The 67802-nt window shown below is 33.6% G+C and overlaps 2 protein-coding genes across 11 annotated transcripts; both read left to right on the plus strand.

Annotated features, from left to right (window-relative positions):
- Nucleotides 1-435: 435 nt before the first annotated feature.
- Nucleotides 436-34804, plus strand: LOC142610821 (inositol hexakisphosphate and diphosphoinositol-pentakisphosphate kinase VIP1-like). Of its 9 annotated transcripts, none has more exons than XM_075782807.1 (32): nucleotides 436-544; nucleotides 696-903; nucleotides 1062-1121; nucleotides 1274-1320; nucleotides 1963-2046; nucleotides 2167-2230; nucleotides 4525-4678; nucleotides 6716-6786; nucleotides 8729-8833; nucleotides 9573-9665; nucleotides 11586-11660; nucleotides 12788-12873; nucleotides 14470-14676; nucleotides 14759-14858; nucleotides 14938-15008; nucleotides 16616-16697; nucleotides 17115-17270; nucleotides 17431-17473; nucleotides 18033-18115; nucleotides 18380-18442; nucleotides 18521-18595; nucleotides 19367-19492; nucleotides 22936-23165; nucleotides 24361-24405; nucleotides 27052-27118; nucleotides 28808-28879; nucleotides 30444-30694; nucleotides 30775-30832; nucleotides 31674-31841; nucleotides 32247-32321; nucleotides 32817-33026; nucleotides 34680-34804. In XM_075782807.1, the coding sequence occupies exons 2-32, from the start codon at nucleotides 820-822 to the stop codon at nucleotides 34683-34685; spliced, it is 3111 nt and encodes a 1036-aa protein (XP_075638922.1). In that variant the 5' UTR covers nucleotides 436-544; nucleotides 696-819; the 3' UTR covers nucleotides 34686-34804. The 9 variants fall into 9 exon arrangements, with proteins under 9 accessions (XP_075638922.1, XP_075638930.1, XP_075638887.1 ...); XM_075782815.1 differs by lacking the exon at nucleotides 34680-34804 and adding an exon at nucleotides 33656-34094; XM_075782772.1 differs by lacking the exon at nucleotides 34680-34804 and adding an exon at nucleotides 33694-34094.
- Nucleotides 34805-55066: 20262 nt separating this feature from the next.
- On the plus strand, nucleotides 55067-67058 carry LOC142610873 (plasma membrane ATPase 1-like). 2 transcript variants are annotated; one of them, XM_075782852.1, is made up of 22 exons: nucleotides 55067-55542; nucleotides 55790-55909; nucleotides 56183-56281; nucleotides 56623-56760; nucleotides 56906-57040; nucleotides 57121-57300; nucleotides 57833-58039; nucleotides 58137-58256; nucleotides 58340-58459; nucleotides 58642-58764; nucleotides 58847-58951; nucleotides 59065-59209; nucleotides 59911-60075; nucleotides 61246-61484; nucleotides 62378-62410; nucleotides 62537-62618; nucleotides 62865-63025; nucleotides 64188-64367; nucleotides 64456-64638; nucleotides 64723-64901; nucleotides 66435-66796; nucleotides 66948-67058. In XM_075782852.1, exons 1-21 carry the CDS (start codon nucleotides 55489-55491, stop codon nucleotides 66529-66531), a joined length of 2865 nt encoding a protein of 954 aa, XP_075638967.1. In that variant the 5' UTR covers nucleotides 55067-55488; the 3' UTR covers nucleotides 66532-66796; nucleotides 66948-67058. The 2 variants fall into 2 exon arrangements, with proteins under 2 accessions (XP_075638967.1, XP_075638959.1); XM_075782844.1 differs by having other exon boundaries at nucleotides 66435-66761; nucleotides 66934-67058.
- The last annotated feature ends 744 nt before the right edge of the window (nucleotides 67059-67802 follow it).

Raw genomic sequence — 67802 nt, forward strand, 5'->3', positions numbered from 1 at the left:
CAGCTACTTGTTGGGTTTTTGGACTAGATGAATTTATTTATTTATTTTTGATGGGAACAAATTTAATTTTTTAATATAAATGAATGGACATTAAAAAAAAAAAAGCTAAAAATGATTAAAGTAAGTAAATCAGCCAAATTGGCAGTTGCATTATTATGTGGGGCCGATTTTTAAAACCATAATATTTATTTATTTATTATTATTATTATTATTATTGATATAATTATTCTGAACCAGAAAAGCAGACTCGCGGCCTCACCTTTTTATTGCATATTCCAGAATCCAAAAGAGCTTCATATCCATACACTCGCGTCACACCTGTCCCGTGTGTGTGTATATATATATAAATAAACACACAACACCTTTTCCATTTCATAATTCATATAAATATATATATATATATATATATATATATATATATATATATTTCTCACTCTCCCATTTTTCACAAGTTGCACACTTCTTTCCAAAAAAAAAAAAAAAAAAGTCAAGCGCTTCTCTCTCAACTTTTCTCACTGCCGTTAGAGTCGGCGTTTCTTCTCTGGTTAGTACCGTTTCTCTTTCTCATTCTCATTGCCTTTTTTCACTCTTTCCTCTACGTATGTGAGTGAGCGAGTGATTTTCTTCGAGCTTCTTTGTTAATGGCGGTGATTCTCTTTCTCATATCTTTTTGTGTTTGTGTTGGATTTGAGCAGTGAAGCTGGAACAAGAAGTTTGAGTTAGAATCGGTTCGGATTCGGATTCGGATTCTGCGTTTTCGAAAAGGTAGAGAGAGAGAGAGTTGTAGAAAGTTCCAGAGAGTTCTTGAGACAAAGAGAGATGAAGGACGAAGGAGGTGATTTTGGAACGAAGATAAAGATTGGAGTCTGCGTGATGCAAAAGAAGGTGAAATGCGGCTCCGAGGTTCCTTTCTTTTTGCTCAGTATTGTTTTTGTTTTTTGTTTTTCCTATTCCATCGTAAATATGTAACAGAGTTTGTAATGAATCGCAGAATGTAGGTTACATATGGCTCTGTTTTTTCAATCTTGAGCGATTAATCTGAAATCTGATGTTTTCATTAGGCGAATTCTGGGCCTATGCGGCAGATTCTTGATAGGTTACAAAAATTTGGTGAATTTGAGGTACTTCTTGTTTGTTTCTGTTGTGGATTTGGCTTGTATTTCTTTTTGTTAAAGAAAACGAATGCAGATTGAAAGGTTTTACGCTAATGATTGCTTTATCTGCAAAGAATTTTTAGTGTTTATGTTTTGCTTCTTTCGTTGTGTGGTTGTAGATCATAGAGTTCATGGACAAGACCATTATTGATGATCCAATTGAGAGGTATACTTTTTTTTTTTTTTTTTATAATTTTTTTTTTAAAAGTGATTACATTAAAACTTTAGTGTGATTTGGTGCATTATATCTTAAAGATATATATATATATATATATATATATATATATATTATTTTATATTTGTTGATTCTATTTTGTTACGGCCAAAAGCTTCGAACTTGATATGCATATTTTGTAAAGCATATGCATATCACATCAGTAAACAACCCTAGCAAAAAAGATTATTATACCAATTTAAAACAATTAGTTTAGGTGCCTAGGTGGTGTTTTTTAAAGTAATACTGTTCAAAGAGGAAGAATTCGAATTTCTAAAAAGTGGAGATACCTTTTTTTGACATTTCATTGCTATTATAAAGAGAGGATTAAGCCAAATCATGTCTGCTTGAGGATGAAGGATACTCTCCTTTGAGTTATAATTTGTTTCCTTTCCGAATTATAGTTTGATTAAAACAAATTGTTTGACCCAGTAAACTTTTTTTTTCCTGATTTAAAGTGAAAAGTTCTTATCCAAAAAAAAAAATCCAATCCAAAATTATTAAAATATTTTTTTCCTCGTTTCTCCTTTTTTTGTTTCTTTTCTTTTCTTGTTGATATATGATGACTAATTTGTTGTAGTATTCTTATTTCAGCTGGCCAATATGTGATTGTTTAATTGCCTTCCATTCTTCTGGCTATCCTCTTGAAAAGGCTAAGGCATATGCTGCTTTAAGGAAGTAAGCTTTACATCTTCTTTTGCATTGACCATATTGCAGTCATCAATCTCAGCGTTCTCTTTTAACAGTCCAAAATAGTTATTATAATTATAAGTTTCGTACGTGCTCTTTGTGATCCAGGCCTTTTCTAGTAAATGAATTGGAGCCACAGCACCTTCTTCATGACAGAAGGAAGGTATATGAGGTATGCTCTCAAATCTTTTTTCGGGGTTTAGCATTTCATGGTAGGTTTTTGCATGAGGTTCATTTTTTCTTTAAATCATTTGTGTTAGTGTGATCATTTTTTTCCCCTAAACACTTCCATTCTTAATTTCCATGTTTAAGGGATAAATTATTTACAAGGCAAGAGCCTGTAGAAGATTTACAAGAATTATTAAGAAGAATTTGTATCAAACAGAAAAATGGAGAAGCGCGATTTATCAAGAAGAAGAAAGTGTAAATGTAATGCATCAGCATTTATAGCGGTAGATAGAGCACCTGATGAAGTTGAGCTCTAACTGCTTCTGACTTATAAACCTCCTTGACTTCCTAACTGACCTCTACAACTACTTAACAGCCTTCACAACAAATTCTGTAACTAATCAACAGCCTAACATACTAACTGTTTACTTCCATAATTTCAAGTTTAAGTTGCTTTATGAAGTACTTATTTGAGTTCTTCACTTCTTCTGGTAACAGCTGCCCATGGTACTGTTAGGCCATCCCTATAAAGTACTCATTTTTAATTGAGTCACAATGGGATCACAGGCAAGTGCTTGACCATGGATTAGTTATTGGGGCATTTGGTTCGCTTAATGTCACGTCACAATGTAATGTTAGCTTTATGTAATCACATTATAGCAATATGACATGACCTTGTTTGGTTCACTAGTTACATTCCCATGATATTCCAAAAATGTAACATTGCAATCATTAAAATTTTAGAATGAATTTTACTTATCAAAATAAATTTTAGAAAGAATTTCCACAAATGTCCATTTGAAATTACCAAGTAAAATTATATTTTTGATAAAAAATCACAAAATAACTAAACAATATTTCACTTTCTTGTACTTTCTCACCAACCAAACAACTTAGATCCAACAAAATTTCCTATCCAATTTCACAAATGTCTCTTACAATCAGATTTCAAAATCTGTACATCACAAGCAACGCACAAAAGATACAACCATGTATCTCTCGAATCTAAAGCTTTGGAGAACTGAAATATTCAAATAAGAAGGAATTTCTATGTGGATGTATATGCTTTAGTTATTTGGGATTGATTGGGTCATGTTAGGTTCAGTTGCAGACTTATGATTTTGTTGGTATAATTGGTTTGGGAAACATAATTCGGATATTTGGAATTTGGTTCTAAGCTGTTTGATGTAGACTATTTGGATTGAATGTTATCGGCGTTCTTTTGAGGATACTAAGAAATCTCTAGCTTAGTTGTTAGATTTGTGCCAATGGACTTTCTTTGATTGGTCTCAGTGTTGGGGTCTCTCAAATTGTTCTGCTCTTTTGGATTTTCTTTTGTCTCTTAGAATGGTTTAATGACTATTTGTTCCTATTTGTTTTTGTTTGCTCTTTGTTCACTATCGTGAACTCTATGTATCTTTACTTTTGTTCCTTTTTCAATAATATTTCATTTCTTACCTATCAAAAAAAAAAAAAAAAAAAAGAAAAGAAAAGAAAAGTGAGCCAAAGACCCATACACACCCCAAACTCTACACAAACCAAATCAATTCCAAACTCTAGAAAACAGAATGGAAATCTCGAGTTCCATAGCCTCCAATGTCGTGGCAGAGCTTAAGCCCAGCCTTGCCGAGCTTCTCTGCCACTAGTACCATTGGCTTTGTGGCTAAAGAACCAGAAGACGTCGCTGCCAAAACCACCACCACCAATGGCTTTGAGGCTTGCCTGAGAAAACCCTAGGATTTGATGACGCCATTGTATCTCCAAGATTTGAGCTAGGCTAGGGTTTGATTTGAGAGAGAGAGAGAGAGAGAGAGAGAGAGAGAGAGACGGCTATGTTTAATTTTCAGTTTGAGAAAATAATATATGTAAGGGACAAATTTGTAATTAAAATTTATTAGTATGGGCAATTTTGTCAATTTGATAAATTATAACACTCCAATAAATAAGTAATGTAAGATTACCCCATTTAATAATGTAATGAGATTAAGGTAATGTGAAATATTTTGTAATCTTAGATTACCGCAATCCTATGCACAACAAAATGAACCAAACACCGTAATGTTCACATGATGGTAATGTGACCTTAATGTGGTGCATATCACAACAAACGAAGCACCTCCTAAGGGTATTTAAATATCACCCAGTCCTGGAGTATGTATATTAAGTACTTCATGCATGAACTTGATTATAACTGAACTATCTCATGCCAACTAATTTTATTTTTTATTTTTTTAAATGTTTTGATTGTTAACAATATTGAATGATATAAAATTAATATGTTATTTTTCTGGATTCAAGCAACTACAAAGGTATGGAGTCCATGTTCCAAGATATGTCCTTGTAAATAGAGAAGTACCATATCAAGAGCTGGACTATTTTGTTGAGCAAGAAGATTTTGTTGAGGTTCATGGTAATCGTTTTTGGAAGCCATTTGTGGAAAAGCCTGTTGATGGTGAGTTTGATTCGTATATTATTAAAGAAGTTGTTTTATCTATGCTGCTTCTTGTTGTTGACATTTATACCATTTAATCTGATATGATTCTTTTTGGTTATTTCTTCTTGTTGCTTGATACTTGTACCTTGTTACAAAAGAACATCCACTAATTTGTGGCTTGAAATTGCTATTTGCACACTACATTTGATCTGATGACTTCATTATATATATTTTTTGATAAATAACGTAAGAATATTATTAATAATAATAAAGAAATTGCCAAACCGAGTACATTGGGGATGTACTATGGGTGCAAAAATCAAGAAATAAAAGAACAACGGTCAAGAAAAATAGAAAAGGAAGAACAAGAAAAATGAGAAAAAACCACACTCCATTCAAAGAGAGTGTGTAAGAAAAAAGACTTAATCTCCAGCAAAGAGCGTTCACAGCCCTCAAAGCTTCTAGCATTCCTTTCTCGCTAAATGCACCAAATCAAGCAGTGAGGTACTAATTTCCAAACATCAATGTGACGATGTCGCGCAAACTTTCCTTGCCAAGCCTCAAACACCTCAAGAACAGTACGAGGCATAACCCACTGAATACCAAACAAGCAGAAAACCAAAGACCATAACTCCCAAGCTATGGTGCAATGAAGTAGAAGATGATCCACCGACTCCCCACACCTCTTACACATAAAACACCAGTCAAGCACAATCACTCGTCTTTTACGAAGGTTGTCTGTTGTTAAGATCTTACCTAAGGAAGCAGACCAAGAAAAGAAGGCTACCCTTGGAGGAGCCTTCAATTGCCATATCATTTTTCATGGAAAGGAAACAAGATTATGAGGGTAGAAGGAACTGTAATAACCTCTAACCTCAAATCCTGTATTCCTTGCAGACTTCCAACAAACCTTATCAGGGCCAAACCCTCTCACTGACGAGGAGTAGACTAGCTCCATAAACCGATCAAAGGCTTCTTCTTCCCAATCTTGTGGAGGACGACGAAATTGCACATTCCAGTGATACCTCCCATCAGACCAACCCATAATTTCAGCCACTGAAGAGTCCTTGGACCTACTAAGACAATAGAGCTCCGGAAAGGCCTCTTGGAGAGTACAATCCCCACACCACACATGCTTCCAAAATTTCACTCTAGTACCATCCCCCACATCATAAACAAGGAGTTTAGAGAAGTTTAACCAACCACTTCTAATATATCTCCACAAGCTGACCCCATAAGGACTTGTCACCTTCTTCATACACCAACCACCCCAAATATTCCCTTATTTTGCCTCTATAACCCTTCTCCATAAAGCATTAGTCTCGGTGCCATACCTCCACAACCATTTACCTAGTAAGGCAGGATTAAAATTACCCAACTGTCTTATACCCAACCCCCCATCTTGCAAAGGCCTACAAAGTATACTGTGGCATTGTTGAACCAAAATTATTTGCTGCATAACTGCATCATAAAAGTTTTAATTATTTTTTATCTGTTTGTTCATTTTCTTTCAGTAGATTATTTTTTAGAGGTTGGTTACTATCATAAAATGTTAATACCATGCCTTCCATAATTTGTAAAAGCAAACATTAGTAAGAACAAAACTTTTGAGGGAGCAATGATAGCAACAATAAATTGAAAATAAAATTCCAAAATAAAAAAATGGAATATGGAATGCACTTTTGTTGGTGGGCTCTTGGCAAACAGCAGATTGTCATCATACAAAACATGTAAAATCTCACATAATATTAGTTTTGATTTTAGTAATTTAAATTGACTCTATTGTTTGTAAATTGTAATTTGCCTAGTTTTATTTTATTTTTTTTGAAAATTACAACAATGAAGCCCAAAATATGATGTTGTCAAAATAGAGGTTTTATAAATTCAAGTAGTGGGGATAAGTGGTCTGATGGGCTTGTGGGCCATTATGGATAATTTTGTTCTCTTTAGATGCAAGTTCTCATATTGACTGCTTTTAAGATGTGCATTAATTTAAATATTTTCTTTCTCAATGAGCATATATGGTACTGACTCTAATTTTGCGTTTCTGTGAAGGGGATGATCATAGGATTATGATATATTACCCCAGTTCCGCAGGTGGAGGCATGAAGGAATTATTTAGGAAGGTGAGCGATTTTTTGACAGCACTTTGTCTACTTTATATGGATTCAAAACATTCTAAGTTATTATTATTATTATTATTATTATTATTTTTGGTGTTGTATGTATAACGATATAGGTGGTTCATAAGTGTAAATGATACTTCTATCAGACGGATGATAAATTTGCAAAAAGTAAATATAAACAAATTGTGTTTATGTAGAATGTAGGTTGGTTGGCTCTTGCTGCCTAAGCAAAAACTAACCAGTTTGTATTCAGTTGGATTTATGATTTAGTCTCTTTTTTATAGGTAAAGAAATAAGTTTTTTGCAAAGAGACTACTTCATGTACCAGGAACTTAAAGAAGTCTAAAGAACTACAAAGAACATAATTATGTACAAAAAGACGAGACTGAGAACTTTGGAATGGAGGTCGTATTGGTGAGCCCCTATACACGAGGCCAAATAAATAAAGAACCTATAAACATAGCTGACAATTGAGTCCCTGTACTTTCCAAAACCTCAAACGTACGTCAGATATGTTCCCTCTAGATTGTCCGCATCAAACATAACAACACTTAATTCCAAATATTAGAAAAATGCTTATCAACCCAATTCCTCTGACCAAACTAGAGGTCAATTACCATCTTTTATAACACCTACCGAAATCCCGAAAGGCTAAAAATTTGAAAGGAAAAACTCCACAACTCGAATGCAACATTGTACTGTAGTAATAGATGATCCACTGTGACACTGTCTTTCCACTACACTGACACATATAACACCACCCTAATATCATTTAACCTCACTTAAGGAGATTACGTGTGAGGATCTTTCCACTGCAATCCAAGAAAAAAAAAAGATTTGTTGTGGGGCCTTAACTCTCTATAGATACTCCTCCAGGGGAAGGCTAGGTCATATCGGCCCTTTAGGGCACTACAAAATGAATGAAAATCGAAATATTTATTTTCAATCGCCAGCTCAATTTGTCACAGCCTTCTTTGATTGGTTGATTGGAGTCAAGAAGATTGATCAAGGAGGCTACCAATTCTACCGCCCAGTCATAAAGATCTAGAAGAAATCTCACATATCAACTCCTTGTCTCCTCCTTATTTTGTCTAACCAACATGGATTCTTCCCACTCTTCTCTTGCTACAGAGCAATAGTGCAAAAATATACAAGCCACCTTCAAATGCTGATCGCCACACCATCTGTCATGTCAGAATTGAAACTGACTATTAATACCAACATCAAACTGAGTTTACTGTAAGAGCCTATGCAGCCTCATTCTATTGCTCTTCGATAAACCACAACCATGCATTTTTTTCTGTACTCCATCTATCCCATTCCTCACCATGCTTCATGGCTATTACCCTCCTTTATTAATGTGTCTCCTCTATCCCAAAACACAATAACCATTTTCCTAAAAGAGCTTGGCTGTAAAAGGCAATCTTGCTAACACCAAAACCCATTAGCATTAGGGGCATAGACTGTGTCCCATCCCACCAAATGATGTTTAAACTCATTGCCCATGCCACCCCATAAAAAATTACTCTCAACCTCTCAATCCTGTTGGCCACACTAGATGGGAATGAATAAACAAAGGTAATTGGAGGGTAAGTTCGACAAAGTACTCTTCAATAGTGTTAGTTGCCCCCCCTTTGATAAGTGTAACATTTTCTATCCAGCTAACTGATGTTCCATCTTCTCTAGAATGGGTTCAGTAGGATCTAGTTTTCTCAAGTTCTTCTGGCATGTGAGTAGTTTGGTAGGTCCAATAAGATATTCCCATCATCATTTATGACATAATTGTGAATAATATTATGTACTCATGCATACTAACAGTTGTTCTCACATATGAATGTGTCTAGTGGATCATCCATTGTTTATGTGATGGTTTATAATTTTTTCTGGCTTCTATATTTATCATTCATATATAGTCACATATGTGATCATTATTTGGTTTCAGGTTGGTAATCGGTCCAGTGAGTTCCATCCAGACGTTAGAAGAGTGAGGCGTGAAGGCTCGTATATTTACGAGGAATTTATGCCTACTGGAGGAACAGATGTCAAGGTTGTGGATCTTAATCTATTCTAATGCAGCATGAAACTTGTTTAATACATGTAAGAGAAGACCCAAAAAACCCAAATCTAATGACTAAATAAAACTTTCACATTTGCAAAACTTTTTACTCTTAATGGTAATTTATGCCCCCCCCCCCCCCCCCAAAAAAAAAATTACTCTTAATGGTAGCTTCTTTTTTTATTTTTTAATGTTTAACTATCTATGTAAATATATGCATTTACATGCATGTGGTCTAAATTATCTGGAGGAAGATTGGAATAGCCTACCAGGTGCTCTTTCACGCTTTGAATGCTTGTATATACTCTCTTTACATCTAGTTTGATGCTCTGATAAGTTTGTTGCAAAGGTAGGCAGTTACAACCAGTAGGCCTTAGAATTTATCCACATCTAGCATATGATTCCAAATATCAATAAATTAGGAAATGGTTTTTTCCCTTGCCACATGGCTTTCTGTTGACCCTTGCTGCCTCAATTTGCCATTGCTTGAATCTTTGTTTTTGTTTGTTTGTACATTGTTTCTCAAAAAAAGAAAAGAAAAAAAGATCCAATTAGTTGGTTTTAAATGATTTTTTTTTTTCACAAAATGAATCTGTTATGTCCTGTTTAATTCTGGCATTTATTTTTTCCAATGCTAGAGTCTATTCTCTACCATTTATTTGTTGTGTTATTATTATTATTTATTTTTTATTTTTACAAATGGTTGCTTGAGTAATGCTAGTGATTGTAGGTGTATACTGTTGGCACTGAATATGCACATGCAGAGGCAAGGAAGTCTCCCGTTGTCGATGGTGTTGTCATGAGAAATCCTGATGGGAAGGAAGTAAGTTGTACATATAACACATTTTTGATTACCTGTACATCTTGCATGTAATTTCTACCCTTTGTTTTCTGTTGCAACTATTACTGTCATTTGCATGTTAACCTAATCTTTGTCTATCAAGTTTTTTCTATCTTTTTAATGCTTCCGACAGTCAAATTTCTTGCATCTAGGAGGCATTCATGTCTGGTGCCACTTAATATTTCAGTCGAATTTGTAAAAACATGAATGCTGGTAATTTTTTAGCTTAAAACCGGATCAGCAGATAATATTTTTGCAGGCAGCCCCACCTTAATAATTGCAGTCAAATTTCTTGCATCTAGGAGGCATTCATGTCTGGTGCCACTTAATATTTCAGTCGAATTTGTAAAAACATGAATGCTGGTAGTTTTTTAGCTTAGAACTGGACCAGCAGATAATATTTCAGTTGAGGTTGTTCATACTAGAGGATCATATTTAGGTTAACATTATCAATAAACTTTTGATTTCATAAGTCAAATGATCTAGGCAGTGGAGGGTGAGGTCGTGGTTCAAGATCCATTGGGCGCTTTACTTATCTATAAAAAAATAAAAGAAGAGCTTGAGATGTTTTGGCCAATTGCAACTAATTCAAGTGGTTTCCCCAATGAGCAATGATATGGTTCCAGTTAAGGTCACAAGAAAGACTATATTTGGGGAAAAAAAAAAGCTAGCTAGAAGACAAAACTTGATGTTTAAGAATTTGCAATTAAGCTGAAAAAATGTCAAGAGCCTTGTAAATCAGTGGTATTGCCTGGTTTCCTTTATGAGGAGAACCAAGGTTCGAATCCTCCCCCACTTGTAACAATTAAATTATCAAAAAGTTGAGAAAAACATTTATAATTTTGTGAAGTTCTTGCCTTCCTTTTTTTTTTTTATAAGTAAAAATGCTAGCAACAAAACAACTTGATAAAGTGGTACCTTGTGTTTTTTTGATATTGATGAAAATACTATTTTGGTAGCAGTCAATTTGGTCTCTATCATCAAATCATAACTTTTCTTGCATGGTGTTATTCACAAAATGAACATAGTATGCACATGTGTTAACTATTAATGTTTGCCTAAATTAGAAAAAATCTACTGTTTGTTCAATTGAATTTAAATCTTTAATTGTTGACCGTAATGTATAATCTCCATGTACAAAATACTGTGCTATGTACATATATAGATTGGCCGAATCTAACTGCAATTTGGTGTTACCCTTACAATCTTCATATCATGTTATACAATCCAAAAGGTACACTTTTTTTCCTTATTATATATTGTGGCTAAGAGCCTTTGTAACTCAACTAGTTGCCACCTCCTGGTGTTTCCAATGGAGACATCTAGGGTTCAAATCCCCCCTCTTCAGTCGCAACTATCGAATGATAAAAAAAAAAGAATGCTATATTTTGCAGCCACCAAAAAATTTGGATTTATCATACTGCATTCTGGGGCAAGCAGCCTTTCATATGATCCTCATTGTGTTCTCATGAAATGTTCAATCTTTCACTTTTTCTAGGAGTTGTCACTAGATTAAGTGCTTCTGATTCCAAAGTTGACTCTTTCTTTGTACTCTATTGACACCTACATATCATTTTAAACTAGCTATTTTGTTTTAGTGCACATCTAATTCTTAAGGGAATCTGTTCTTTCTGTCATCATAAATATATAGCCTTGTCTCAATTTTTTATTTTATCCTGTTAACAAACTCTATCTAGAATTATATCTTCAAATGGATTATGCAAACTTGAAAGAAATTTGTGTTGTGAATGATTGGCATTCCAAATTTCAGAATCGAAACATCTGAAGTGCATGCCCGGTTATTGAAAAACCTACTAAGAACCTGCTACTTTTTTTGTGGTTTATTTTAATACTAGTAAAAGAGTGATTTTTGAAACACACGTTTATTATTTTGTTTGACAGGTGAGGTATCCCGTGTTATTGACACCTACTGAGAAGCAAATGGCAAGAGATGTTTGCATTGCATTTAGGCAAGCGGTATGATGTGTGGATGTGGTAACAAGTAATTAGTACCTTGTTCCAAGGCATTATTGTTATTTTTTATTTATGATCATTTTTATTTCTGAGACATTCACTAAAGGCTGTTTTCCTTTTTTCTTTTTAAATGTTTGTGATTGCCAGTATATATATTTATCTGGTCATGCCATGATGATCCCAAGAAATAGTTGTTGCTGTTAAATTGTTATTTGGATAATTAGTAATTCAACTTTTCTAATGAATTTTTCCAAATTGACAGGCTCAATTTATTAGCCAGATCTTGGATTTATTAATTTTTATTTGGGATGTAAAATTGCCAACTATTTATCATATCTGGATTTTGGAATGTAACATTGACAGGAGGTGAAGCTTATTTGTTGAACCTGGTTTGGCTTTTGACTCCTTTTACATGTGTGGCACCTCTTTTAAACCCTAGTTGACTTTCTTTGTTCACTCATGTATATGCTTCACTTGCTTAATTGTTTTGTGTGGGCATCCTGCCATTTTATTTTTGAAAAAAAAAAAAGAGATAATTTCTCTAGTATTTGTGAGAGATAATTTTTGTGTATTTGGGTTTGGTTTCTTGAGAGAGCATTTGTGCTACCATTGTAATCTCCTTATTTTCTTAGTGAAAACATTCCCCTCGGCACAGCCCATGGATGTAAACAATTTTCTGAATCACATAAATTTAGTATGTTCTTTACGTGTGTGCTTGTTAATTTATTTTTGTTTCTGTTATAGGTTTGAATCTTGGGAGTGCCATTTCACAACACTATCCTATTTTAAAGTCTTATCATTTGAACTCTCTATATTTGTTTGGCTCTTTTGAGTTCTAAAAGTTGTGATGATAAGATGTCTTTGGTATCAACTGGCTGTATGTGAGTGGGTTCTATGAATATAACAGAACTTTACATGGTTATTCTAGTGTACCATGGTACTATGAATTTACAGAAAACCAATTTACATCCGGTTCAAATCATGTAGAAGAATAATTAATCCTTAAAATTTCATGGCTCCATATGAAATGCACAAATGCGAACACAGATACACACTGCATTGAGAAATCACTTTCTTGTTAAGTGATTTATACCTTGGGTCAATTTATAAGTCATTCTTGTTACTTGCAGGTTTGTGGGTTTGATCTCTTGCGTTGTGAGGGACGTTCATACGTTTGTGATGTGAATGGGTGGAGCTTTGTTAAAAACTCTCACAAGTAATCCTTCTTTTCCTCCTCCCCCTCTCAAATATCATAATGATTTAAGGGGGCACTAAGTTCTTTATTGCCAGCATGATTCCAACATGAATTATTTATTTAGTTTTTTAATGGTAAATATCTGTATGAAACATTCTCCTAATCTAATAACAATTCTTACATCAGGTATAGTTGACGTCTATCTCACTTGTAGTATACCATTGCCAGATATTTTTTGATAAGTAAGAAAACATTTTATTGAGAAAAGACTACTTCATTGATAGGATGTAGCCACCAAAAAAGTATGTACAAACAACAAAGGAAAAAAGAAATTGTGTACAAGAAGAAAGAGAATCTAATATATCTACAAACATCTGAATGGAATCCCTAGAAGTGAATCCCCACACACAAGACCAATCAAATAGAGCCCCTGCAAATATAGCTATGAGCTGATCCCTAGTGTGCTCCATATCTTTGAATTTACAAGCATCACACTCTCTCCAAATAATCCACATGACACATTGTGGTACCAAATTCCAAATATTCGATCAGTGCTTCCCTAAGCAGTTCCTCCATCCTGCCAATAGATCAATAACCCTCTTGGGTAGAACCCAAGCAATGCCAAACGATCTATGAGCAAAACTCCATAACTGGGAAACCGCCCCACAATGAAGCAAGGGATGATAACATTCTCCCCACTACACCGGCATAGGCAGCACCAATCCACAATTATGACACCCATTCTCCTCAAATCATCACCTGTGAGAATTGTTCCCCATGCAGCTGTCCAAACATAGAAAGACACTTGACGTGGAGCCTTCACACCCCAAATGCTTTTCCATGGAAAAGTAGTGAGCTAGATCCCCTTAGCACACCATAAAAAGAGCATATGTCAAAATCTCCATTCTTCTTCAATTTCCACCATAGCTTATCCCCAACCTCATTTGGAGGAATCCATGAATCCAAAAAGTGAAGAAAGGCCCCCACTAACTCCATCTCCCAATCATTAAAACCACGTCAAAACCTTACATCCCAACTCCACCTTTCCTCCTCTGACTCACCAACAAATTTGCCACGAACACCTCCCTATTCATAGCATTCTCAAATAAATCGGGAAAGTTACTTTCAGTGGCTGATCCCCACATTAGCTATCATGCCAAAACCGGACCCTACTCCCCAACCCAATCTCAAAATGTATAAACTTACTAAAAACTCTCCCACCCATCTGAATACTCTGCCATTAACCACAACCGTATGAACCCCTACCAGCCCCCCCATTCCTCCCAAATTTCAACACTATCGCATGCCTCCACAAATGTGTCTCCTCAACCCCATGCTGCCACAACCACTTTCCTAGTAGAGCTTTATTAAAGGTAGTGATTTTCCTAACCCCAACCCACCACATGCAAGAGGAGAACATCCCTTGTCCCACCCGTTGTAAGATATGTTTTCGAAATAATTTGAAAGAATTCATCTTCTTTTGCTATTATTCACAAGCACATGCTGAATAGTTCAACTAAGTCATTTTTGTTTTTACTGAGTTATCTTCTTAAGTGCGGAAATTGCTTTCGTTTCTTTGTTGTGAAAAGTACACTTGGTTTCACCTTCCACATACAGGTATTATGATGATACTGCTTGTGTGTTGAGGAAGATGTTTTTAGATGCCAAAGCTCCTCATCTTTCTACAACGATTCCACCAACTTTACCATGGAAAGTCACTGAACAAGTCCAGCCTTCTGAGGGATTAACTCGTCAGGGAAGTGGGATTATTGGCACATTTGGGCAATCTGAGGAGCTACGTTGTGTAATTGCCATTGTTCGTCAGTATGTTGCATTTTCCTCAGTATCATTACTTGGATTAGTTGATTCTTTGTTTTCCCTTCTGATCTCTGTTTAAATTTTGTAGTGGTGATAGAACTCCCAAACAGAAGGTGAAGTTGAAGGTTACTGAGGAAAAGCTGTTAAATTTGATGCTGAAATACAATGGGGGACGGCCTAGAGCTGAGGTAATTATTTTTACATCCTCTTATTTTGTTTTAATTTATATTGGATAACTTAAATACTTATGGATTACTTATTCTGCAGACAAAACTTAAAAGTGCTGTCCAGTTGCAAGATTTGTTGGATGCCACACGAATGCTTGTACCTCGCAATAGGTATCATTCTGCATTTATAAGTTTCTCTGGTTGAATTTTTTGTAATTGATGGATGAAACTCATCTGTGCCTGTGCTCCTGCCAAAAGAAATGTTCACTGATACAACTTCTTAAAATGTATGGTGTCGTTGCTTTCAAAAATGAAATGATTCAGTAGTTTCAGAATATGTGTTCTGCTCTTCGCAAAAGTTCTTTATTATGTGTGTATATTTTTAAGTGATTATTAGCACAGTAATCTCTAGTCAATAGGAAACTGTACTGCTTATGCTTGCAATTTTTAAGAAATGTTTTTTTGATAATTCAATAATTACAACGGGGGAGAGGGATTTGAACCCTTGATGTCATGGACATACCAAGAGGTGCCAACTAATTGAGCTACAAAACTTGTGGCACAATTTTTAATAAATGCGATGCTTCATATTGTTATATATTCAAATAGGTTACAGGAAACATAAGAGTAGACATATTTGTGTTTTACTCCTGTCATTTATAAGGTTGGGAGAGATCCTTGAGATTTTCTCCATCATACAAAGGACGTAAATTGAGTCTAAATGAAGATATGATATTCCATTCCTCAAAGGGAACTGTTCCTATTGGAACTGTTAGAGGCTTGGAAGTATGAAGGGTCTTACTTTTTGGTCAGCCAATAGCTTACAACTGATGCAGTGAATTCTAGTAAAATTGAGAAAGTCATTCATAACCTCAGATATGGCTTGAGTTTGTAGTTAAGAATACGTAAATGTGATTTCTATTTAAAACTTGTAACCAATTTTGCACCTCATTAGATACTGAGATGTGAAGGTTCTATATTGATGAACCAACGCATATTCTTAAGAGGGGTTGATGCCCTGCCCCAATTTAATTTAATTTTTTCATTAGGAAAGCTGCCTTTCTGGAACTAAGATGCCAGAGCACAGTGACAGATGGGAACAGGATCAACAGTGGGTGTTAAAGCTTAGGGATTTTAACCCGTGAGCACACAAATCACAAAAACATATAGTTTCTCCCCCAATCTATTTTGAAGAAACTATTAAGGTCCAGAGTGTCGTGAGAGTACCTAAATAACTATATCATATTTATGATTTAAATAACCATATCATATATTGTTTAAAATGGAACAGTAAGTAGGTGCTTCATTTTGTTACCCTGTATACCAAACAAAGGATGCAGCCTAGTGGTTAGCGGTCAAGCACTCCTGGCAGCTGGCAGCATTTTTTTCTATCTTTTTAAGCGTAAAGATGTGTCATTAATAAGAATGTGGTCAAATCCTTATTGCATTAGTAAGACTTTTGTGAATCCCACAGATTCCACTCTCCACCAATGTAAAAGGGTCGCATCAATTCAACCTTTCGTGAAAGGAATTGTGTATTGTAGTTTTGGATAAATATTTGGCATAAGTGTGTCAAACGTATGCATTACTAGAGAAATGATAAGAGCAGAAACTAGAAAAGGATTCCATTCCCAGGTTAACATCTCCAAAAGTACCTAAATGGCTTTTTTTTTTTTTTTTAAATGCTTGAGATAGGAAATATCCTATTTGCTAGTTTATTCCTATCTTGAAAAAATAGCAATGGTTCTGAATTAATGATGACAATTTTCACTATCTAGACCAGGTCGTGAAAGTGATAGTGAAGCTGAAGACTTTGCTCATGAAGAAAAGCTTCTTCAAGTCAAAGCCGTGCTTGAGGAGGTTATCTTCTTTCACTTCAAGTTATTCACATATAGTAATTTTTCTGTGGTTTCTTATGTTAGTCATAAGTGCAATGCATCTACAGTGGATTTAGTTGTCATGCACAAACTGAAAGTTAGGGAAAAAAAACCTTTTTATTTATTTAAATTTTCACCAAAATAACAGCAGTTTGACTTCAAGTTAACTTTCAACATTTTTCTCAAAGTAAAAAAAATCATTTTGATTTTAGAGATTAACTAGTTATATAATTGAAGTTGGATTATAATTTCTCAACTTGAGCTGAGGTGACAACACTGCACATGATATAATGACTGGATAGTCACTACATGCCTAAATATTTGGATCATCTTCCATCCGAGATTCATATCATCCTTATATTCTGCTTTCAGTATTGTAATTTTTTTATTGTGTGTCCAGAAAGGACATTTTAGTGGTATTTATAGGAAGGTTCAACTAAAGCCACTAAAGTGGGTTAAAGTCACAAGTAATGATGAAGGGGAGGAAGAGCGACCTGTTGAAGCCCTGATGGTACTCAAATATGGGGGTGTTCTTACGCATGCTGGCAGAAAGCAGGTGATTATAATCAATACATCATGAATATGTTTCTGTATTTTGATTAGTCTTAGCATATATAAGGAATACTCCAGCGATATTGTTGCTAAGAAGTACACTTACGTAAAATTGTTCCTGTTATACATGTATAAACAATTTGTTCAATCTCACTTCTTTGCAGGCTGAAGAACTGGGTAGATATTTCCGAAACAATATGTATCCAGGTTATAGTCATGGATCTTTCTCATTTTAATTTAAACTGTTCTTATTCTTCTCAACTTTGTATTAGCTAATTCAAACTGCATTTTAATTCAAATATGAAGAGGCAGTTGACTCATTTCAACTGTTTTTTAAATACCTTTTCGCATACCAATTCTGTTCCTTCAAGGGTAGTGCAGAAGCCCTTATAACCTATAAGTTAAAACTAGACCATGGATTTTGGAGAACTTTTAGATGATTTGGATTCATGAGATCTTTAATTGTTTGAGTTTGCTATCCATCCCTGCAGCCAGTCATGTTAGTTCCCAATGAGTATGACTTAATTATGATGATGTAGCTCATTGTAACTTCTCATGGGTGCGTATCACCTTTGATTTGTTGTCCATGGTTGGTGACCATGACACGATCCACTCCAATCAATCCTGTCACTACATATTTTCTAGTGCCATTTTCATAAACTTTGGGTATTATTCTGTCTCAATGAATACATGTCTTTGTTTAGTTGAGAAACTTTGTACTATTGTCCTTGTGCGCGTATCTTGATGAAGTTTTATACTAGTGCAGGTGAAGGGACTGGCCTACTTCGCCTCCATAGTACATATCGTCATGATCTTAAAATTTACAGCTCTGATGAGGGTCGTGTGCAGGTATAGTCATTTTGGTGCTCGTATGGCTATATAGTTGTTAGAACTATGATTAAATTATTAAATTCATCATTTCTTAACAGTTTAAACTTTTGAGAGAATTGGTAAGTTATCAGTTGTAAATCTATGCTTGTATTATTGTCTTCTTACTTTAGTGTTTTCCTGTCCTCCCATGTTTCTCAGACTAATTTTCCAGTGTTTATGATCATTACTTTTGACTTTGGCATCATTTATAATTTACATTATTTATTTGCAATTCTTTGGCAGATGTCTGCAGCTGCATTTGCCAAAGGCCTTCTTGACCTTGAAGGGGAGTTAACACCAATCCTGGTCTGTAGCCTTTTCCTAGAGAGAGTTTGACTGCTTGTGGAGGTTTAGGTTTTATGACTGACTTTGTCACCTATTCAGGTTTCACTTGTCAGCAAGGACTCCTCTATGTTGGACGGACTAGATAATGCCAGTATTGAGATGGAAGAAGCGAAGGTTTGTTTTGCTCCTATACCTGAGTTACACATGACATTTTGCATATCATATTATTGTCATAATTATTTCTGTGGGAAAGGATGGTCTCCTCTGCATCTACTGGTTTCATTTAGTATTTAAAGATAATTAGATTAATAAGAGAGCTCTAAATGGGCTTCTATAATCTTTATTACCTGGATAGTTGGTCTCTACAAGTTTAAATAGGCTCGTTATGATCATACACATCTCTTTCCTCATATTGTTCTTCCAGCATAGAGTTCCTTGTTTCTCTTTAGAATAGTCTCTTGATCTCTTCACCTATTTGCCCTTTTTTGTTCCTTTGTCTTCATCATCGTGAACTCATTGTTTTTTCAAATATTATTTTTGTCAATAAAACTACTCTTATTACCTATCCAAAAAAAAAAAAATCTATTTACCAAGAGTTGTAGATTATGAAATTTGCCATGCATTTGAGAAGCAGCATTGGTTCAGTGATTACTATTTATATAAACACTTATTTTACTCCATTTTGATGGTTAGAGAATTCCATTAATGAGCTTAAGGCTACCTTCTTTGGTTCACTAATGAAAGAAGGTAGCCTCAAGCTCACTTCATTAAGCCACTGATCCTAACAGTGATTATTTTCTATTGTTGGGGTCAGGCTGAACAAACTTGGTTTTGCAAAGCCATGCTTCTGGATTTTGGCATCTTCAAAGCTTTAACCATTGTTATACTATGTTCTGAACCTATAAGTGATTTCTTCCCCCATTTTTCACATTTAATTCTTTGCAGGGTATGTTGCATGATATAATAACTTCTGTTGCAAAGACAGTCCAAAATAATGGATCATCCGAACTTCCCTGGATGGTTGATGGAGCTGGACTTCCTTCTAATGCATCTGAACTTCTTCCAAAATTGGTAATCACACGGTCTAAGTGAATTAATGCCTAAGTCCCCCTTTTATTTTTCTCTTTTTTCGGGCTATAAGTATATTCCAAGATGAATGAAATAAAAAGATTTCATTGCAAGCACCTTTATCTGACCATGTTGAAATTATTCAGTACTATGTAAGGGCCTGTTTGAATTGAGGGGAGAAGGAGGGGGAGGGAGGGGAGAGTAGAGTTAGCTAAAAATAAGTTTATTTTGAGCCAAATCTACTCTACTCTACTTTACTTTTTCTCCCTCTTCCTCAATCCAAATGGACCATAACAGTTCACGCTCTAACATGATTAATGGGTCCTCTTTGGACTCCACATGTGGGGCCCACTTATGTCAGGGATGAGTGTATATGGAATAATCTCTATTGACAATAAGGCTCTAATGGTGAATTTTATTTTATTTTTTTAATTTTATTTTTTTATTTTATTTTTTGCTTTTACCTTTCATTCATTTATGTTCATTATTTATTTTGTATTTATTAAGCTTGTTTTTCCATTATTGCATTATTTCAAGTTGCACCATCAGTTTGCTTGTTATATTATTTATATATTTAAATTTTCAGCATTACATATACTTAAGATGCAAAAGATTTCAATATGTTTGCAACCTCTCTACTTGGAATAGGGACATTGATGAATCATAGATTTCGATTTGATTTTGACATCACTACAGATCAGGACTACTAAATCGAACAAAATTTGCTTTTTTTTTTACGTATTTTTAATCCATGTTTAATTTGATATTGCATTGTTAGAAATGATGAAATATCTATATCCACCTTGTAATAACGAAATCAAAGTTTTCAATTCCATTCTAGCAACCATTCTGTCTTGTCTATTTTAACTGTTTATTTCTGTACCGGTGTATTTTGGCATATTGTTTCGTAGTTGCTGCTAATTATATATATATATATATATATATATATATATATATATATATTTATATCAATGTTGTTAAAGCGCACTTATAGATCAAATCGCAAAGCCCTAAGGTTTAAGTGCTTTGGCATGCTTTTTGGCACTTTTTGAAGAAGCACAAAGCATGCCCTAGCCACTTTTTTTTTTTTGGGGGGGGGGGGGGGGGGGCTAACAAATATATGAATTGTTAAAATTAATTGCTTAATCTTGAATAAAATGATATGGACTATTGATTTATCATACAAACTTTTTTTTTTTTTGTTGATAAGTAATGAAAATTTTATTGAGAATTCTCATAAAAAACATTATTTTTAAGTTTTTAGATATATGTTGATTGAACCATATACTTCATTTGATCTTAACTATCAAAGTGATGTATTTTTATAAAGTATGAGAGTATAAAATGTTATGTTTAAACATTCTATGACCAGATTATTATCTTATTTTCATTAACTGTTTTTAAATTCACTTAATAAAATCCTTATGAAATTGAAATAACTTAAAATTTGAGCTTACAAATTTCATACAATAGTGTAAAATGTATAACTATTTTGAATTTTTATTTTAGCATTTTATGTTATAATATTTCTATTAGAGGTTATTATATATTATCAGTGTTGGTAAATAAATACACCTAATTCTTCATCATATATAGTTTGATCATATCAAAGTATCAATTCAAAACAACATAATACAGATTCTTAACATCACCATTAAATACAAGGAGGTCATTACATAACAAGGAGCCCATAATTTAGGATAAATCAATACCTTAGTGTAATTGGACCCCTCCTATGGATTAGGAAACTCACTACCTTTAATAAGGCTTTGTTGGGAAAATGGTTGTGGCGGTTTGGAAAGGAAGAGGGTCGGCTATGGAGGCGGGTTGTAGCTTCAAAATATGGGGAAGATTGGGGGGGATGGACCTCAAAACTTGGTAGGGGAGCTCACGGGTGTGGTTTGTGGAGAAGTATCCGCATGGGTTGGGAGGACTTCAGCAAAAATTGTCAGTTTGTGGTAGGATTGGGGAACAGGGTGAGGTTTTGGCAGGATGGGTGGCATGGGGATCAACCTTTTCAACTGGCTTTTCCAAGGTTGTTTGGCATCGCCATTGTGAAGGAGGCTTCTGTTGAAGCTTCTTTGCAAAGGCAGGGGGCGGAGGATAGAAGAGTTTGGAATGTTCGGTTTAGTAGATTTTTTAATGATTGGGAGATGGAGGAAGGGCTGCGGTTTCTTCGTATGTTGGGTGCTATAACCCCTCCTATGGATGTTGGAGATCGGATGAGATGGAAATTGAAGTCTAATGGAGCTTTTGACATCCGATCGTACTACAACAAATTGAGAAATTCTCCTCCTACTATCTTTCCTTGGAAAGCTATTTGGAGAGTAAAGGCCCCAAGGCGAGTTTCTTTTTTTGTTTGGTGTGTAGCTTGGAATAAGATTCTAACGGGAGACAATCTGAGATTGAGGAGATTGGATTTTGTGGATTGGTGCATTATGTGCCGTCATAGTGGAGAGACGGTAGATCACCTTCTCCTTCATTGTGAATTGGCCTACCGGTTATGGAGCTTTGTTTTCCTAACTTTTGGCTTGGCCTGGGTTATGCCTAGATCGATTCTTGAAATGCTTTTTGGTTGGTGGAATTGGTTGGGGAAGCATTCTTCTCAGATCTGGAATTTAGTCCCGCTTTGCATCCTTTGGTGTATTTGGAAGGAGCGTAACCGGAGGACTTTTGAGGATTTGGATAGCTCTAGTGAACAGTTGCTTGTTTTGTTTAGTGGGACTCTCTTTGATTGGTCGCGCGCGTGGGGACTCACGTCTAGTGACTCCCTTCCTTCTTTTCTTTGCTCCCTTTTCCTTTTCTAATTTTCTTGTTGTCTTTGTTTCTCTTTGTTTTTTTTTTCTTGTAGCTCCTCGGTTGCTCTGTGTTTTTTTTTTTTTTTCAGGCATAGAGTAACCCTTCGTATATATATCATTCTTACTTATCAAAAAAAAAAAAAAACTCAAATTTCATATTCTAAGAAGGTTTTGTTGTATATATATAAATAAAAAAGAACATTTTGTTCACATATTGGCTGGAATCACCATAGCAGCCGAAATTAGCAAAATGGACTGAAATAGGTCGAATGGACCCGAATTTAGGCCAAGGTGGAGTACAGGTGATTTGTACCTACCAGTTAATTAATCGGAACAGAATTGTTTGACCTTCTAGCCAGAACAAAATGGAATTGGTGACTTAGGATGGAATACTTTTTCTAGGATGCTGGAAGATTTAGGGGTTGATTCCTATTTGAGAAACAATTTGTCTTCTGCTTGTCTTTTAGAAGTCATGCAGTTACATTATGCAAAATGTACTAATCTTATCTATTTCCCCTAATGCTTATGGTGCGGTTTATTAACTCTTGTCAACTTGCAACAAGTGATAATTTTGCATTTGCAAGGAAAATGATTTTACAGCCTTTATTCATTATGTACTTATATTTTGATTATATATTTTGCAAATAGGTGCAATTGACTAAGAAGGTCACCGAACAAGTAAGACTACTTGCCAGTGACGAAAAACGTACGGAGGAATATGAAGTGATTCCACCTTATGACCAAGCAAGGGCACTTGGTAAAACCAACATTGATGTTGATCGCATTGCTGCTGGGTTACCCTGTGGTAGCGAGGGATTCCTCTTGATGCACGCCCGTTGGAGAAAGCTTGAAACAGACTTGTATCATGAACGCAAAGAGTAAGTAATCTGACATTACTGACTTAGTGTAATTGTATTTGGAGTGCAAATTCTACAAGTGATTGCTTGCACTATTTTCTTTTTGCTATGTGGTATGAATTCTGTGAATATTTTAAAATTTTTTAATTTCTTGGAAGTTGAGCTGCGTTTAAATTTTTGACAATTCAAAATCTAAAAAATATGACTAAAGAGCATTTGCATTAGTCAATGTAAAATTGAAAGGGGTCAATTTTGCACATCCAACCCCCAAAACAAACCCTCATTAGTTAAGTGAAAATTGTGTAAATTCTCATTTTTACTACAATAACCATGGAATATCCATGGTCATTGTTTACATGCAAATATATATTTTTTATTCTTTTCTTCTCTCTCTTCGTACCAGACCTGCTTCTCCTTCGTCTTCCCCTTTGTAGCAGACAGCCACCCAAACCCAACCACAAAACCACCACCTGACCCAGCCAAAAAACACCAACTCGGAAATTGGAAATCAAGCCCAAAATCATTACCAGCAAAATCAAACCCAAACCAAATCCCAAACCCAAACTCGGAAATCATTACCAGAAATATCAAAACCAAAATCAACTCAAATCCAACGAATTGGAAAACCCAAAATAAAACCATCAACAGAAAACCCATAACCCAAACCCAAACCTGGTCGGCATCATGGCAGCCCAACAGTGGCAGAATGTCTGAACTCGGTGCCATCGACGAGCTCCAACAGAGAGAGAGAGAGAGATTTCTTCTGGTCTTTGCCGCTCTTGGTGGTGGTTGCAGCAGTGGAGGGAATTTGTGAGAGAGTGAGAGATGTGGAGTGGTTTGCTTCGAGTGATGGGGTTTGGGATGAGAGAGAGCTGAGAGGAGAGAGAGACATTTGAGAGAAATAAACTAGGAAAGAGAGAAATAACGGGAAAAGGGATGAAATTAATAATAAAAAAAGATTGAAAAATGATTATTTAAATAAAACACAGTGGAGATAATCTGATGCAGGTGTTTTTGAAAAGTGGTTATGTAAAATAGAAAAAGTAAGTTCTTATGCTAAAATAGATAGAAATTTCTACACAAGCTGATTCAAATGCTCTAACACTTTAATGAGATATTTTGGACTATTTTATATTTGGTTGAAAGAGAAATAATTGCTGAGATCAGTGTTCTAATTGTTCATTATGATGGACTGATATCGTGGATTCCCTTGCAGGCGGTATGATATAACACAAATTCCTGATGTTTATGACTCATGCAAGTAAGTCATATTTGCTTTCCCTCATTATGCCTCCCTTTTAATGTGTCCAAATGAAAAGTGCATGGCACCAATTGTACAAGAGTGATTTTTGGAAAGACACAAACTGGATTTGTCAAGGCATTAAATGCTTCTCACTATTTTGTTAAAAGATGACTATCATTATGGATGAAGGGAGAAAATGTATTAAGTTGAACTGTTATTTTCTATATGGTATATTTTTTTCTTGGTTTTAGCATCTTGTTTCTTGACCTTCCAGTGATAACTTACTGGTAATTGGTGGTTTAATGAGTCCACTCCTTATCTTGGGTTTTCCCCATGGGAAAATTTTCAGTTACTAGAAGTACTTGTATAAATGGGTGAAGGGTTGTATAAAACATGGAATGTAAAAGATTACTTACATTCAGTGAGGAGATTACAGAGAAAGTGGCATCAAAAGGTAAAGAATTAATGGTAGGGGATAGTTCAGCTCTACGTAGTGGGTTTTATGAGTGGGAAGGGGATGATGGTTTGGGTGACTCGGAAATAGAATCGTGGTCAGAGGGGGATTTAATGTGATGTGATGTGGAGTTGCTTTGTTGGCAGGATGGTGAGGACCCTTTGTTGGTGGAACCTCTGGTTCTGTCCATTCCTGTGGAGGAAGACAAGCTTAGTGGGGGAAGCCATGTGATGTGATACAGGGGATACCACTCATGCATCGGACTAGGTAACAAGGAAACTAAAGGTTTTAGGAAATTTTTGGGCACCTGGAGGCCTTTGCAGCAGAGTTTACAGGTTTATTAAAACCAAGGCTACAGATGTAAAGGGGAGGCAGTGGGTGATCAGTGATGGTGCTGAAAAAAATTGTCTATGATTGAGATGAAGAGTAGCAGGGAGCTGAATTTTTTTGTTTAGTTCTCTGAATTATGAATCTAGCTCAGCTAAGCCAAGAAGTGCTAGTAGGGTGAGGTCAATGATTTTGCATTAATAAATCTTAAAATCAGTTCATGGAATGTTAGAGGGTTGAATGATAGAGATATGGACTATAGTATTTGGTCTGTTTGGAGCTCAATGGGTTATGCTGCAGGGAGTTCTGGATATGTTAGCTTCATGGCAAGGTCGGTTTGGTGACTTTGGTTGTCATCAAAACATTTTAATTAATAAAGTTTAGTTACTTATCAAAAATAAAAAAAGATTACTTACCTCTAAGGTTTGAATACACGAGCTAGTCACCAGAACATTTTAATTAATAAAGTTTAGTTACTTATCAAAAAAAGACTACTTACCTAAGGTTAAGATACATGAGCTACTTATTCTAAAATTTTGTTTCAAGGAATCTTGTTTTGCATGTTTCTACAAGGAAAGAGCACTATAAGTGTATGATCTAATAGTGAATTAAAATTTTAGATTAGGGGAATAACATATGAGTGACAGTAAGGAGTCTACAGATTTTGCACACAATCTATGGTTGTTCGTGTTTTGCTTATTCAGACTCTATTGCGTTATGCCTAAGAGGGTGTTGAATATGCTGGCTTGTTGGAAAGGGAGGTTTTGGCAGACATTGTAATGGTAGCTTTGGGGGTTGGGGGGTGGGATTTCATTATGCATCACGTGGACTATTTGGAGAAAATGCAACCATTATACTTTTGAAGGGATTGAACATTGGCCTTTGGAGTTAAAACTATTTGTAGTATGCTCCATGTATGATTGGATGGCTGCTTTGAGTGGTCACTCCATGTAAGATTGATCTTTTTTATTTTCAGTAACATTCTTCAATCACCTAAATATATATATATATATATATATATATATATATATATATATATATATATATATATATATATATATGGATTGGGTTCAAGTTATACCTGATGTGATAAACAATATTGCACCACCTAATAACTTGCTATTTAATTCATATTTTGAAAATCTCACCGTTGCTATGTAACATGCATGCCAAATTTTATGACAATTCGATGTTATTTACCATTTGATCCATATACTCATATTTTTTGCATTATTTTAAATTACAAAGACTTGAATTTAAACAATTGATTGATGACATGGTTATTGATCTCTGATCACCTTGAAATTTTCCAAGTATAGAGAATATATGGAGATAATGTAATCAAACGATGGATTTGTAAAAATTTGCATCCAATTAAAAAATATTAAATGGTGTAACATTGCTTAAATTTACGCTAGGTGTAACTTGAATTCAACTATATATATATATATAGAGAGAGAGAGAGAGAGGGAGGGAGAGAGGTGACACTGGTCTGGGTTGGTCAGGTGTTTGGGAACACATCATGACATGATGAGAGATATATGCATGTTACACACTTACCTGCATCCATACCATATTTACAGAGTACAAAGAACTTATAATTTTCAGTGAGCATGCAAGGGCCAAATGTTAATATTGTGGTAGAATCTGGAGAGAGTTTTCTGTGGTTTTTTTCATTCTCAACAAAGGTCTTTTGTTCCCATTAAGTTCATCTATCTTATATCACAATCTTTAAGAAGTGTGATTGAAATTCAATTTGATCATTTAATCTTAATTCAAAGTTTGGCATTTCACTAACAGAGAAGTTTATGTTCTTATGTCAGTTGTATACTTTGTGTTCTAGCTATGATAATATATGTTATGCTTGACTTACTGCCTGACAGGTATGATCTCTTGCACAATGCACATCTTAATCTAGAAGGGTTGGATGAACTCTTCAAAGTAGCTCAGGTAATTGACAAAATCAATTTTTACATGCATACATCTTTAGAAGTGAAATGATTTTCATTTTAATATTGATATAATAGAAAATGTTCATAACATCACTGCAGTTTGTATGTTATTTTGATATACGACTAAAGTCACCACAAAAGAACTGTATACTCTATTGATATGTGATTCAGTGCATCCAGCAAGATGTCCGTCTTTGTGTTCTAAAATTTACTGTATTATGATTTAGAAATTTAATATCTTCTCATGTAGCAGAATTCTTTAGTCAGTCTTATATCCGGATATACAGTAGGAGGGGGAGGAAAATGGGGTGGTTGATTTTCCACCTGGGCTTGCAAATCTCATTTCCTCCAAATTGGGAGGAAAATGAAGCCAAATTAGGCCTATAGATAAAATTACAAATTTCACTCTGTATTGACTCTGTACCAGTCCAAGTCAATATCGATTAACTGCTGAATCAGACTGATTTCTTCTTCCATTTGCACCGCTGTAGAGAAAGCAAAAAACTAGTTTTTGGAACACATAACAGTACTAAAAGCCATCAATCCTTCTTCAAAGCAGCATCAAATAACACCAAAATTATATGCAAAGTGCTTAAATTGATGAAAAATAAATAAATAAATAAATAAATAAAATACATTCTAAATTATGGAGAGAGAGAGAGAGAGTAAATAAAAAAAAATCACATAATATGCTTGGTGATAGTCTTGGCTGAGAGTTTCAACATAAGCAGCAACTAAAACAATGGAAGTTTCTGTGAGCATCTGACATTAGAAAGCTGAGCTTTTAGTTGACATGCAATCAATTAGTTTGTTCCATGGGTGTGAAAGTGGGCTGTGAAGAGAGAAAAGGAAAGGGAGGGAAGAAATAAAAGAAGAGAAGAAGAGATTAGAATTTGTGAAAGAGAATTTCATGAGAGAGAAAGGGGAAAAGAATGAAAAGTCAAGAATGGGTAAGTTGAACTGAATAAAGGCCCATATGTTTTCTTTTATAAAAGTGAAACTTTTTTTTAAAAAAAAATAATTATTTTCTATATATATAATAGAAAATTTACTTCTCATCTTATGGGGCTATAATAGTAAATTTGGACAAACTAGTTGTTCCATCCTCTCATTTTTCTTCTCAATCAAGCAAAGAAAATTTAGGTTTATTTTGCATCTTTCTACTTTTCCATCCTCCTTACCAAACACAAATCTTTTTTATCCTCCCAACCACAAACAGTTTGGCCCCCTCTTAAAAAAAGGAATCGGCCCCATCAAAAACAAAAAAACAAAAACAAAAACTTGCAAGTTAATATCTTAAAACATGTACTAAGTTCAATAATATATTGGAAAAAATTTATAAACGCCCCACTCAAATTCATTATTTCGAGTTAATTAAGTCATACAGTCTTTTCCTTTCAATCCTAGAATTTCTGCTTCTTAGGACTCTGCATTACGGCCTTCAAAAGAAATTGCTCCCTTATTTACAACAAAAAAAACTAGCAGTCCCAAAGTATAAATTTTGAACTTCAGTAGTTGAAAAGAATAGATGGCAAAGAGAATTCATGAACTTGCATCTATCCACTTGTTTTTTTTTTTTTTTGGTAAGTGCATCTATCAACTTTTTCTAGTATGTGTATTGAATATTGGGTGAGATCAACTGGTTGTCATAGATACACTGAAAGTGCTCTGTATAATTTCACTGCAGCTCCTTGCAGATGGTGTGATCCCAAATGAGTATGGAATTAATCCAGAGCAGAAGCTGAAGATTGGATCAAAGGTAACATCATTTTTGTTCTATGCGGGATTAGTTTGGTTGTGAGAAAGACCTGTTGGAAGTCCCACGTTGAAAAATATAGTGCTGTGCTTCCTGCTTTGTAAATACAGTTGTTGGGAGTACCACATTGGAAAAATAAAGAAGGATGTTATATTTTTTCCTCTATAAATACCATGCTTAAACAATTTGCATTGAATGTGTGTGCTAACACTTCTGTGAGCCTAAACATATTTTGTTGGGCTCGTTGCTTGGTGCATTTCATCCCCCCAACCCCTTTGGTGTAAGTCTTTTTTCTTTGTTATTTATTTTCACTGGTCAAAACTAGTTCCAGTTCCCAGTTATAATGGTTGATCTGCCAGTTTTTCTGGTTTTAATATATTTTCATGAATTTTCAGTTTTAAGCTAGGACTGGACCTTTTTTTTTTCTTTTTCTTTTTTAAGCTAGGACTGGACTGGTATAGCCTTATAGGTCCTGGCTCTCTGTTGAACCTGTGGGACCAGCAAACCCAGTCCGGTTTATGAAACACAACCCTTGCCTAGGATACCGTATATATCAGTACTTGAAATTTTTAAAATGAAAAATGTATATGCTTGACAATTTACAATGCTATATCAGGGTGTTTTTTGTGTATCCAATATGTCAGATCTCACATATAGGCCTAGTCTCAGTTAACTGCTCTGAATGCAGCAAAAAGTTCAGATATGCTGTCCTTTGCTGCATACATTGTTTGCTTGAGATGAGATTTTAAAGGAAACAAATATGAAAGAAGGATTAAGAAACAGGAAGTAGTCTAAATTTTTGTACCAATAAAAAGATTATCTTCTTTTTTCTTTTTTTTTGGTGCAGCGGATGGGTTCATGTTTACACCTTTGAACAATTTCTAGTTCTAATATAACAGGAAACAGCCAACAAATGTAATGGGGTTATAGGTGGAACTTGAATCCCTGAGATTTTTTGGGTTTTATTGACCCAATAACATATCTGTAACGACCCAAGGAAAAGCGCTAGTCATATTTGCATTATACCTCAAAAGGATTAGTCACAATTGAAATTTCTTGTAGTTGTTAATAAAGCCCAGATCTACTCAATATATGCCCAATGTGGGACTCATCACACACCCACACAATTCACACTCTTAATCAATATCCAAATCAGATCTGGGGCATCACAATATCATTCGTAGATTTTCTCTTACACAAGAAAACATTTGTTAGGACACTCTAAAGTACTTCTATGAGAGCTAGCTCAAGAACCTTTCCCTTATTACTTGAAAATGTATAGTTTTGATCTCTTACTCTTCGAAGTCTTTGTGAACATCATCTGATTGTCATATTAATGCTTCAATGGACCATCTAATATTATCAACCAAAAATAAAAAAGCATAGGCACTAATATCATACGAAGTTTGGACCTCCACATTAACTTATGATCCTTTTCCTTTGAGTGTGTCTTGGGTTTTTCATGTGAAGTCAATATTGCTTGTTGTCCAGTTATATCTGTATCCCATATATTACATTTTCTGTGGACCCACTGGCTGCAGCTTAACTTTACATTTTGGCAATTCAGATTGCTCGCCGTTTGTTGGGTAAAATTTTGATTGATCTGAGGAATACTCGTGAAGAAGCCATCAGTGTTGCTGAATTAAAGAGTAATCGAGACCAAGATTCTACATCCAAAAAAGCTGAAAAGGAAGATACTGAATATCAATCAAAGCTCTACATTAAGAATGATGACATGAGAAGAACTAGCACAAGTGATATATCGATGGATCAAGATGATGATGATGATAAGGAGACCAAATATCGTTTGGATCCAGAGTAAATTTATGACTGTTTTTTGTCACATGTTCTCTAAGCTCTTACTAATTATCTCAAGTTCTTTCCTTATTTTCTGTCAGGTATGCCAATGTCAAGACACCTGAACGCCACGTGCGGACACGCCTTTACTTCACATCAGTGAGTACATTTCTCTCTGTTACAATAACTTGCACTAAAGAAGCTCTCTCTCTCTCTCTCTCTCTCTATAATTTTTACAAATTATGATTCAAACAACTACTGTTTAAATTCTTTATATCTATTTTTGGACTGAATACTTTGATTTAGGTAAGGATTGAAGAGATCTCGAATAAGATTGTATTTGTTATTAGAATCTTAATTAAATGATTAAATTCACTAGCTTAAGCTTTTAGGACAATAGGTAATTTATCATGGTATCAAAGCTAGGTGTTCTAAACCTAGGACCTATGGTTTATGGGCCTACCATCACCATGTGTCCAATCATGGAACCTGTGGGTTATGGGCCCACAACCCATCTATTTCTGGGGGAGAGTTGTAGCTAAAATTTGCTGCTAAATTTGAAATAAAAATTTTATAGTTATATGAAATTTCATTATTTGACTGTTCTAATATCTTTGGTCTTGGCCTTCATTCAATTGACTTGCATCAATACATTGACATGAATAGCTATTTTTCTTCAAGGACTTTTCTTTTTTTTAAATATATGACCCTTTTAATTATCAATAAAAACACGAATTTAAAGTATTTAGCTTAGAATGACATTCCTTTAGTGGATTCCCTAAAATATTTTTCTTCAGGTTCTTTCCTTTTACGGTTTTATTGTAAGCTTAATCTCCTTTCTTTCTTGTGGAGTAACTGGAAAATTAATTAATAATAAGCTGAATGTGTCGTTCCCCAAATTGGATTGTATTAGTGTGTTGTGCAGGCTTGTGCTGATGTGCAGTTTAACTTTCTCATCAGCTGATATCAAGTGTCTGCCATTTACTCTTTTTGATGACAGGAATCTCATATTCATTCCGTCATGAATGTTCTTCGTTACTGTAACTTGGATGAATCTCTTCTAGGGGAGGATAGCCTCGTTTGCCATAATGGTTTGGAGCGTCTACATAAAACAAAGGAGCTTGACTACATGAGTTATATTGTGCTGAGGATGTTTGAGAACACAGCGGTAGGTAATTTAGTGTGTTTGCTAGAATGGTCATTTCTATTTGGTTCATATAACCCTTTCTTTGCTAAAATGTCATTTACTTAGAGCCTGTGTAAATAGATCCTGCGTGGACTAGATATTTGACTGATAAACTGGTGTTCCACGTTTTGATCTGGACTAGTTAGGCAATCCTTCTTGTCCATCAGTTCATGAAAGTGGTCATGTTATAAGAGCAAGTGATGACCCAACTTAAGACTATACTAAACCTAAAGGGCAATATAAACTGCAAATGAAATACTTTAGAATGACGAGATGTGCAATTTGTAACTATTAGATTGTTATGTTTTATTTCTCCTTGTCAAGAATTCTTAAGATTATTGATGGTGGATCCATACTGAGAAGTGTTTCTTGAAATTGCAATTGCAGGTTAAGTTAGAGGACCCAAAACGGTTCCGCATAGATATGACCTTTAGCCGTGGTGCAGATCTATCCCCTTTGGAGGTAATGCATGTTCAATTATGGTTAAGTTGTTAAGAAAGGAATGTCTAAAAATAGTTAATACTTAATAGTGGACATGTCCATCCCAAGCAGGGTTGTAAATGTTGTCCTCTATTGATTGTGTTCCTTTCTTGCTGTGGAGAGAGAGAGAGGTTTGAACTCTGGGGAATATTCTCTTAGAAGAATTAAAGTGGTTTTTCTTTGAATATGCTATCCAGACAATCATATTAGTGTTTTGTCAGCAAAAAGCTTGTTTAAGGTTGGATTAATATACCAACCTCCCTGACACATCCACTCAACTGATGGTTTGAGTTTCTTCTTCCTGTATTAATGGAATTTTTTTAATATACCTGATTGGTCTCATTTCAAAACATTGTTTGATACCAGGGATATCAAAAAGCCTCAAGATGGGATTTATTAATACATTGAGGCCAGTAATTAGTTATATGTGATCTTTGCATGTTTAACAAGCGGAGCTGTTTCTCTTTTGATTGGCAGAAAAATGACAGCGAGGCTGCTTCGTTGCACCAGGAGCACACACTACCAATTATGGGTCCAGAAAGGCTGCAAGAAGTAGGATCATACCTCACATTAGACAAAATGGAAGAAATGTTTCATCCTTTTGCCATGCCAGCAGAAGATTTCCCTCCGCCATCGACCCCTGCAGGATTCTCTGGCTATTTCACAAAAAGTGTGCTTGAGCGCCTGGTAAATCTTTGGCCTTTCCATAAGCATGCAAATTCTAGTGGAAAGTAACGAGAATTCTCACTTTTATTTTCCTGCTTACCCCCCTCTTCACATTCTTTGATTGTTTCATATCATGCATCTTTGATATCTGCGGAACTTTGGTTGGTTGATCGGCTAGAGTGAGTTTTGAGCTCCTTCTGAGAAAATTTTGGGAGGCTTACAATTTTCAACAACAAAAGAACGTTGTTGGAAGAAACCATTTGGCTGAAATTGACGGACTTTTCCTACGTCTTTTATTGTATTTTTCCCCTTTTTTCCATTATTGTGAATAACAGTTTTCATTAATGAATGCCTTGCTCAGCTAAGTCTTAGATTGTTTGTTTGGGTTGGCTAATGAGATTTCCCGTGCTCCTTGAAATTAAAGACTCAATCAATGCATTTGATAATAACTAAAAGAACAAACTGACCTATTGAATAGTTAAGTCACTTCTCCTAACACAATTTTCCCTCTTTATTTTTACTTTTATTCTTAATTTGGGTTAATCCGACTTTATTTTTTATAAGCGCAAGTCTTCTACTTACGTCTTCTACTTACTCGCATGATGATGTATGTAGCATCTCCATTTTATGCATTATGTGGCCTTGTATAGTGATGCCTTGGAAACTTTTCTATATCTGCTTTGAGAAGGCTGAGTCAATTCCAAAGGAAGTAAACCACGAAAAAGGGGGATTAAAGAAATGAAAATAAGCGCATAAACACAAGTTGCCAGCTGAAGTGTTCGCTTGCATGCATCACCCCTGGTGATGAAATGGCATTGTTCAGAAGCCAAGCTTTGTCTCAGATATGAATAATTCAACAGCGAGGCTCAAGAATCCTGCATATCATACACGGAACTTCTTCGTCATGTTTCCTAGTTTCTGATTTAGGTATGCGTTATTACTTGTCTATGTAGGCAAGTGGTAGCTCTTCAATGTGAGCTCAAAGGTTTTGGGAAAGGAGGAAGGCTACCCTCCTTTGTGTAGCCTACTCTCGTTCAATAAATAGAGAAAAAAAGATAGAATTTACTCCTAGAGACTTTTTTATTTTAATTAGATGCAAAGCCTGGTTTTGGCCCAATTCTCCATAAACACCCCCATCATTCCTGTCCCTTTCCTTCTCCTCGTTATCTATTTATCAATTGGTCATGTCATTGTCATCATCTATGCCTTTTTTTCTTTTTTCTTTATTCTTTTTTTTAATCTTCTTTTCTTCACAGTTCAATTCTTATCCCCAAACCAACTTATCAATTGGGCCCGGGGACTCAAATCCTAGCCATTTGGGTCAATCGGCCAATATACCACGGGCTATCATCTATGCTATTGGAAGATAGAATCATGTTCTAATTTACAGGTGAGGACAGCTATACCTAGGCTTCAAATTAAAATCTGTTTAGATGGGTATCTTCCAGGCTGTTGTAGATTTATCAAATTGTTTTGATTGGTGCAAAGGTCGATTTCGCCTTAATTGATTTTTCAGCCTCATACTTGATATAAAAAGGGACTTATCATTAAATATCCTATTTATTTGATTCTGAATTGTAGATGGTCCATTTTATAGCGAATATTTTAAATATTTCATGGATGAATAATGGATATGTTATCAAATTATTTAATATTGATTATTATATCTTATAGGTGTAAATCTTTAGATGTGTGAAGAACTATATCTTTTCCATGATATGAATTCTTTCAATTTCAAAGAAAGTGGGGTTCAAGACGTGGCAATGATATGAATTCTTTCAATTTCAAAGCAAGTGGGGTTCAAGACATGGGATGGTAGGCTTTATTTGATTGTATATGTATTTAAAATAATATTTGAAAACTTTACGAGATAAACAAGTGGTCAAAATAATCAAAATAAAGCCAAAAGCGTTATAAGCTTGTAACTCAGTTGGTTGACATCTCTCTGTCTTTTCAAGAAACACATCTAATGTTTAAATCCCTTCTTACCCTCTTAAAAAAAAATTTAAAAAAAAAAACCCCACCAAATTGGACTACCAAGTACCAACAACATTATTTCAGAATTTTGTATAGGTTTTATTCTTGTTAAATAGTGAGTGGAAGTTTACCAAAATCTTCAGGGAAAACACAAGTCATTTAACCCTGCTCAATTTTGAACTTTGTTCATTCTTTATTATTTCTTTATGTTCAGTTGTTTCTTTCCGGAACCCTAGTGTCTCTTTAACCAATTAACAAAATAATTCTTTTCTTTCCTTACAATTCATTAAGTTTAGAAAATTAACCAATCCAATTAAAAGTATAAAATAAAAAAGCCTTGTTTTTATTTTTTTGAAAAATAAAAAGCCTTGTTGATTGGATGGGAATGAATTAAGAAAAACTAAGTCATTGCTTATCGAAATTTAACTCTTTGATTCTCAAAATTTGTGGTACTTTATAATTTATATTAAAAGTTAAAGCTGTGGGTCATATCAACTAAATTACTATTTTTTGCTCCTTTTTAATTTTAATTTGTGTTGCCACATCTCTATCGTCAAACATGGAGAATCGAAAGAGGGGAATCAAAATCAAGAAATTAAATTCTGTCTTGATTTGTCAAAGATGCATATCACAAAAGCTGTAACATGATAAGTTATGTAGTTCATTTCTTATTAAACAATGTAACAAAAGGCAGCAACTTCTGTTTAAATGTTCCCTATCCAAACTCACCTTCATGTTCATGTTTCTTGCCCATCAAACTCTCCAGCACAATATGGAAGGCAAGTTTTCTTTGAACATTCGATTGTGGGTTGCACTGGCTAGTTCAGGTGCACCACAAGGACACTTGAAACTTGCCTAAAAACCACTTTTTAAGTGTGAAATATCAGTGGAGTAATTTTCAAATATGCCAAAATTCAACAGGTTTGCATTGCTGCTGCTGACGTGCTTCAATTTCTTTTACTCAGCTCTTTAAGGATTAAGGACGCAAGTCACTATCTATAGTATCTCCACTTTTTATTTATATATATATATATATATATATATATATATATATATATATATATCTTTCCAGAATTGTCATGAAAAAGAGAGATGTTGATCACCTTAATGTAGTGAGAATGCTTTACTCCTGACAAATGAAGGTGGGTGGGGAAGGCTGATTTGTTATTTCTAGGATCTCACTATTAGAGCCTTTTCTTTCTTTATATCCATCTTCTTCTCACCTTTTTGTTCTTTTTGGAATCATTTAATCTGGCTTTGTTGGCCATTCCCTAGACCTAGTCTTGGCACTTGGCACCCACATAGAGGTAAGCTTGAGTTAACAATTATGCGCACCCAAAATTAAATATGGTGTCGGCATATGTGTTGGTACTAGTGGAATTCTATGGCAAAATGATAGTAAGCCCATACTAAGATGAGAAAAAAAATCTGTTGGAGTAGTTTGGGCCTGTTTGGATTCTGCCGCTTATTGCTGAAAATTGAAAATACTGTAACAAAATAATTTTTAAATGTGTAAATAGTGTCGTGGGACCTCAATTTTAAAGAAAAATTTGTTGAATATGTACTTGTAGGTCCCGTAAACAGTGCATAGGACCCATACAAAAAACGCAGGAACAAGCACAAACACAAACACGTTTGTATCCAAACTAACACTACATATCAGTGGCTAGGTTAAAGGTTAATAATCTTGTAGTGGGTACTAGTTATAGAAGTGAGACTAAATTATTTGCTTAACCTTTTCTTGGAACAAATAATTTTAGATATTGTTAAATTTTTGGCAAATCGGGTGTTTTTTTTTTAATCTATGATTTATGAAGTAATGAAAACTCAATGTTAATGCTATTAAGTATTAACAATTTTGATGAATTATTTGAAAGAGTGAACACGGATCAATTTTTTTATTTGTGAAGTAGGATCGAAGAATTAATTTTCTGAGAATAATGAGTGACCATCCAATCATATGAGGATCCAAAGTAATATGATAAGATTATAAGTGCATAAGATTTTACTACTACAAAATTTGAAAAGACGGTTGGTAGTTATTTTTATTCCCAATTTTTGGAGAAGCTAATTCCCAAATTCAAACTCACAATTTATCCCTTAGGCTAAGGACACTAGCAATCGCACCAAGATCTAACATTTTTATTGTTTTTTTATGTAATTATTTAAAAATGAGTGTAGTTGTTCATATTATAAAAATTGGTTGTTGTGAGAATAATCTCGTCAAAATTAGATGTAAAGTTGCCTACTAATTACATCTTTCAAACCCTACAAAAGGTGTGCATTACATACGGCATTTTTTTTTTTTTTTTTACTTATCAAGAATCACCACAAAATGGTCACTAGACTCACTAGTTGGTATTAAAGCAAAATCAATTCCTATGTATTAGAGAAACTTATCAATTCCTACGTATATGGTATTTCTAGGCTACTAATGTTGAAGCAAAAGTATGTCTATAATTGATTAATTATCAGTATGGCTATGACTTGGCTTAAAATAAAAAAAAACTCAACCCTTCTAAATATTTTATGTGGGGGGTAAAAACTCTTGAATAAATATTTGGGTTTTGGGCCTGATTGGCTGGTACCAGTTTGTTTTGATCAAGGCCTCTAGGCCCACAAGTCAGTCCACACTGTAAGGGTCCGAGAAGTTGTCCGAGGAGGAATGTCTCATCGGATAGGCCCAGCAATGACCCTGGGACTTGCTAAATGGGTTAGAGGCAGAACTCTGGAAGAACTGGTGGGTAAAAGGGTGATCCAAACACCCTTTAGAAGCAGAGACATGTGAGAAATATATAAGGAAAAAGCTGTTACCACCACATTAAAGGCCCTGCATCTACCTCCCTGGCCGCATTAATGGGGAAATGACCTCTGAACAGTAGGATTCAGCCTCCTTGTTATTATTTGAAGATTTCAAGAAGGTGGTGGATGGGACAAGTATCCAAGGGGAAGATTTGTATGATACGTGGATGAATCAATGAAGAAGAAGCATATAAGGAAACGAGAGAGGAAAGAGAAGAGGATCTAGACCTTCTACTGAGAAAAATAGGAACTAAAGATTGTAAACTTTGGCATAGAAAGAGAATATTTATACAACTCATCCGAGAAGGTCTTTTTGTCATATTCGTTTATCATTTGCATAGATAGTGGCACTCTAGCCTGTTAATCAAACTTCCAACATCCCGAACCTAGATTTCAAATCTATACTCTACAAATTTTATTGTATAAGGCTTATTGGGCCTGAGCCTAACACTTATTTTTGGGTCCGGGTACAATTATGCACTTACATTTTACATACCAAACCTGTTAAATATAATAAATTTCATCCTAAATTCATCTCATTTATATTTGAAAACACAAACCCTTCCAATCTTATTGTTTATCTAACTATAAATCAGATCAGATCAAGTTACGTTAACATAAAATTAAACATTTAAATGGTATTTATCTAAATTTAACTATTAGTAAGCACTTCATACTATATTTATATTTAAATACTTGAAAATGTCCAAATACTTAGCTTGTTTGAAAATTAAAAAAATAGAGAAACAATTAATTTTGTTAAAAACCCCTAATTTTTTGTGTAAATAAAATTAATAATGAGAGTATTTAGTAGTTTAAAGACATGATTTGGCCGGATTTGGACAAGTCCGGGGCTTCCATTTTTTTTTTTCCTGAGTAAATCCGAAAAATACTTAATGGATGCACTTTCAAATAATTTAATGTCTGTAAATAGAGTTTTCCATTTTTTTTTAATAATTATTTTGTAAATTCTTAGTACTTGCCCATCAACCCACGTATTTTGTATGTTCTTTTTTTAATTTTATTTGCTTCCTCAATTATACGTTGCCTTGTCTTTCATTGCTTCTTTCCCCGTGATGTAAAACAAATATGTATGATTTAGTGCAAGCCACGTATATTAGCCCACAATTTAGTGGGGGACCTATGGTTATGAAAGCACAAATGGCATTTAGTGATTTTAGCCTTTTCTGGTGAGGGTTTATTACAAAATGAGGTTTCTGATACTGGTACACTCTGCATACTTATTACTTTGTTTTTAGTGAATTTATGTTTCGGTTTCAGTACCCATAAAATAAACATAGAAAATTTAATTTAGAATTATTTTTATTATTACTTTATGTATAGGTTTAAAAATATAAAAGCAAAAATGCAAAATTAACCCTCTAATTTTCACATTTTTTTATTTTAGTCTTCTAACTTTCAGTTTTGTCAATTCAGTTTTCTAACTTTCAATTTTTATTAATTCAGGATTCTGTTATAAATCAGTTAGTGCTGCCATTAGAACCACTAAAATGACGCCCATTTTGCATTTGTGTATGTGTTTTTTTTAAAATTTGGAATTAAAAGAAAATAAGAAAAATATGAAAAAAAACACATGCAAAACCCCACCTCTGATTCCCAACCAATTGACCCAAACTCCGCCTATTTCGCCAACTCTCATCGCTACGCATTTCGCATTCTTTCCAGCCGAATGACATCTTCCATTACTCCTGACGCCGCCGCCATTGCTGAGTCCATCAAGTGCCGTCTCGCCACTCAAGGTAAGGCCTCTGAAGCCCTCACTTTTGCTGACCTTTACTCCAAATTCGCTTCAAAGACTGGACTTGGTAGTGTTAATAACAAATGGGCTGTCCTTTATTTGCTCAAAATCATTGCCCTTGATAAGAATTCCGCGAGAACCTAGTTGTTGGATTCTTCGGTTTTATTGCCTAATTTGTCGGATTTGAGGGTTTCAAGTAGAAAACAAAAGGGTTGGGAAAATGGGGTTTTGTTGGTTTCAAGGCAGAGCAGCGAGGGTGGTGGTGGTTTACACGGCGAGCAGGGGCGGCGAGGTTCCTTGCCGCTGGTGAACTCAGTCTCTCTCTCTCTCTCTCTCTCACTCTCTCTCTCTCTCTCAAAGTTACACGGGTTAGGGATTTGGGTCCTTTGCATTTTTTTTTCAGATTTTTTTTTCTTTTAATTCTGAATTTAAAAAAAAAAAAACACATGCAAAGCGATGTTGTTTTAGTAATTTTAACGGCAGCACTAACTGAGTTGTAACAGAACTTTAAATTGACAAAAATTGAAAGTTAGAGAATTGAATTGACAAAACTGAAAGTTAGATAACTGAAATGAAAAAATGTGAAAATTACAGAGTCAGTTTTGCATTTTTACCAAATATAAATCTATAATTATTATTCTATAGTTAAACAATTGAATTCATCATTTCTTAACAAAACAGTATAAACAATCTTGTACATCTTTTGGTAAAGCATGCGGAAGAAATAGATAACTTTGATAATTATGTAACCATAAATAGAGAAAAATTCATTGTTGATTGAGTTAGTTATTACTCACGATATAATGAATTTATCTTCTTCTTAGTAAAGTTACGAATTTATCATTAAAAAAAAAAAAAAAAAAAACAGTATAAACTTTTTTTTGGAGAATCAATTTTTTTTGTTCTTTCTCTACTCTACCTCTTAATTAAAAATTATTGCAAGTGTTTGGCTTATCAGTTATCACTGTATTTTTATTCTGCAAATCAGCACCCAATAAAATTAAATTGTATTAAAAATATACCAGCTGGCAAACAGTAAAAATAATTTTGTTTATTTAGACATCACCTTTAAAGAATTGTCCCGTCTTTGTTGATGTAAAAACTTACTTTATCAAAAAGCAACACCATATCTTTGATTCTTTGTATGTTTTAAGTTGATGTGCTCCCTATTTTAATTATTATCTTTACTGTGAGTAAGTTTTTGGATCTAATGAAAATTGAAAAGACATACAACAGAACTCATTTAGGAGTCAGACAAACTATATATATTGGTATGAGTTTGGTCGCCTGTGTCTGCGTGTAGAAAGTGATTTTGATTTAATTTATTAAGAGCATCTACAGTAGAGTTAAAAATTTAGCAATTTAGCTCCACCAAAAGTTACTTTATTTATTTTACCTACACATGCTGCAGCAGTGGATCTATTTTAGCTTTCAACACAATAAAATAATATAAACATCATAATAAAATAATATATCTACCACAATAAAATAATACATCTCACTACAATATAAACACCACAATAAAAAGGTACTGTGAACACAAAATAAAAAATTAATTTTTTTTAAGCTCTCATGAACAGTGCACATCTATCTATAGATGTGCACTGTAGCAATGAGCTAAAAAAAATATAGATTTAGCTCCACTGCTGCATGCTTCTTTTTGGTGTTTTAGTGGAGCTAAAATAGCTATATAGCTATTTAGCTCCACTGCTGCAAGTGCTCTAACAACGTGATGTGTGATCTTCTGTCTAGGTAAAACTATTTCAAAAACAGCAAGCAATTGACATATGGCAAGGAATCAAGAAAATATTGTAATTAAAAAAAGTTAAATTCTTGTAAAAATTATTAATTATAAATTACATATTCTAATTTTTACGTATTTTCAATTCAATCCTTTTGGAGTTTCAATTCTTTTCATTATTTCAGTGTTTAACTTTATTTCGTTTTCAATGTAGTCATTCTGTTCAACATGTATCATTAATTCCACCAAAATGACATCTTTTTAAAAATAAATCATAATACTACCGCGCATCTTTAGTGCGGTGATCACTCCACAAGTATAAATGATTGTGAGGTGTGGGGATAAGGACCGAAGTTCAAATCTCTAGAAGAAAGTTTTACACACATACACTTAGATAAGGTTAAAGTATAAATTCTATTTTGTATATATAAAAAAAGTAAATAACAACAATAATAATAATAATAATAAACTATCAATGAGATTGGACAGAACTAGACGTAAGGTGAGATTGGACATAACTAGACGTAAGGACTAAATTAAAAACATATTAAATTAAAATGACTAAAATGAAATAGAAAATGACTAAATTAAAAATATGTTGAAGTTAAAGGGTGTAAATTATTTATTAAAAAAAACCTTTATCTTTGGCTCTTGCAAGCTTTGTAGTCTTATATGGCCTTGCAAGTTGCAAGTTATGTGATCGGTGTTAAGAAAAAGTTTGTGTTAATTACTTTTATTATTCATTGATTGGTCTTTACCTTTTGGAATTCAAGCGGTTTGGAGTGTAAAAAAGGAAGGGCAAATTAAATTTTGTCACCCTAATTTTTTATCTTGACTACACTTAACTAACCCCCTAAACTTTCGAAACACACGATAGACCCCTCAAATTATAATTTTGTTTTGATGTCTCCTTGCCATCTCTTTTGATATTAAGTATGATGAAATTTAGTATTGAAAGACCAATTGATCCTCCTCACTAAAACATATGACAATGGGGTACATTAGTCTTTTAATGAATTCCGTCCAACTCAACAGCTAAACAAATGGCAGAGAATTAAGTGTAACATATTTTTAAATTGGGGTTCATCATGTGTTTCGATAATTTAAAGGGCAAAGTGTAATTAGAATGATAGTTTAATTAGTATGTAAAACTTAAAAGTATAATTTGCCTAAAAAGAAAAACATGAAAGATTTGCACAAAAAGTTGCACCCTAAGCCCCTAACACTAACCCTTAATATTGATTTTATGAAGTACAAGTATAATAAGGCACAAAGGTATTCGGTGCATTCTATCCACACAAAAAAAAAGAAAAAGAAGAAGAAGAAGGTATTCGGTGGATTTTTCTGACCTTTTATAAATAAATAAATAAAATTTATTCTGCAGAAAAAGGGGGTATATTGATTTTAATAAAAGTTAGTGTCGGCTCAACCATTGAGCTAAATAGGCAACCACCTAAGGCCCCCAATGAAAAAAGCCCCTAAATTTTTACTAATAGAGATGTTCTTATATCAATAGAAGTATTAATTAAGTCCTAAATATTCACCAATAAATAAAAAGTAGTTTTTTAACAAAGAAAAACTAGTCAAAGAAAAATATTTTCATTTGATGGATCAATCATTTAATCTCTCACACATAAATATTAAAAGAACTCATTAATCTTACAAAAGTAAATAAATTTATACTCAAATTCTATTTAGAAATATCAAATATATAACTTTATTAAACTTTTTAATCATATTTTTTTAGTATTTAGTTACTTCATTCAATAAATAGTGTTTATTTTAGTTGTATAGTCATTGAATAATGCGATAAGTTTGTTTTAATTTGTAATTTTTTTTCTAAAAAAATAGATTTTAAATGAAAAAAAACCAAATTTTAAATAAATATTTTATTAATATTCAAAATATAAGAATAGATCTCACTTAAAGTTGTCGCTTTAGGCCCCACAATACCTTAAGCTGGCCTTGATAAAAGTACAAGTATTATTTACTCAAGATTACTTCTTCTTTTTTTCTTTTCTTTTTTCCATAAAGAGTTTTAAACCCTTACAGAAACTGTTTAATTAGTGCTTCTTATTGCATGCACAAACATCACCAATCGCTTGCTCCAAAAAAAAAAAAAAAAAACCATCATTTTTATGTATCTGTATACGTGCAAAAAGTGGCAACCCTTATGCTCAATTAAGTTGAAAAAAAAAAAGAACAAAAATTAAAAAAAGAAAAAGAAAAAAAAGGGGCATTCCCGCTCTTCCATTGCCATTTTCTAAGTATACCCACCTAACCTTTGTGAAAAAACAATGGGAGCCTATATTCCATATGAAAAAGACAGAAAGAGGTTTTCAATTGGCGGTTAGTCACCACTCACCAGTAGACGGTAGATGTGAAAATGGGAAAGGTTACCTTATTCGTGTCCTCAAAATAGGAAGAAAAGGAGTTGGGACTTTTAATTAAGGCTATATATTAATTATATGGTCCGTTTGGCTAGAACTTATTGCTGAAAACTGAAAACACTGTAGCAAAATAATTTTTAAATGTGTGAATAGTACCATGGGACCTATTTTTAATGAAAAAGTTGTTGAAAAGTGAAATTTGTGGGTCTATAAACAGTGCACGGATGTACTGTTCATGAGGAATTAGTCAACAACTATGGCTGAAAAAAAAAAGCTGAAAACGCTAAAATACAGCCCGAATAAGTTGAATCCAAACGCCCTCTATATATATATATATATAGAAGGAAATAAAACGTAAACACTGTTTTTGCAAAGCCAGGGCTTTACAAATTTCTAGTGGGTGTTAAAAAAGAGTTACCTAACCACATAAAGAAATCAAACCAAGTATTAAGAAGAAGAAGAAGCAAGATAAGGAGGAGTAGAAAAAAGAGAGAAAGAGGAAGCAAAGAAAAGAAAAAAAAATGACAATCTTGCCTCTCCTCACTGACTCTCATGACTTTTCCTATGTCAGAGTTTAAACGTTCAAAGTGGGGACACTTCTTTGAAGACAGGACCCATCTTTTTTGGTGTCTTTTAAAACTTTGAAGTATGCGTATTTGTCTTTGTTTGAGTTTTTGATATTATTATAGTTAAAAATGTGTGTGAAAATATGTATAATATTATTTAAAATATATAAAAATATATTAGAACTAATTTGACAAATACCCTTCTAATAGTCAGACATGATGATCTTTGTAATGGACAGAAAACTACTACGTACGCAAGGTTTAGACCAAGCATGAGGGATGGTTAGATAAGATAGTCACATACAGATAAAGTGATTGGTACTGTTTTGGACCCAACCTGTACTAATGGGTGGAAGATTATAGAACGTGGATTAGGGTCTTCTAGACTTCTAGTGTTTGTAGGATCATTATGTAGCTCTTAAAATCTTTATCATTCATTAATGGTTAATTAATGGCCTGTTTGGGAGTTTAGAGAGGGAGGAGAGTAGAGAGAGTAGTGGAGAGGAGAGTAGAGGAGAATGATTACCCTCCACCTTATTTGGATGTTTTTATAATTAGTAAGGGGGAAGGGAGTAATTAGCCCTTCCCCTTGTTTTTAACATTGTAATTTTATAAATATAATAAGGGTAAATTAGGTAATTTACTTTATAAATAATTTTATGTGCTTTACTCTCCCTCCAAATCTCTCCAATTTGGGGGAATTAAAAATGAGGGGGTTGGAGGTAGTTGAAACCCCTCCAAACCCCTCCAAATCCCTCCCCCTCCTTCCTTAAAAAACTCCCAAACAAAGTAATTGAATTACTCCCCTTCCCTCTACTCTACTCCCCCTCCTTTTTTAAACATCCAAACATGCCATAAGTGAATGGTTTAAAGTGCAAGTTTTGATTTAATTAGATCCCAAAAAATTAAGCAACTAACCAAGTGATCAAGTTGTTATTTAGTGAATGGTTTAAAGTACAAGAAATTAGTAAAAGGCACATAAACTTGTTAAGAACCTCTTCTCTTTTCTTGCAAAGTATAATTTTGTTAATATTCATATATACGATTGAGAATACGCATTCCGTAGTTGTGTGGTTGAAAATTGAAAAAGTAAACCAGAACGACAACTATTCTATAAGTAGTTGGTAGACCATTGCTTTTGGTACTCCTTAATCTTATCTTTATTACTTAAAAATAGGAAGTAAAGATTAACCGCTTTTTTTTTCCCCTTAGGAGAAGCTATAGGGTTACATGTCATGGCCAACGGAACACATTTCATTTTTTTTTAAATTTCGTTGGACCAATTAAATTCTTGGGGTTAAGTATATTTTTGGGACCAATTATAAGTATTTATATAAATAAGCAATAAAGAATTTCAGTTTGAGAATGTTATAGGCCATATATTATTTTAAAAAAAAAAAAAATTCATTTAGCTTTAGGGCAGGGGACCATGGTCCCCTTGTCCTAACATGGTTCCGTCACCGATAAGAAATTCCACAATCCTTGTAAGTTAGGTGATCACATCATTGTACCATCCTCTCTATGACTCCAGCGTGGTCTAGAACTTAACCCACTACCCTATTGGCTATGGCGAAGATAAAGCAAGTTCGAAAAATATGAATATATACATTTATCGAAGTTTGATACCAATATTTTAAGTTCCTTGAATAGGTATAATGTATTACGTAGTCAGTAAGTCTTTCTTATTTTTAAATTAAGTTTGAAAATTACATGTTTATTACGTTAAATTTCATGTCAATTGGATTTTTTTTTAATTCATGTTTTATAAAAAAATTAAGAAACTTAAAATTTTTATGGATGAGATATTTTTTATTTTAAATAATTTTAAAATTTTCAAGTACTTAGATTTCAATGATACAACCTAATCTAATGATGTTCATTTGTTCAAAAATACATCAAATAAAAAGTTACTATTAAATAGTGTAACATAGACAAAAATCCATAAAGTAAAATTATAATGTAATGCATGAGAAAATTCTTAGTCGTATAAGTAAGAGGATGCTCATAACTAAGTTGACATCCGTACCACTACCATTAAGCAATAATGTAATATAAATATATAATGATTTGCTTAGTCGATGGAATTTTATTTCTTGTATTATCATCGAGTGCATCCTTACTAAGGGAGTCAGTCTTGTACTAGAGGTTGTACTGGTTTAATTAGTGGAACGATATATTTCGGTACTAGTCAATATCGGTGTACCATTTCGGGTTTACTGTTATTTTTTATATTTATAAATATATATATGTGTGTGTATTATAATAAATATAAAAGTTTACCATAAAACATTACCATAATTCAGAACAAATTATTCATGGTTTTATACTTTAGCATCAATTAAAAGAAAAAAAAAAAACAACCTAAAAAATAGAAAGCTTAATTATTCATTGCATACTAAGAAACAAATAATACTAATAAGTTAATATAAATAAGTTACCATTCTACCCTTAAAAAATTCAAAATTTACAAAACTAAAAAAAAAAAGCTTTTTTTTTTTTTGGTACCAGTCGGTACGCCCAGTACCGGCCGGTATTGCCCGAAATTGGCTAGTATAGCCGGGTTGCTCCATCAAAAAATAATATATATATATATATTATATACATATATATCATATACTATATAATAAAAGTTGGGCTAGGAAATTTGGTTGCGTCAAGTGGTTGCATTAAATTGCAGAAATTTTTTTAGAATTTAAAAAAAATAAATTTAATTTATAATATATATATATATATATATATATATATATTATATACATATATATCATATACTATATAATAAAAGTTGGGCTAGGAAACTTGGTTGCGTCAAGTGGTTGCATTAAATTGCAAAAAAGAATTTAGAATTTAAAAAAAATAAATTTAATTTATACTTATCTTCTTCTCCTATAATTTTTAAATTAATAAAAATCTTAATTTGATTACAATTGAAGCTCTTCATCTAATCCTTTTATTATTATAATTTATAAGTTGATAAATTTTTTAATTTGATTGCAATTCAAACTCTTCATCTAATCTTTTTTTTTATTTAAATTATATGACTACGTGTAAAAAACAAAAAATAACAACAACATAGTACATGTAAAAAACAAAAAACAGTAACAATTTTCATCTATTCATTTTTTTTTAAATTTTAAATTATATTACTTCCTTAAAAAAACATAATACCATTAATAAATAAAAAAACTACGTATTCAACAGCAAACTCTTCCTCTTCACACATGACTTTTTTTTTAGACAATTAGTGTTCATATTGATTTAACAAAAATGGTTTTGGATCAAGTTAAAAAAAAAATATAAATAAGGTAATAAGTATTTGAGTTTAAAGTAAACACATTCTCTTTCTTCTCCAAAAAAAAGTACCTATATATAATAAACGTTTATTCTTCTAAAAGAACGTTTGTTTGTTTGTTTGTTTGTAATTTTTTTTTTTTTGTTATAAAAGAAAAGTTTCGTTTTTTCCGTAAAAAAATGTTTTCTTTTTTCTTTCTATTCATATGAATTCCACTTTTAATATAATTTTTGAGATAGAAACAAACAAATTGATTAGAAATCTTAATTCCAATAGGAATTAAATTCTATATCAAATGAAACTCTACCTATATATTACTCCAATATATATATCCTCTTTGAGGTGAAATTTATTCCAATATGTGAATGCCTAAATCCCATGACAAATATGCATTCTTTCTTCATTATTATTTTTTCATTTTGTTTAAGCTATTTTTTCTTTAACTTCAAAAAAATTAATAAAAACTTCTCACATACGTTTTAACCCAATTCATAATGTGAGGACCCGAAGAGCCGAGGACCTGAGGACCTAAAGATCTAAAGATCCGAAGACATACTGGAAGGCATAAGGAGTAGAGGAGAATAAAAGTCAGGGTCCCGAGGATGAAGTGGGATGGCCTGGCAAAGGACGAAAGGTAGATTGATGATGTATGGGGTATATATATGGTTGGATAATTATGAACGTTGCATTGAATGTTCTACACCAACCATTCTGGCCGCATTGAATAGGGAGTACCAGCTTTATCTGTTGCATTAATGTAGAAATGACCTGAACAGTACAAAGTACAGAGCTAAAACTTCTTTCCATTATCGACTACAAGAGAATGGATAAGTGTCAGTAAAGGGGGTTGAGTAGATGAGAGGTGTAGTACTGAGATAGTAAGGGTAAATGGTATAAATAAGAGAGGAGAGACACAGGAATAGGAGAGACAGGACGTCTAAAACTTTGTTGTTACTACCCTCTCTACAAATTCATTGTTTTAGGACCTTTAGTCATAAAACGCTGTTGTTGTTGTTGTTGTAAAGTCTTTTACGTGATTTTTGGTCCTTACACATAATATTGAACTTTTGTATTCATTTATTCTCTTCTGCAATAATTGATTTAGATTTTAGTTACATACTCACACTTTCATTTCTCAAAGTGATAGAGAAAACAAACATATTTATTCTTTGTTCTTTTTCTAAATTAATATCTTATTTTATAATTTGTGTTAATTTCTTAATTTTAAATTATGAATAAGTTTGATTATATTCTTTATATTGAATGTACATTGTTGTTTATAGGTTTTTGGTTATGCTATATTCTTCTGAAAAGAAGAAATAAAATAAAAATAAAAGAGTTTATATAAATTTGGCAACAAAGCTAAATAGATAAGTCTAAGAAATATTTACTAATAGTAGTTTTATCAGTAACTTTTTATTAACATGATTAAAAAAAATTGAATAGAGAGATAATTTATTAACGTGATTTAAATTCTACTAAAACTTTTTTTAAAGAGATTAGTTTAGAAAAATTTCAAAGTAATTTTCTAATTATTAACTACTATGTACTAACTTCTAACTACTAAAGCCCACAATTGAAATACTAATCCGTATGATATACCACTTCCATGAAATACTAATCGGTATGATATACCACTTCCAAAGATTAATATTTTAGCTATTATATATTATACGCTGACTTTTTTTTTTTTTTCAAAAGAAGTATTTCTCTCTCTCATCACAAAACAAAGAACTTACAACAAGAATTAGTTAGACAGGGGTAAGACTACACCAACTCTTTTCTACAATAAATGTTAAATTCAGATAATTTTTCATGCATATACACACGCTACACAAAAGGGATTATAACAAAAATTAGCTAGACAGGGGTAAAACTACACCACCTCTTTTCTACAATAAATGTTAAATTCAGATTAGTTTTCATACATATACACACACATGTGGCGTGTAACGCACTTTACTTAAACTTGGTAGGGTGAAATTCACTCAAGTTTCAATTCCTTCTTCCATGCTTTCAAGGACAAAAATTAAATTCTCATGTGAGTGTCGCTCTACTTCAAATTTTTAAGTGTTTAATAATTTAGACTGTTTTTAATTATTGAATTGAGGTTTCACTTAAATATGATTTCAATTATTGTTTTGGATAGTTTTTAACTATTAAATTCAAGAGTTTTCCATTTAAATATATGTGATTAATTGAGCCTTAAAGTTCAATGTATTATTGAATCATTTTATATATATTTTTAGGGTACCTCTACCATCTTCCAATTACACACACACACACACACACACACACACACACACACACACACACACACATATTTTATGATACCTTAGTCTCACACAACATGCATTCATTATGTAACTTAAAAGTAAAATATTCATTTATTTTAAGTAAATTAATAAAAAAAAAATTATTTACATATGAATTTTGATTAAGCCATGCATCATACGGGCATAATGCTAGTATAGATAATAATAATGATGTGACAAGTTCTAAGGATATGAGAATATAGTTTGTAGATCTACTATCAAGATAACATAGATTAGATTGGTGGTAGATAGTAGATTTAATTGCAGTTGAATATTATGTGAAACTCTTGTGGGGAATAAAAGGACCCAAATGGGCATATGGGCCTGTGGACTGTAGCATGGAGGGCCGACCTGCCCCAAAATTGAACTCTACGAATTGGCCAATACGCCGAGGATACAAGAGTACCGCCGAGGACGAGCTTCTCCTCAGAAAAGCCCAAGAGAATTCAAAGCTTCATTATGAAAGTCAAAACACAACTCTAGAAAGACTAATGGTTAAAAGGGGGAAACCCTGAACCTTCTTGATACACCAGTGTTAAGGAAAATATCTAGAGCAAAGGCTGCCACTTCCGCATTAAAGACTCTGCACCTACCTCCCTGGCCGCATTAATGGGGAAGTGACCCCTGAACAGTAGGGTAGAAACTTCTAGTCAGGGTCCTAAAGGGCATCTAAAAAAGGGGTATTTAAGGGGGAGGAATGCAAAAGGAGGGGGGATCTTCTTTTTTCTCTCTCTCGCTTACTCTCTCTCTCTCTCTAAAGAAAAAGAAAAGAAATTAAGGATTGTAACCTGTAAGAAAGAAAGAAAAATAATAAAGAAAGAAAAACAATAAAGAAGTAGTCCTCGGCTCGAGTCCGAGGAGATCCATTTGCAATTATCGTTCGTTATTTACCTGTATTTGTTTATAAAAGTCTGTTATCAAGCTCCCAGCACTTCTAACCTAGGTTTCAAGTCCACACTCTACAAATTTTATTATTTAAGGCTCATTGGGCCTGAGCCCATAATCTTCTTTGGGTCCAGGTGCAATTGTGCACTTACAACTCTCACAATTTTCCACATTATCATTTTAATTTATAATTTTTTTTAAAATTTTTTTAAACTAAATAGTGAGAGAGTCCTAACAGGACTCGCTCTCTCTCTCTTTCTCCCTTAATCCTAAAGTTTTTTTTTTTTAAACAAAGTGAGTCATTAAAAAAAAAAAAATTAACGTGAGGTCTAATTAAAAAAAATTATAATTATTTTTTTAATCCTAATTCTAACGTAAGTCTCTCAAAAAGTCAAAAATTTCGGTTTTATATTATATATAGATAATAATAATGATGTGGCAAGCTCTAAGGATATGAGAATGCGATTCGTAGATCTACTATCAAGATAACATATATTAGATTGATGGTGGAAAGTAGATTTAATTGTAATTGAATATTATGTGAAGTCATCACTATAGAATAGCCTGCGCCATGATGTGTTATGTGAAACCAATGATATGAAAAAAAAAAAAAGAAAGAATTTTTCTAAATCATTATATTGAAAAAAAAATTACTTATTTTCATTCATTTTCAAGTTATACATTTTTTAAAGTTAAGTCATAAACCTTTAAGCAAAATAAGTACTTTTAATTTGTATTTAATTATTCTGTTCATCGTACATATTAGCAACCAGTAATAATAATAATTGAAAGCTGTAATCATAAAACATTCCAAATTTCATGAAAGTGTTTTTTTTTTTTTGCATTATATTTATTATGGTTTTCGTCACTACACACAAACGGTGCAATTATTTAATTCCACTATATAAGTTTAAGTATATTTTTAGATAAAAATTACTTATCTTGGACCTCCTTTCATGATTCCAATGCATATACCAAGAAATTTTCAATGTACTTGTATCTGTCCTCCTGTGTCCTTTTCTATCTTTTGGGTTAAGCAAATATGCCAGAGAACTAGAGCAATCACATCAGTAATTACAAAATTTTAGAAAATACAAAAAGTAAATATTTACACATTTTAATTAAAAAAACACTCAAATTAGTGGGTGTAAAATTATGCATATATGCAAAAAGTGCTACAGTAACCGTGCATATATGTACTGTTATTGTAGCTTTTGCATTTAATATTTTAGTATATTTTTCTCTCTCTCCTTGACTCTGGTCCCTCTCACTCTCACCTCACACTCCCTTTTTCTCATTTGATCAAATCAAAACGGCAAAACCATTAACCCTCTTGCTGCCATTGATCTCTTGTCACTGCCACTGATCTTTCTCTGCCATTTGATATATCCACTACCACTGATTGCTGATCTCCAATCATTCCAATCTCTCGCTGAAGCCTCTCTGATCGCTGATCGCTTTCCTTTGTTTTTCGTTGTTTGATTAATGGGTTTCGGGTTGAATGGGTTGATTTGGATTTCCTTTGGGTTGAATTGGGTTTTGCGTATTTGGGTTGATTTGGCGAGATTGAATGGGTTTTCTGGTATTTGGCTTTCCTTGATGATGGTGGTTGGGTGGGTGATGATTAGAGGTGTTTACCAAACTGCATAAATCGGACAAACCACAAAAATCGCACCAAAACCGCCTACAAAATAATATAATCACACCACATCACAAGTAACAATACACCGCACTGCATGGTGCAGTGCGGTTTGCGATTTTATAATAAGAAAACCGCATAAACCACACCGCACCGCATTCTCTCTATATATTAATATATTTATTTATTTTTAATATTAAAGATATTATTAATAATTTAATAACCCTAGTTTTCAAAAAAAAAAAAAAAGTTTGATAACCCTAACAAGTGTTGACTAGAAAAGCCAAAGCCAAAAAAAAAAAAAAAGAAGCTAAATAATTTAAAACTTGGCCCAAAAGAAAGGGAAAAAAATAGTTTTGGGTTGGGTAGGAAATGCCCAAAATTTGAAAAATATACCGACTTCAAACCGCATCTTATACATAGCACCGCATATGTGACTGTAAAAATGAGGTGTGGTGTGGTTATGATTTGGCTAAACTCTAAACCATATCGCACTGTACATGTGACCGCAAAAATAAGGTGCGTGCAGTTATGATTTTAGCTAAATCACAGCGCAAAGTGTAGTACTAAAAATGACCCAAATTGCACCGCAAACACCCTTAGTGATGATGGTAGCTGGGTGTAGATTGATCGTTGGGTAGTGTTGGGTTTGTGAGAGAAAGGGGTAGTGAGTGAGGAAATAATAAAAATTGTAAAAGAATGAATATTTTATTGAATAAATGTGTAGAATAGATAAATTGATGTGTGTGTTTTGTAAAAATGGGTGTGTAAAACATAAAAAGTAGATTTTTTTTACAAAATAGACAGAAATTTTGCGTTAACTGATACAGTTGCTCTAAGACTGAGTTTTCATCGAAAACAAAAGAGAACTTTGAGAGTATAAAGTTATAACCTACTGTAAGAATTGAGATGCCAATGCCAATAAAGGCCAATGGCTCATCCAAAAAAAAAAAAATAATAATAATAAAGGCCATTTATACTCTTGAGTGAGAGAATTCCTAATTGTAGTTTGTAAAGATACGAACAAATTACAATTAGGAAAAAGGAAGAGATCTATATAGTAAACTAAGAAAGGTAAGTTCTAGGTCTAGAGTTTTCTGGAGTTCTAAGCATCCTTTTTGACATTTGAACCTAATGAATAGTTGTATCTTTTTTCCTTGTCCCTAACAGTAGTCTGCGATTAGATTTGGACAATTTCTTCAAATTATCTTTGTAGGAAATTTGACCATGCTCATAAAGATCCCAACAAAGATTGGAAAATGAGAATTGAGAAATGCTAGCAATACTAAAAAAAAAAAAAATCACAATTTATTAAGATGAAATATTATGATTAGTATATCATTATTTATATATGATCTTATTATTGACATCATATTTATTGTATACGGTAAACAAATAAAAACATGTCCCTTTAACCTATATTAAAACTTGTTTGAGAATACAAGATTTAGAACAGTTGGTAGAAGGTTAAGGACAGTTGGTGGCTTTACGTCATGTATCTTCTCTACCAGAACAATTTTGACAAAAACATGGAGAAATTCAAGGAAACAGATCAAATATGCTAATAAAACTTAATGAACAATTATGTTGTTCAAAACTCAATGACCACAATGACACCTCAGATTGAGTCCTGATCCGTGTCAAAACAAAAAACTCTCCATCATTTGCACAGTCAAAGCCATGAAATTTCCTGTTTAGAATAATCAATGAAACAACTTTATGTCACATCCACCACATCACCAATTGCATGCACAACCTACTTCGAGTGGCCAACTTTGTAGCGCTAAAAATACAGCTCCAAAATCATGTTTTTTAAGCTTATGCATACTTCATTTTTTTAGCAAAAGAAGTACAAGTTGATTAGGCCAATCACAACTACTAAACTAAAAAAATAAGTAACAAAAAAAAAAGGTAAACTAGTGTTGGTTTTTAGGCTTACGTTTTGGAGAGCTTATTTGAGAGAGAGAGAGAGAGTTTTTTTTTTTGACGAAAGAGAGAGAGGTTTAAATGGCTTTAGAAAAATAAGCCAATTATAAAATGCTTAAAGTAATTTTCTTTTTCTATCTCACATTTCATTAAATAAATTACTAAAACATAAGTTAACCAAGCACATACTTATTATTCAATGAAACTGTAGGATTCTTCTCATGGGGAGAGGGTCATAGATTGAAACCCTCACTTATTTTTATTTTAAGATTAAAAAAAGAAATCAATAAATTTAGAGACACAATATTTTTTTTATAATAATTAACATGATATGTTGTGATTAGTATTTAATAAAGGAAAATATTAACGAGCATCGTGCGGTGTTTGTTAACGTTTCCTTTTTTATGCTTCAATTAAAAAAGAAGAAAAAATTGTCAAAAAAATTACCAAAAAAAAAAAAAAACTTGCCAAAAATTAAAAAGCTGTCAAAAACTAAAAAAATTATCTAAAAATGTGTTGTTAAGGGGCATAGTACCCGTTAACAGAACCCTTCAATAAAAGTGATATTATTCTAGTGCCGATAAAAAGTTGAGAAAGTTTAAAAAAAAAAAGTTGTTGTCCCAAATATTAATTGAAAAAATTGTCGGAGGTGTTTCATAAGTTACATATTTATTAAATTTACCAAGAAAAAAAAAGAACTGATAAAGATACTTGTCACTGTTGTCACTAGTCAGAAGAGCATTATTGTCTAGGGACAAAATTGTCGAAACAAGAAGTGCCCCATTTTATTTGTAGGACAAGCAAACACCTGTCCCAGGTAGTTGTAGTTTCAAGTTTCTGTACATTTTGTACTGTATATTTGCTCTCTCAAAGAGAAGGAGAGAGATTGCATTAACCAGAGTATAAAAATGAAGTTAATAGAGTGTGTGTACCCGCCAAGTACATGATCTACTTTGAGCTGTTTATCCGCCCCAAAGGACAAAAATCGTGGCCCAAAAAAGCTGCCACTTGAAGATTTAAGAGAGAGAGTGTGTGTCAGAGAAAGCAGAGAGACAGGGTGCAAAACAGAGTATAACATAGGGAAATGAGACACAGTGCTCTGTTTTTCCATTGCTTTCCTTGGGTGGCTTTGATGTTTTTTGCTTAATATTTATTCCCTTTTAGTAGTGCTCCTGCAAATCAAGAGGCTTTGAGATGGATGACAAGACTGAAGTTTTGGAGGCTGTGGTAAAAGAAGCTGTGGATTTGGTACCAAAACAGAGCAACCCACCTCTCTGTTTTTTTTTTTTTGAAACTTTGCCAGAGAACTATTTTATCTGTATTGAGTTTTGCTTTTTGGCGCATTTGCTTTCTGGGGTTGGGATTTCTGGTGGGTTTGTGTGGAATTTTCACTTTGTTTGGTATTTTTTGTTGTTGGGTTTGGGATGAATTGTACTTTAAATATGGTTTTTTTTTATATATTTTTTTATTTTATGGAATTAAACTTTTATTGCAGGAGAACGTACCAATTGAAGAGGTTTTTCTGACCTTGAGATGCAACAAAGATGGTCTCACAGCAGTGGCTGCTCAGGAAAGGTTGGCCATTTTTGGCTACAACAAGCTTGAAGAGAAAAAGGTACTCTTTTTTGTATATATATTTTTCTTTTATCTGTTTGTTTGTAAGTAAAATTTTCCCAGCAATTTTTTTCTGATATAAATGGTGAACTCTTTCTTGGCTTTACAATGAGTTAAATTTTCCAAGATTAATGAAGCCTACAAGTTTTGTTTTTTGGAATTATTTACCTATGCAACAAGCAGAGCCAGTGAACAAATATTCATATTTCTTCTTCTTCTTCTTTTATTTACTTTGGCCTTTTGGTTATATTTGACAATTCTTTGCTTTTTACAGGAAAGTAAGTTTTTGAAGTTCTTAGGATTTATGTGGAACCCTCTCTCATGGGTTATGGAAGCTGCAGCTATTATGGCCATAGCGCTTGCCAATGGAGGAGTAAGTGCTCTCTCTTTTCAAACCTCTTTATTGTGGGTGCTTTTTTTTTTAGAGAGTCAAGGAAAGGAAAAAAGAAATAAACTTTCCATGCTTATGTTGATGTTCCTGTGGTTTCTCAAAAATGAAAACAAGAAGATTTGCAGTAAATTGCTTGTATAGGTTCAGTTGGTTTAAGGTTTATTTTCTCAGGTCTCAGAAAAGGAATAATGATGTTGATTTTTTTTTTCTACTTCTTACCTGCACTTTGTCACCTTAAGAAGCACTTAATTTCCCTTTCTGATTATTTGTATTTCAAGAGATTTTAACTATGGGGAACTTTATACTGACTGCATATTTTGCAGGGAAAACCACCTGATTGGCAAGATTTTGTTGGGATTATTGTTCTGCTGCTTATCAATTCAACTATAAGTTTTATAGAGGAGAACAATGCTGGAAATGCTGCTGCTGCTCTAATGGCTCGACTTGCACCCAAAGCTAAGGTATTTGTTGGAAAAGTCTTTGCCTTTCCTTAACTATATGATTTTGGCTTTCTTCTTGCAACTTGTTGCCATTTGTTGTGATGTAAATTTGAGTTATGAGTTTGATAATCTGGGTAATTGATGCACTTCTGGTCTCTTTTTTCAGGTCCTCAGAGAAGGGAGGTGGATTGAAGAGGATGCAGCTATTCTTGTTCCTGGTGATATAATTAGTGTTAAGCTTGGGGACATTATTCCTGCAGATTCTCGCCTTCTTGATGGTGATCCCTTGAAAATTGATCAGGTAATTTTTCAACCTTCAATGTTTTGTGCAGATTGACTAAGTGGAGCTGTCTGACTTATGTTTAATATTTGACTTTTCAGTCTGCACTTACAGGGGAGTCACTTCCTGTGACGAAAGGTCCTGGCGATAGTGTTTATTCAGGTTCCACGTGCAAACAAGGTGAGATTGAGGCAGTGGTCATTGCTACTGGTGTTCATACCTTCTTTGGCAAGGCTGCTCACCTTGTGGATTCCACAAATCAAGTGGGACACTTTCAAAAGGTAAATAGATGCAAATGTAAGTGAATTCCTTTACTCTAAACAATAGCTACCAGAAGGATAATAAATATTTGATAGGCAGAAGAAATAACAAGCTAATGAAGGAAGGGGAATCAAGTTGAATAAATTGGAGGGGATTGGTGGAGATTACCATAGAGTAATATCTTACATAGAAAGTGATGCACATGATCACATATGGGAATAACATATATACTTTAATTTATTCTCTAATCCCTTTTAATTGTTTCTCTGGTTATCATTATTAAGCTTCTTCCTGAATCATACTAGTAACAGCCTCAAAAAATTCATTTTAATTCCTGGTTTGTTTTCAACTCTTGAGACTATAATCTTATATGGATATATATTTGCTTTTGCCACACACAATATGACAGATAACTATCTTTGTTACTTGCAATCAATTAAACATGTTTTTTTTTTTAAAACCTGCAGTACTTATTTTTTACCTGCCGCAATCAGATTAGTTTTTCCTATTTGTATCTGTGTTGAGAAAATTCTATTTGCACTTGCTTAATAGGTCTTGACTGCAATTGGGAATTTCTGTATATGTTCAATTGCTGTGGGGATGATTGTAGAGGTCATTGTTATGTACCCAATTCAACACCGGAAGTACCGCCCAGGAATTGACAATCTGCTGGTGCTTCTTATTGGAGGAATTCCCATTGCCATGCCCACAGTTTTATCTGTGACAATGGCAATTGGGTCCCATCGCTTATCTCAGCAGGTTGGTTATACTAGGTGTTGCAGTTTTATTGCATTAACTTTTCCATTGGTTCAATGCTTAATGGGATATATGGGCTATTATTTAATGAATATTGCAGGGAGCTATCACTAAAAGAATGACAGCAATTGAAGAAATGGCAGGGATGGATGTACTTTGCAGTGACAAAACTGGGACTCTGACACTGAACAAGCTTACAGTTGACAAGAATCTCATAGAGGTTGGTTAATGGTTTGTGCTGTTCATGGATGTATTCCTGACTTCCTTAAATATAATTCCTGTTCCAACATTTTATTTGGATAGATCTTTGCAAGGGGAGTAGACACAGATACTGTTGTTCTGATGGCAGCTCGAGCATCCCGAGTGGAAAATCAAGATGCAATAGACACTGCTATAGTGGGAATGTTGAGTGATCCAAAGGAGGTAAATATCATTACCAATAGGATTTATCTTGTACATTCGCTGCAGTAGCTGAGTCGAATCTTTTATGCCAGCCTATATTACATGTGATAATGCACTTAAGATTATTAGTTAGTGGACTTTGCTTAAGCATTGGCTTTTGTGTTAATGATGTTTATCTGCTTCTGCTCTTGACTACCAAAAAGGCTCGAGTTGGTATTCAAGAGGTTCACTTCCTTCCATTCAACCCAACTGATAAGCGAACAGCTTTAACATATATTGACAGTGAGGGTAAAATGCATCGGGTCAGCAAAGGTGCACCAGAGCAGGTTAGATAATCAACAACTAATATAATTTAACTTCATGCTTCTGGAATGCTTAATGGACTCATGCCTGTGTTTCTATTTCTAGATTTTGAATCTTGCACACAATAAATCGGAGATAGAACGTAGAGTCCATTCTGTGATTGATAAGTTTGCAGAGCGAGGATTACGTTCTCTTGCAGTAGCATACCAGGTATGCTCATACATGCTCTTATGTCTGGTTTATATTGTGAATTCATTTCTAACATATGTTTTCCATGTTATAATTCATGCTATTATTGGAAAATTTCATTATTTAATGTGCAGGAAGTTCCTGATGGGAGGAAGGAGAGCCAAGGAGGGCCATGGCAGTTTATTGGTCTCATGCCCTTATTTGACCCGCCTAGACATGATAGTGCAGAGACAATACGAAGAGCATTGAATCTTGGGGTGAATGTTAAGATGATCACAGGTATGTAACCATTGTACAACAATGGGATATTACAGCTGTTTGTATATGTATACGTTGTCAATGCATGGATATATCATAGCTATAATGATTTCACAGTGGATATATTGGAGGTTTTAAAGTGTTACAGATGGCACACTGTACATTTTGTTTAAAACTGTTGAAGTTATATTTAAACTATATAATTGTATGAATGATAACTTTATGTTATCTATTCCATCTTGAACTTCTCGGTCTCAACTGTCTATCACTTTGTGATAATTATATGATGAACTTGCAGACTAGTGATTTAAGCCAAATAATCTAGTCACAGACTTTGTGTCACTTTGGTGAAGACCTGATCTGCAGTTTTTTTATATATTACATATGGCTTTTGTATGCGCATAGCATCCAGGATATTCCTTTGCACTTAAGATTGTTAGTTGGTCAAAGATTCCACTAATAGTAATTATCACCCGTTTTCTATCAATTATGTGGCCCCTCTTTGAAATAGCAGCATGTAGTTCAGGTTGGAATATTAATAAAGGTTCTGATTCTGCTGTTGCTGTTTCCTTGCTTTTACATCCAACGATATGTTGTTTGAAGTGAGGTGCTCCTGAATTTAACTTGGTCAATCCATTCCATAATGCTTAAGAAGGGAAACCATCTTTGGTTCACTATTTTGGTGATATTTAATCTGCTTGACCCCTTTCAATCTCTATTAGGTGATCAACTGGCAATAGCAAAGGAAACAGGACGCCGTCTGGGAATGGGAACCAACATGTACCCTTCATCTGCTTTGTTAGGACAGAACAAAGACGAGTCAATAGCTGCTTTGCCTGTTGATGATCTGATTGAAAAAGCTGACGGATTTGCTGGAGTTTTCCCTGGTATTTTATTTTAGTTTTGTTCAAATTTTTCTAAATCACACTGGATAACCTATCACTAAGCCTAGTCCAAATTCAAATTCACCCACTTTAGTTACTAGTGGCAGCAGGGGCGGAGCCAAGGGGGGGCGAGAGGGGGCAGCTGCCCCCCCTGACCTGCCCCAGAATTTGTATATAATAGTTTTTTTTTTTTTTTTGAGAAGCTTATATAATAGTATAATAATAGAGTTTGATGTTAGAAAGCCTAAATTGCCCCTTACACATATCAGAAAGCATGTTACTATAAGAGAAATTCACTATTGTAGAATTTCTTTGCTTCTCACAGGGTCCAGTATATAATACAAATTACAAATTACAAACTGGTATTTTTTAGACATAAAAAAGGTCAATGATGAAAAAATTGAAATCACCTTCTTTTTGTGTATAGAGCATTAAAAAAAAACTATTTTGTGTTCTTTCCATTCAAGATGTAAATCACAATATATGATTTAATTTTTTTTTCTAATGACCCACATGTATGAGATGATGTGCTAAGTTAAGGAATGTTGTAAAATTGCTGTGAATTTTTATTGTATCCTTAACATGACTTATATTTTCTACTAATTTTTTCATAGTTTCATACTCTTTCTATAAATCTTAATTTTAACTACTTAAACAAATAAAGAAACATATGCTTAATTCTACAAATTTTTTTTAAAAGAATGCAAGGCGCTGAAACATTAATACAACTTTATAGGTATATTATTATATTCCTAACACTCCTACATTAATTTATTTTCTCAATTTATTTTAATTTCAACATTATGTATTTAGATTTTTTTTATTTACTATAATTTGATTATTTTTGTTTTCTTTATTTTAATGATATGAAATATATACACACACATGTAGTTAATTGAGCCTATGAAGAAACATGATCATAATAATGAGTATCGAAGTGTCATTTAATCTTGCCCCCCTGAGTTGAAATCCTAGCTCCGCCACTGAGTGGCAGGAAGCTGTTCCCCTAAACACTGCTGGGGAGACAGCTAGATTCAACTAGGCATGTTGATAACTTTTCTTATTTTTTATTGATATATGATAAAAAGAATCTCTCTATTCTTAGGGAAGACCATTTTTTTTTTTCTGTTGTCCATGTTTATCTGACTGCTCTCAATGCATTGGTTGGTACAGAGCACAAATATGAGATAGTAAAACGTCTACAAGCTAGGAAGCATATATGTGGAATGACTGGTGATGGAGTTAATGATGCTCCGGCTCTTAAAAAGGCTGACATTGGCATAGCTGTTGCTGATGCAACTGATGCAGCTCGTAGTGCTTCTGACATTGTTCTGACAGAACCTGGTCTTAGTGTTATCATTAGTGCTGTACTGACTAGTCGGGCAATATTCCAGAGGATGAAAAATTACACGGTGAGAATCTGTTTTGATTGCGGAAGGCTTTTATCAAATGTTCATAATCTATCAAATAATGGGTAGTTTTCTTGTGACATGCTTACTATATTCAAGTCACCTCAAGAAGAGTTCAATCAATCCCTTCTTATGGGGATCTAGGATGTTAGAAAAGATAGAACATAGCCATAATACCATGTGAAAATAGAAAGAAAAAAATAAAATAGTCTAGGTACACAACATAGAAGCAAGAGAAAGAGAGGAATGTATGTGATTCGGCCTGGTGGCCTATGTCCACGAAGGAAAGCCCTTGATGGCTACATTTTACTATAAACTGTGTTACAATGAACCCATAATAGGGTATTTATAGGAGGATATACAAATAGGATTAGGATTTCTTCACTTTGACACCAATTAAGATTGAATTTGGGCTTGACTAGGAATTGGGCTTTGATATCTTTAACACAGGATGAGGGTTTTAAGCTTCTTCAGATCAGATACTGGTTTGGTTCTTAGCAATGCCTATTGGGGGAACAAAGTGCGATGGTCACTCCACAAGTATAAGTGCTTGTGGGGTGTGGGGGGCAAGGGCCGAGATTCAAGTGTTCAAGAGGGAGCTTCATACACATATACACTTAGATTAGGCTAGAGGAGAATTTCTATCTTGTATAAAAATAAAAATAAAAAAATAAATAAAAAGGATTCACCTTATGTTATTATGTGGCTCGTTAGGAGAGGAGTCTTTTTATTCTTTTTTGGAAACCCTGCTGCATTCTTTGTCACCAAATGGCATCATGCCCTCCTGAAATAGACAACAATTATGCTACAGATATTAATCACAATAAGAATTATAGTGGTACTCAATGTTTAATTAATATTATTCATCAAATTAATTGACTTCCTTCTTGCTGCAGATATACGCAGTTTCCATTACAATACGTATTGTGGTAAGTTGTATCGTGTTGGCTTCAAGATTCTATATTTAGAGAAGGTTTGATTGCATTTTCAAAAATATTGTTTATCACATCTTATCCTTTTAGCTGTCTAACTTTGTTTTCACTTGATTGCAACAGCTTGGTTTTATGTTACTTGCTCTCATATGGCAGTTTGACTTCCCACCCTTCATGGTGCTGATTATTGCTATCCTTAATGATGGTTTGTTTTCAAATTTACCTCACTGCATGTGATTTCCTTCTTTATCTGATAAGCATATGACTATCCATAGTTTTTCCTGAATAACTGATCAAGTATTCAGACAAGCAAGATGTTTTCTATTCTCTTTCTAAATCACTTCTTACAATTCTTCTTGCAAAGAGAACAAAAGAGAATAATCACTCCAAGTCCTTCTTTATATGGTGATAAGTTCTCTATTTTCTCCTTACAAGATCTATGGCTTGCCAGGTACCATTATGACAATATCGAAGGATAGGGTGAAGCCATCTCCTCTTCCAGATAGCTGGAAGCTAGCTGAGATCTTTACAACCGGAATAATTCTTGGTGGTTACTTGGCTATGATGACAGTCATTTTTTTCTGGGCAGTATACAAGACAGACTTCTTTCCTGTAAGTCTTGTCATCCTTTTGATAAATTAAAATGATCCATAAATTTATGCAGGTCATGGTAGAGAACACCCGATCATTTAGATATGTTTATAGTTTCTGTTATTTGGAGGCTGTCTAATATTCTAATCAAGCTGACATATTATATCCAGGACACCATAATTATCATCATCCTGAGTGCTACGTGCAATTTAAGGCTTATTGGCATAAACCTTATTTTTTGCCTTCAGTCTATGATAAACACTATATCCTATCAACTTGTAAAAGTACATTTATGTTTTCAATTCTAATACCACTGACCATCTCAATAATTCTTTAATTCACTAAAGCTTGCAGTCCTTATTAGAGAGAGAGTCCTTGTGAGTGGTCTGCTAGGTGTAAAGTGTAGATCATCACAGTTAGCTTGGTCTTATCTAATCCTCATTGAGGCTACTTTAATTTTTTCCTGTAAGCTACCTTAAAATTTTTGCTGGTGATAGTCACAACACTAATCAAACTTTGGTCTGCATATTGGCACCATTAAAATAGATCTGTGGTGTTTGTTCAACATCTTGTTAGATAACATCTGCCCAGTCTCTTAGCCGTTTTTAATGGTATATTATAATTTTAATATTTGATTAGTATGAGTCTTCTTGAATCTCATGCATCAAATTGCTTTTATAATTGTGGCATTATTGCCTCCAATATGGATATAGTTCTAAGGATGTTAGTTTTTCTTCCATGTCACCTTTGTTCTTACTAAAATAGCTCCATGTGAAATGTTTGCATAAATTGAAATGTTTGGAGTTTAAGGCATCCTATGCCAATTATGTTTTTCATTATTCCCTCTTATTGCACAAGTCAAAATCACACAATTCATCCTTCCTCTTTTCTTCTGTAAACTGATCATGTTCTGTAATATGGTAAATCTGCATAAACTTGATATGGCAATGTTTGTCTCATCCTGTTTAATGATTTCTTCTCAGAAATAGTCTTATGTACTTGACATATCTTGCATTTTAAACTATCTGATATTATCAAATTAATTAGTATATGATCAAATTTTGTGTTTCCACCTCTATCCATATGTATGAATCTTCCTTTTACCTTGACTGCTTGTCTTTTCCTGAGCAAGATTTATTTTGTACGCGGTTGCTTGAACTGACCCTTATTATGTAATAAACAGCGTACATTTGGGGTTTCAAGCCTTAGGCAAACGGATGATTTTAGAAGGCTTGCCTCAGCAGTATATCTGCAAGTGAGTATTATAAGTCAGGCCCTCATATTCGTGACAAGATCCCGGACTTGGTCTTTTGTTGAGCGTCCTGGCTTGTTACTTGTAGCAGCTTTTATTGTTGCTCAGCTGGTGCGTCTATTTTTGCACTTGCATATTGTGATTTTGCTTTACTGATATATGGAAAATATCAATATATTAATTTTCTTGCTGAGTGCAGGTTGCCACACTGATTGCTGTTTACGCAAACTGGAAATTTGCAGCAGTTCAAGGGATTGGATGGGGTTGGGCTGGTGTTATCTGGCTCTATAACCTCATCTTTTATTTCCCACTTGATTTGATCAAGTTCTTTACCCGATATGCCTTAAGTGGGAGGGCTTGGGATCTTGTTATTGAGCAAAGGGTATGTATGATACTGGTTTAATAGAGTAAAATGTTGAGAAGAGATCGTCCTTGACTTCTTGTGGTCAAATTTTATGTTTTGTAGATTGCCTTCACAAGGAAAAAGGATTTTGGGAAGGAAGAACGGGAGCTTAAATGGGCACATGCACAGAGGACACTCCATGGGCTTCACCCACCCGAGTCCAAGATGTTCAGTGAGCGCGCAAGTTACTCAGAACTTAATCAAATGGCTGAAGAGGCAAAAAGACGAGCTGAGATTGCTAGGTATGCATATTAACAATTAGCTAATTTTCTTTTTTCTTTTTTTCTATTTTTTTTCCCCTCTCTTATATTATACTGTCCTTTTATCTCTCTTTGAAAATATTTATTTAGATTTTAGACTAAGATGAAATGATGTGATTATGTGGAAGATACCTATGTTTAATGTTTATGGGCTTTAGTCCTAGGGCTGTAAATGAGATGAACTGAACAATAAGGTGTTCACAGGGCTTGGTTATTTTGTTATTGAGCTCAAGTTCAAACGAGCTCAATTTTCCTATTCAAGCTTAGTTCGTTAATTTCTTGAACAAGCTTGATCCTGTCCACAATCTTTGTTAAATTTGTTATATAAATTAACTTAATATGATATTTATTTAAGAAACCCATGTTTTTACCTTTGTTTGTGTAAAATCCACCAAACTCAATAAAAAAATTTACTGATCAATTTATCTACCACATTAATAATTTTCAAAACATGATATAATTGCAACTTTTTGAAATTTTTTTCTTTGAAGTTAGACATATTAGCCATATAGAGTATTATCTTTGGTGTTTAGAAACATACCAAGCCAAGCTTTGCTTTGTTCAAGCCTGGTTCATTAATTAATCAAGCTTCAACTTAACTTCAAGATTGTTCATTTAGTTGATTAATGAGCCTTAATGAAGAGAAATGATACAGTCCTCTGGTCGATCATGTCACTTGTCCACCATTCCACTAAAAAACTCTCATTTGTTTAAAATTGCTGAGTCAGTAATTAATTTCTGTTTTAAAAAATTTTCTATCTCAGCAATTTTAAACAGGTGAAGAGTTTTTTAGTGGAATAGTGGACCACGTCACTTATTCACCATGAGGACCTTATAATTTGTCCTCAATGAGCATCTTAACAAGACTAATATGAGTATTCATAATTAGTCTGCCTTGTATAATAGTCCTCTTTGATAGGTACAATAATATTTCAAACCTGTGACGTTAATTCCATGATGATTGCTTTTTATTATCAGGCTAAGCCACCAATTAGTTTTTGGTGTATGTAAGAATTGAACCTTATATCTCTTATTCATTTTACAGCCCTAGGCTTAAGGTTACAATTTTGGGCTGTTTTTGGTGGCATTTACAACTAGACTAACTAATCGGTTTAAATTACCATTTGAAACAGTGTTTTGAGACACTGTTTGGTAACGTTGTTCTAGTAACGTTGTTTATATTTTTTGAAAATACGTGTGGGTGAAAAAGTGTGTAGAAATGTGTGTAATGTTGTTTAAAAACTGAAAATATGTGTTTAAACACATGTACCAAACGGGCCCTGAGATAGTGAAAAGAGCTATTATAAGAAATTGCAGGCTGTCATATATACCATGCATGATAAAATTGGTTAACATGTAGATCACTAGAACACTCAGATCATTTACTAGTTTATTATATGGTTATGGTATTCAAAAAAAGAAAAAGAAAAAAAAGACATAGATGTACTATACGTTATTTGCTTTACTGTAGCACTTTGGTCCTGTTAAATCTTGCAATTTTCTTGTTTTTTGCAGACTAAGAGAGTTGAATACATTAAAAGGACATGTTGAATCAGTGGTGAGATTGAAGGGGCTTGATATAGATACAATTCAGCAATCATACACTCTCTGATAGATCGTACACTTCCATTCCTCATGGTGTACTGATGGAAGCAAAAGAGCTATAGTTTGTCATTCTAATGTATAAATCATACCCACCTACATTTATATATCATTACTAGACATTTGTTTCTAAACATGTGCGAGTCTGCTTGACTGTAAATTGGGCTGCGTTTCTCTTTCTTTGACATTACATTTTTTTTTATTCCTTCCCCACTTATTCCCAACATATTTTCAATTTGGGCAAGACTTTCTGCCGTTTATCCTCAAAAATTTGGGCAAGACTTTCTGCCGTTTATCCTAAAAAATTTGGGTAGAGACTTGAAGTAAGTTTCGCAAGAATCTGTCCTGCGACCAATTAAATCAAAGATAGAAATGGATTCTCAAAAGAAAAAAACAAAATAATCAGAGATAGAAATTAAATCTTAGGACAAATTACAACTTACCTACTTGTAATTTGACCAAAATTTAAGTTTCCTACATATGGTTTGAAATTTGACACTTTAATCACATGAGATTAGTTCAATTAGACTTTTGTAACTCACTTTTGTTAAAAAAAAAGTGTTAAATATGTAATTTTGCTTGACTTTTATGGACAGAAAAATTGACAAGAAATGATGAGTTTTTTATTTGGGGGGGGGGGGGGGGATAAATGAAGACTTTGATATATAATATAACTAAAATTCATGAGCCGTATACAAATTAACATGTATTATAAATTAAGTTTAGATCAAATATTAAATCCATGAAAACAAGTTTAATTTTTGATATTTTTGTTTCATTCTGTCTGTGCAACCACTTGTTAAAGAGAGAACACCTTTGGGGAGCTATTTTTGAATTATATTAATTACTTCACCTTATTACTCTTATTCAATATGAGATTTTACTCATTCACGTATTCCTAACAAATAAGGTGTTTAAACTTTATTTTTTAAGTTTATATTAATTATAAGTCAACTTTATTAATATGAAAATAAGAAAAGGAAAACAGCACCCAGTACACAGGAAGTGTACTAGCAGTGCGGCAAAATTAAAGAAAAGTACAGCAGTCAAGAAAATCTAACAAACTAGAAAAGGAATGACTACTCATAGCATCCCTCCATTCGTATGAAGTGTTCGGGAACATTTCCATTACGATGTTTAGCAAACCACCCCTCAAACATGCCAATTAATCCACCACCCTCTTTGGTATAACCCAATGCATCCCAAACAAGCAAAGAGCTAACGTCCAAACAAGCAAAATGGATCCCCCATTTTGCTTACACATGCAACACCAATTCACAA

The sequence above is a fragment of the Castanea sativa genome, chromosome 1, assembly GCF_040712315.1.
Source record: "Castanea sativa cultivar Marrone di Chiusa Pesio chromosome 1, ASM4071231v1".
In the NCBI taxonomy this organism is placed as follows: domain Eukaryota; kingdom Viridiplantae; phylum Streptophyta; class Magnoliopsida; order Fagales; family Fagaceae; genus Castanea; species Castanea sativa.

Excerpts from the sequence above, each read along its gene's own strand:
- LOC142610821 (XM_075782765.1), top strand. The coding sequence starts at position 820 with ATGAAGGACGAAGGAGGTGATTTTGGAACGAAGATAAAGATTGGAGTC. Across the intron at positions 14,859-14,937 it reads GGGGACGGCCTAGAGCTGAG|ACAAAACTTAAAAGTGCTGT; the intron begins GTAATTATTTTT and ends CTTATTCTGCAG. Across the intron at positions 18,116-18,379 it reads CTGATGAGGGTCGTGTGCAG|ATGTCTGCAGCTGCATTTGC; the intron begins GTATAGTCATTT and ends ATTCTTTGGCAG.
- LOC142610873 (XM_075782852.1), top strand. The coding sequence starts at position 55,489 with ATGGATGACAAGACTGAAGTTTTGGAGGCTGTGGTAAAAGAAGCTGTG. Across the intron at positions 56,761-56,905 it reads GACTTGCACCCAAAGCTAAG|GTCCTCAGAGAAGGGAGGTG; the intron begins GTATTTGTTGGA and ends CTCTTTTTTCAG. Across the intron at positions 58,765-58,846 it reads GCAAAGGTGCACCAGAGCAG|ATTTTGAATCTTGCACACAA; the intron begins GTTAGATAATCA and ends TTCTATTTCTAG.